The 72,089-nt window shown below is 45.3% G+C and overlaps 2 long non-coding RNA genes across 2 annotated transcripts; both read right to left on the reverse strand.

Annotated features, from left to right (window-relative positions):
* Window positions 1-16,534: 16,534 nt before the first annotated feature.
* LOC115554460 (uncharacterized) lies at window positions 16,535-17,835 on the reverse strand. The gene is made up of 3 exons (XR_003978598.1): window positions 17,656-17,835; window positions 17,493-17,571; window positions 16,535-16,880 (listed from the first exon to the last, which is right to left on the reverse strand). It is a non-coding gene; the product is annotated as an uncharacterized LOC115554460 (long non-coding RNA).
* Window positions 17,836-22,052: 4,217 nt separating this feature from the next.
* Window positions 22,053-48,503, reverse strand: LOC115554462 (uncharacterized). The gene is made up of 3 exons (XR_003978601.1): window positions 47,156-48,503; window positions 35,607-35,785; window positions 22,053-22,611 (listed from the first exon to the last, which is right to left on the reverse strand). It is a non-coding gene; the product is annotated as an uncharacterized LOC115554462 (long non-coding RNA).
* Between the last annotated feature and the right edge of the window lie 23,586 nt (window positions 48,504-72,089).

Consider the following 72,089-nt stretch of genomic DNA (forward strand, 5'->3'; position numbering starts at 1 on the left):
TGGAGAAACAAGGCCGATACCAAAGTAAAACAGGTAACACACCAAAACAAGACAAGGAAACCGACAGACCATGACATGATCGCAAGCAGAGGACCGTGAGAGTTATTGAGCAGCAGCTGAACCAGTCTAAAAATCTGACACGTTAACGGAGCACTGAACTTGGCCCTCTCGGATGCCATTTGTTTCACTACGACTCCTTTCAGCTGCACACCCCTCTTCTCCAGCAAAAAATAATTAGAGGTAACGGCTAATAAAACGCTTGAGGTGGCGTTTTGAAAAGAAAAAACGTACATTTTTTTAGGACATGGCATGAAGGTAATTATGAGCCTTTGATTGATATCCAGACATTTTTTGCGGAGACGAATTCCTGTACCCCACTTGTATTGGAGTGAACGGAGATATCTACTTCTGGGTCCCATGATTTGAGGGACCCGTCCACAGCCAGCTTAAACAGCTGCAATACCAGGCTTGGCCGCTGAGCACTGGTGGATTGCGGAAGTATGCAGTGTTCCGGGGGGCTTGGGCTGGACTGGCCATCGGGCGTACCAGGCAATGCCCGGTGGGCTGGCAGGCCTTTTTGGGCCGACGAGGTTTACTTGAGGTTTACTTTATTTCTTTTTTTAATGGACCCGGCCCGGCCCAGCCATGTCACACAGCCGAGGGCCGAGGTCCGTTCCTTCCCTCTCGGTCGTGCGGGCTGTCAACTTAACCTGAAAGTTCAATAAAACTTTGGCCCAGGCCATAACTCATTATGATTGGTTCTGGGCTGGCCCTGGCCCTATCACACACACAGCAGAGGGCCGAGGTCCCGCCCCTTGGGCCTCGGCTGTCAATCAGTCACGTCACTAACTGACAGAAAAATGGAGAAGAAACGTAAGGGAGGCGCGGAGAATCTCTCTCTCTCTCTCTCTCTCTCTCTCTCTCTCTCTCTCTCTCTCTCTCTCTCTCTCTCTCTCTCTCTCTCTCTCTCTCTCTCTCTCTCTCTCTCATACTTTAGGGTGCCACTTTGACTTACTGTGTTATAATTTGTTGTGTTTTAGTTAGTGTAGGCCTTAATAAAATAATACATATATTTTGTATTCTTCCTGTTGTTCTGTGTTCTTGCATTTTTTTCTGATTGTGAGACGGTTCAAACAGTACATATTATAAGCATTAGTAATTTCAGAGGGGATTTGACCTAGCTGAAAAAGTCTCTGCAAGTATAGTGAAAGAGCGTATACATTTTTTAACATGGTTACTCTCTTCCATGTAGGCTACTGCGCTTTATTTTAATTGTTGAAACAGCACAATCTGCGGATATATCCTCTGGTATGTTGTGTGCCTCCGCATGTCGTGTAAATAATCATAGTGGGCTGCCATGGCCAAAAATGCCAGGGCCATTTTTTGGTCCCAGTCCAGCCCTGGTCCTGAATGTAGAGAAAGTTAGCTAGAGAGCTGCATATGGAGAAGTGTGGTTATCCGACCGTATGTTTAATGTGTTACAGGTGAGCCTAATATGACAATTTACTGTGTATTCTTCATCATTATTATTATCATTATTTTGCATGTGTCTTAGTGGTCCTGACTGTAGAGAAAGTTAGCTAGAGAGCTGCATATGGAGAAGTGTGGTTATCCGACCGTATGTTTAATGTGTTACAGGTGAGCCTAATATGACAATTTACTGTGTATTCTTCATCATTATTATTATCATTATTTTGCATGTGTCTTAGTGGTCCTGACTGTAGAGAAAGTTAGCTAGAGAGCTGCATATGGATGAGTGTGGTTATCCGACCTTATGTTTAATGTGTTACAGGCAGACGACAATAAATGCCACGAAAGATCATCCCCTGTCTGATTAATCCAACCATAAGTGTTCTACAAAATTGGGGTCTCGTCCGGGATGGATTTATGCCACTATTGAGCTCCTGCGTCACGTGACTTTTGGTTGTCGGACGCCATTTTGGCAGTAAACATGACGACCAGCGCCAGCAGCCTTCAAGAGTTCCTACCGAGCGAGTATACGTGCCATTTTAGTTTAGATGAAATTCGTTTTTATACTGGAAAATTACATAGATTAAATATAAGTGACCCATATAATGCTCCTGGGGTGCTTTTCAAGAGCATAACATCCAACGAAGATTATTTACCTGACTTGCGCTACGCTGACATCCACAGCTATCTGGTAAATTTCCCCCCAGTCTACACTGGGGACTCCCTCAGAGCTTACAAAGGCTTGGATGCTTATAAATGGTGTCAGTCCGGCTTTGTAACTCAACTTCGACTGTGGAGTCTTGCATCCAAAGACTTCGGTATCATCACTGCAAGGGTAAGTATTAAATTATCCCAGTTTGATAGACAGTGTCACGTTAGCATTGTTTGTTTATTAGCTTGACTAGGTACGGCAGTGTCACGTTAGCATGTTTGTTTATTATCTTGGGTAGCTACTGCAGTGCATCTGTAACTTGCTAGTTTGTGTTTTTGAATGTACCCAACCTAAGTGGCTGTCATTTTCAACCTTAATTTATATTTTTTGAATTTCATACATAGGTTAATCACTCCCAACGGCTGAATGACAGTCAACTGAAGCCATGGGTGGTGGTGAGGGGCGACGGTGTAGTGATGGGCGCCCACTGTAACTGCACAGCAGGACTTGGGGAGAGTTGTTCTCATGTGTCAGCTGTGCTCTTCAGACTGTGGGAAAAAAACAATGCAAGGCATGAGGAGATCAGCTGCACGTCCAAAAAATGCAAGTGGACCTCTCCCAGTAAGGATGCTGGGAAGAATGTGGAGTACCAACAGGGAAAGGACATCATATTCAACAGTAGTCAACAAAATAAAAAGGGGAATTCCACCAAGGGTACATCTGCGCCCCCATCTTTCCCACCCCTGACTGCTGCTGAGCAAGCGCAGTTCTACCAAAACCTCTCTCAGTGTCGGACTCAAGATGGGAAGTCCTGCAGACCTGCTGTTCTGTCAGTTGTTCCCGGGTATGCCACAACCTATGTACCAAAGGCTGTCAAGCTTGATTTACCTGAACCCCTTACCAGTTTGTACGACAAGAAGGCAAGAGACCTGAGCCTGGCTGAATTACAAGAGCGTGCAGAAGGAATATTTGATGACTTGACTGTCACTGAACAACAGGTAGAGAACATATTCTTTTTACTATTGACTGAAATCTAAGATCTACCATGTTAGGTGCACATGTGCTGTGTGTGCTGCTAATTTGCAATGTAAATGAGTAACTGAGTAACTGGATTGGCATGTTTTCTTCAGAGTGATATTGTAGAGGAGGAGACGCAAGCCCAGTCCAAGTCCAGAATTTGGTTTGATCAGAGGAGTGGTAGGGTGACAGGATCTACCTTCAGAGCAGCAACAAGAGCAGACCCCAGATAGCCAGCAGTGTCTCTCATAAGACAGATATGTGACCCAAAGTCCCATGTTTTCAGCAGTGAGGCTACCAGGTATTCATGAGCATAGAGAAGTTGTGAGGTGAATGAACAGAGAGGGTAAATGCAGTAAGTACTAGGCTATTCTTTAAAAAAAAAAGCAGAAGGGTAAACCAAGTACAGCAGTAAACATTTTGTTAAGGGCAGGGAAGTAGTAATGTGGGGGGCATTACTATTGTCCAAACCTAATATTTACATTCTTTCTTCAGTTGGGGATGCAAGAATGAAGAACTAGCCAGAAAATACTACGAAATGCAACATCGTCTATCACACAGAGATGTCCTGATTAGACCAGCCGGATTTAAAATATCAACCCTCCACCCATTTATTGGGGCCTCACCGGATGGGTATGTTTCCAGCAGCTGCTGTGGTACAGGGGTTATAGAAATTAAGTGTCCATTTTCAGCAAAGGACCTTTCTATCAGTGAAGCTGTACAGTCTGTTGGACACTTTTGCCTGGAACAAGATTCCCAAGGAAAAATTAAAGTTAAGCGAGACCATGCATACTTCCACCAAGTCCAGATGCAGCTATTTGTTACGAAATGTGATTACTGTGATTTTATTCTGTGGACGAAAAAAGATGATTCACTCTGTGTGGAACGCATTACATTCGACTCAGAATTCTTCCAAAAAGAACTTGAACTTGCTCGTACCTTCTTTATAAAATGTATAATCCCAGAGTTGTTAGGCAAATGGTTTTCTGCACCAAAACAAGCAACTGCAAACACCAATCCCCAGCAACAGTGGTGCTACTGCCGCGCACCTGCGGCAGGGAACATGCTTGTTTGTGCCTCAGTAACATAATTTTCTGTCTCTATATCTGTGAAAGTTAATGGCACAGTGTTTTGTAAGATAGTATATTTCTGACGAAGTACTCCTATGACTCTTTCAATGTGAATTCTTAAAGAGGCTAGAGATCTTGTATTCTCTATGTCAACAGGATCTAACTGTACTTTCCCACGAGTAAATGCTGGAATTTTTAATTCAGCCTGACACCTTTCAACAGACTCTTTCACCAGAAACCCCCTGTCTGCCTAAACAACATCTCCTGGGAGAATATTGGGTAAAAAATTACTGTGTTCTGTAATGAACTTATCACTGGTGTGACCTCCCCATCCAGTAGAAATGAAAGAAATTGTACCTTGAGGGCAAATGGCAATTAAATATTTCATGGTGTGATGTGATTTGTATTTTGAGTAACACTGTGCACTTGGTCGCAATCTACTTGGTTTCTCTAGAAATATTTCAAAACAATCTATGATACAAACAGTCTTCTCGTAGCCGCCATTTCTAAATACATATGGAAGAGATGTTCTTAGAGATTCTCTTTCAGGCCACACCACTAGAATTGGCACCAGTCTACAATAAATCAAATTAACACAGTGTTTGAAGTGTCTGGAGACAGTAGTTGGGTCAATGCCAAAATAAAAACCTAAAAAGTCAAATGTCAAGTTCATTCGCAGCTTCATCAAAGTCAACATGTATTGTTGAAAACATGTTATCGATGCCTTAAGTTTGAGAAATGGAGTCAAATATTGAAAGATGGTCATCAGACATGTATAGGTTGCTAACCCAGTGAGGACATTCACCTTTTTATCATCATTTTGCAAACTTATCTCTGTCAGGGTCTTCCTACTTATTTTGTCCCTTAACAACATATTTTCAGTTCTTAGAGCTTGGCATTCTAGCTCAAGAGACTCGATGCGCTTACTACAGGTTTCAGAGGTGCATGGTGGTGTTGCTGGATCAGTCTGGACAGGACCTTCATCACCTGAGTCTTCCAAAGGATCTGTGATGGGGGGCTCTATGACTTGGTCTTCTGTGATGGAGGGCTCTGTGGTTTGGTCTTCTGTTGCTGCATTGTTTTGGGGACAATCAGTTGATGCCCTGATGAAAACACAGAAGCAGCAAATGAAGTTATCATGCATACAATACTGATGACAATGACATGTTTACACGTTTACAGTTTGGGATGTTTCATGGAAATCACATGACATTATCCTTCATTAAATGACTGGTGTGATGTTTTTGTTTATAACCATATCATGGCAGTTACCTATTTGAACACCGATCACAAGTAGACCCAACATGAAAATAATCAATCAGACGGGGGCTTGATCTAACAACTAGTTTTACCCACCTTAGACGGGTGGCTTCTGCACATAGCTTTGCCTGCTCTATTTTCTGCAATTTCGCCTTCTGCCTCCTGTTGAACACCTCCAGTCTAGCTTTCCTTCTCCTCTTCTCTGGAGACGGAAGATAGCTAAAAAGCGATGGCACAAAGTCCGGACTTAAAGGGTTGTCACTCTTTCTCCCTACAAAATAAAAAGGAATGTCAACACGGGTTTGTTTACCACTAGCTTACTACAAGCTAATTTGCTAACTGGGTAGGCTGCGCCAGAACCATATCTTGAAAAAGGGACGTCACTATGTCCGCTAGTTATAATAACTGGATGGTATGATTCAAGTACTTAGGAAAAATTAAACTGACCAGAAACTTTTTGTAACATTGTACTGTATTCGTCACCCACCTGATATGAAGTGTTCGCTGCACAACCGAAATCCAACGGCCGGCGGGTCCCACCTTTCACTGTTGTTCTGTTGGCTCCTGGCTCTTTTAATAGCACTTAACCACATTTCCCTCCTCGCTGCATCTTTTGGGATGCGATAAAATGAACATCCCTTCTTCTTCCCTCGTCTGTTTCGGCAACCTGGTGCACAACAGTTGTCAACCATCCTGTCAAGTGTCACTGTGTCACCGTGACAGCCAGTCAGTGCCTGCCAGATAACTGTCGCGATATGAGGACAGGCACAGGAACTCAATTTGGAGATTATATCGTCGGAGGAAGAAGTTTTGATTGACGTCGGGGCCGCGCATTCACGAAGGGCGCGCGGCACACGCACCGAGGAAAATGGAGGAGTTGGCAGAGCGAGTGGCGCAGCAGCTGTGGGACCTGCAACTCGACAAACTCAAAGAGGTGTGTGTGCGTGCAAAAATACCAGGTGAAATGGCCGCGACCAGGCGAGCAGTAATAAAAAATAATTATGAATTCTATTGATGAAGCAATGGAACGTGAAGTAGAGGGAGTGGCTGTGCAATACTTGAACACACTATTAAAGTATGCAAAACAGTCAAGAGAAACGGCTATAAATACGGAGGAAGAGGGAAACCTGCAACAGCAATAATCAGAGCTCAAACTAAACAACCAAACACTTCAGGATGAAATGAGGAGGTTAAGTGACAGGGTAAGCAACCCCCCCTCTTTTAATCTATCCGCTCCAATATGTGCCCCTAGCTTACCTGTAAATAGGCTACAAGAAGTGACAATGAGGAGAGAGTTTAAAATCAGCGGCCAGATTGGAGAAAAAGGGCAAAAAGATAAGCTCTCCTACACAAACCTGATGCATCAGATGGAAAGGGGGTTACATAAGGGGCACAGTGAGGATGAAATAGTGGACGCTGTGATTAAAGCGGTCAGCCCAGGTTTGACACTAAGGGATATGCTTGAAGTGAAGAGTGATCTAAATTTAGCCCGGCTGAAGACTATATTAAAGGGCCATTTCAAGGAAGATAGCTCAATCGATGTGTTTAACAAGCTAGTGAATATCACACAAGACAGCCGTGAATCCCCCCAAAACTTCCTATTTAGGGCCATGGAACTAAAAGAAAGGCTCATAAATAACACAAGGGAAGGAGGATCAGAGGATAAGTACAGTCCTGATCTTATTCAGAAAAAGTTCTTGAGGTCCATCAATACCGGGCTCATCAGCGATCACATCAAGTTCCAGCTAAAGCCGTACTTAGATGACGTAGCAGTGGCAGATGAAACCCTTATAGACCAGATTAATGAGGCAGCCAGTGTAGAGACAGAGCGCCTGTCAAAGCTTCGCAAAAGTGCAGCTAGCAAGGTTGCAAAGATCCATGAGCTGCAGGCAGAGGCACAGCATCTGAGATGATGGTGGCCTCACAAGAGACTCTACCTGAAGGCGCTTAAGTCAAGAATCGCAAAGCACAAGCACCTTATAGTCCAAAAGACACTGAACTATATGAGACTGTGCAACTACTCAGAGTAGAGATGGCTGAACTCAAGAAAAGTTTAAACGCCCGGCAACCATTCCCCCCCCCGTCAAAGACGCTTTGCAAGGAGAGGCTGTACAGTGTGTCAGAATAGTGGACTGGGTGATCAATGTGAACATTGCTTTAAGTGTGGGCTGTCAGGACATTTGTCACGGGGATGCAGGGGGTCAAGAAAGCCACCTAACACACATGACCTAGTAAATGTTAACGCCCACCAGGTTGTGTCACCACCCTCACAGCTGCCAAATCCTGACCAGACAAACTGTAAAGTACAAGAGCTCCTCTGAGAAAGAATCAGGCAGCTCTTTTAGGAAAAAAATGTCTTGTCGACTGCTGCTTTGAGGGAGTAGCCACAAAAGCATTATGGGACACGGGTTCACAGGTAACTCTCATCAATGAAAATTGGAGGAACAGCTACTTGCCGCACACTTTACGAAGCCTGGATGAACTCTTGGATGAAGGCGAGGCCCTGGTGGGAAAGGCGGTCAACCAAACAATCATCCCTTTTGCTGGGTGGGTAGAGTTAAAATTCAAGCTAAATGCTTCAATCCGAGTCTCCCAAGCAGAGCTGTTGGTCCCTGTGCTCGTCTCAATGAGCCTTGTGTTGCAGAGCCACCAATAATTGGCTACAACGTCATTTTACAGTTAGTAAAGAATGGAATGGAGCAGCAACCAGATGTCACCTCAGCAGCCGTAGAACAGGCTTTTTCCCTGGACTGTAAGAAAACCGACGTGTTCATCCAGCTAGTTAGAAGTAGCGAACAGGACGTGAGAGAGGGAGTACTGAGAACCTGGCACCAAAAAGTTGTTATCCCACCGGGCCACACCCAGATATTGAGGTGTAATGCACGGACATATCCCCTCACTGCCAGACAGGAAGTTTTCTTTGAACCTATAGACAGCTCCAGGTGGCCAGAAGGTCTAAGTTTATCAGAGACAGTGGTATCCCTGCAGAGAGGAGGTTGGTCCAGAGTCGAGGTCCCTGTCTCTAATGAAAGCCGCCAGGAAATCACTCTCACTCCACGTATAGTATTGGGTCAGTTACAGCAGGTTAAGGCTAGCTATCCGGTAGATGCAAGGCCACTTAAGACTGAACCAACAAAGATTGAACACATGAGTGAAGATTCAGACAAAAAGAAACTGCAGAAAGAGAGTGTGATAAAAGAACCTGAAATAGACACAGAAAAAGAAAGACAGAACACAGAGGAGGAACTATGGGACCCCCCAGTGTCCGTTGAGCATTTAGCACCAGAGCAGCAGGTACAGGTGCGGGAGGTGCTGAGGGCTGAGTGCAATGCATTCACTAGAGGGGACTACGACGTAGGCTGCATTCCCTCACTGAGACTCCAAATCAGGCTCAAAGACCCTACCCCTGTGACACGCACATACACCTCAGTCCCCAAGCCACTCCACAAGGAGGTGAAGGAATATCTGGAGGACCTCTTAAATAGAGGCTGGATTCAAAAATCTCGTTCCCCTTACTCCTCGCCCCTTGTATGTGTCCGTAAAAAGGACGGGACTCTTCTTCTTTCGTGTAACATCAGAGGTCCAACTCAGCGTCTTGTAGCCATGCCCTTGTCTCTGGTCCCACGTCAAAGAGGCCGGCTTCCGAGGGTGGTCTGTGTAGGGGGCAGGTGGTCATAATATGCTGGACAGTCTGTTCAGGGGCACCACACTCGCATGCAGCGCTGTCTGCCAGGCCCCACTTCTTCATTGATGATTTGAACCGACCGACCCCAGTACGTAGACGGTTCAGCAGAGTCCATTGCCGTGGAAGATCGTCTCCTGTGGCTCCATCTCCTGGATCCAAGATGTAGTGGTGGATTTGGGTTGGCCCAGCCCTCTCCCACTCCTGTTTCCAAGCTGCTGCCAGCCATCCATCTTTGGACAGGTCCTCAGTGGTGGAACGGAGCAACTCTTGTGCCGCCTTGTTGTAAGGGTGGCGGGACTTGAGTCTGCTCAGAGGAGCTGCTGTCTCTGTGGTGTTATGGAGGATGTGCCAATCATGCTTCCGTGCTTTCCTTGCCAGGGCGAGAGTGGCAGCCTCTCGTCGTAGGCCAGCCGGTGCGATTCCTGCAAGGACTGGCAGCAGGACGATTGGGGTAGGCTTCAGGCATCCAGTGATGATCCGGAGGGCGTTGTTGATAGCCACATCCACCTTTTTTGTGTGTGGACTTCTGCTCCATACTGGGGCACAGTACTCCGCTGCTGAAAAGACCAGGGCTTGGGTGGATACCCAAGGACGGGACGATGCGTCTGTGTGGATTATCGCGGGCTAAACCAAAAGTCAATACCAGACAGACATCCCATACCTCGCGTGCAGGATCTTCTCAACAGTTTAAGTGGCAGTGCATGGTTCTCTGTACTAGACCAGGGAAAGGCCTACCATCAGGGGTTCCTCGAAGAGACCACCAGACCACTTACCGCCTTTATTACACCATGGGGTCTCTATGAGTGGGTTAGGATCCCCTTTGGTCTGTCTTCAGCTCCTGCAGAGTTCCAACGCAGTATGAGGAATGCCTGTCAGGTTTGAGAGATGAGACACGTCAGCCATACCTAGATGACAATTTGGTTCATAGTAAAACGTTCGAGAACCACCTGCATGCCCTGACAGAAGTTTTACGCCGCTACCAAAAACACGGTGTAAAACTAACACCAAAGAAATGTGAGGTGTTCCGCAGTCAAGTAAAATTATTGGGGGAAATTGTGAATGAGGACGGATACACAATGGATTCTGCAAAGTTAGCACCAGTACAAGCCCTGAAGGAACGCAGACCTGTAAATGTGGGGGAATTAAGAAAACTATTTGGGTTCATCTCTTATTACCGCCCTTACATCCCAAATTTCTCACGAATAGCCAAGCTCTATATAGTCTGCTGTCAGCTGAAAATGCACAAAAAGTCAGTAACGAAATGAAGAGAAAATGCAGAAAACAACCAAATAAGACCAATCAGCCTCCATCAGGCCATGCCATTATATGGAGTGAACATCATCAGGGCGTAGTATGCCAGCTCATTGACCATTTACTGCACCCACCAATACTTGGCTACCCTGACTTTGAGAAGTAATTTGTGCTTCATTGCGACGCTTCACAGGAGGGACTTGGTGCAGTGTTGTACCAGAGACAACACAGCAAGGTTGTGGTTATAGGCTATGGCTCCCGAACATTAACCCCTGCAGAAAAGAACTATCATCTGCACTCTGGCAAGTTGGAGTTTTTAGCTATGAAGTGGGCAATTTGTGAACGGTTTAGGGAATATCTTTATTATGCTCCATCCTTTGGCGTTTATACTGACAATAATCCCGTAACCTATGTTTTGTCTTCAGCTAAGCTCAACGCCACAATGCACAGGTGGGTGGCAGAGCTCGCAGATTTTGAGTTTGCCATAAAATACCGGCCGGGGAGGGCGAATGGAGACGCAGGCGGGTTGTCACGAATGCCACTTGAAATGGAACAGTTTATGCAGGCCTGCTCAAAAGAAGTGGAGCCAGACGTCCTAGCCACTTTAACCCAAGCCATACACTCTGAGTTTCAGAAACGCGAGCCCTGGATGTGTCCCCTCACTATTGCCACCGCCTGCGCAGAAGCGGAGAGTGAACAGGAAACTTCAGCAATAGCCACCATACCAGAGCATGACCCGAGGAGAGCACAGGAGGAGGATCCAGTCCTCGGGAAGGTGATTGAGTTTATCATCACAAAGCGATGGCCCCGGACTAAAAGTAGAGACCGTCGTGATGATTTCACCGTGCTTCTGAAGGAAAGAAAACGTGTGGACAACAGCGGGATAATGCACCGAAAGACAGCAACCGGAGCTCAGTTGTTGCTGCCCAAGAAATTCCAGACACTCGTCTTTAAGAAACTACATGAGGAAATGGGACACCTGGGAGTGGAGCGGACGCTCACTCTGATCCGTGAGAGGTTTTACTGGCCTCATACGCAAAGGGATGTCGACCACTATGTGACACAGGTGTGTAGTTGCTTAAAACGCAAACGCCTAAATCGGCCCACAAGATCACCCCTCGTCAACATAGTAACAACACATCCATTTGAAATGGTGTCCATAAACTTCTTACATCTTGAAAGTTGCAAGGGGGGCTACGAGTATATACTAGTAGAAATGGAACACTTCACCAGATTCGCTCAGGCGTACGCATGCACCAACAAATCTGCCAAGACTGCAGCTGAAAAAGTGTTTGGAGATTTTGTGCTGAAATTTGGCTTTCCCGCCAAGCTCCTTCACGATCAAGGCAGAGAATTTGAGAACAAGCTTTTCTACAAACTCAAAGAATATTGCGGCATTCAAGGCTCACACACAACACCATATCACCCAGCTGGAAATGGTCAGGTGGAGAGATTTAACCGAACCCTTATTTCCATGTTGAGATCTCTGCCAGAACAAGGTAAGAGTGACTGGAAGAGTTCTTTGAACAAAGTGGTGCATCCGTACAATTGTACTCGGTATGAATTAACCGGCTTCTCCCCCTATTACCTTCTCTTTGGTAGGAGTCCACAGCTTCCGGTAGACATTATGTTTGGCCTGAAGCCTAATGAGGAGGAGAGTCGTTCTCACAGCGAGTATGCGGAAAGATGGAGGAAGCGCATGGCTGAGGCATACCAACTAGCCTCAAAGGAGGACCAGAAAGGACAGTCCAGAGCAAAAAATGTTATGACAAAAAGACGTACGGAGGTGAGCTACAACAGGGCTGCAGGGTGTTGGTTCGCAACTTGTCAGAGAGAGGAGGCCCTGGTAAACTCTGGTCGTACTGGGAAGAAAAAGTGCATGTAGTCATTGCCAAGAAACAAGACAGTCCAGTGTATGCGATATGGCCTGAGAGAGGCCCAGGGAAGACTCGAGTCCTCCACAGAAACTTACTATTGCCTTGTGACTTTTTGCCGGTGGAGGAGGAAGTCACATCAAGAGATACAATGCCCCAAAAGGAAAATAAAAGAAACAAACAGACAAATCAGAGGGAGAGGGGCAGAAGAGTTTTATCTATAACCAGCCCCTAGACACCAAGAGCACTGAGACACGGAAGAGCATCCTGGACAGGATGATGATTTACCAGAGTAAGAGCAGGAGGCAGATGGCAGCTCTTCTGCAGATAGAGATCTTCTCTTGCGAACTCTCCAGGTGGCGGTTAAATGATAGACGATTTCATTGTCAGAATCAGGCATGCAAACTGGCTCGGGGTGAAAAAGGTGAGAATGATGCGTGAGCTGAGAAAAACACAGACCCACTATAGGGTTCCAGGTTTATACTCCGGGAAGTTTTCTTTTACATTTTTTAATGTGTTAGGGTTAGTCACAAGCTAAAAAATTACAGGACTGCGCACAATTACGAACAAAGCATTAATTTATTATGTGCAAGGGCAGCCCCAATAGGTACATAATTTATCACAAAATTAAGAAAGAATATTGAGAAGAATAAAAAGAGGTGGGAGGACAGGGCAATAGGAGTATGCCATTATTTATTTTTCTTCTTGGCCTGGACCAGTGTCTCAAGGGCCCGCTTTCGAGCGACTTCTCTCGGCTATATCGACTAGTATGTATCAACACAACTGGTGACCCGCTGAAAAATTGTCTTTTGGCGCGTTTCCACCGGAGGGTGCGTTCGGTTCGGTTCGCAAAGTTGCGGCACGCTTCGCGTTTCCACCGCCAAAAGTGGGCGTGACATGGGGATAAAAACAAACCGCGAGGTATTATTCTGGACAATGGACGTGTCGCGTAAAACGTTAGCTTGGGCGAACAAGGAGGTGGAGCATGGACCTATTAAAGAAGACAATACTTTATTAAAGCATGCAATTGTGATGTAGAACAAAATAAAAAGAAAACCAAGGTGCTTGCATGATATTGAAGCCTACAGCGGGGGAGACGAAGCTCTGTTCGTTTGTATATTTTATTTACGTGAACATATTTTTGTTATGTTTGTTTTGGGAATCAGTTCTCGTCGTTCACCTTCGGGATGTTTACGTGGCTGCCGCGGCGATCGACATCCGGCCTACCATGAGGGTACTGTCGGCGGTGGAAACGCTCGGTGGAAACGAGGCATTTAAAGGCTCCGCTGGGCTCACGCTTGGCCGTTTCAGATGGTAGGCGACTTTCCGCTCGCGCTGTCGGATGTCCGCGCGGCTTCACGAGCGAGCGCATGCGTTCGACGAGCACGGAAGCGACAGTTCCACGGGAGTGCGCCCACTTGTCGTGCCGCCTGACAGAATGCTGCGCCTTCTCTCTGTCCGCTCGCTATTAGCAGGCGCTACAAGGACTCCATGGCTGGCCATCAGACCCCCCCCCCCCCCAAAAATGTTTTCTCAACGGATCTCCACGAATCACACAAGTGGTCAATTTTGTCTTCAAAACGGCGAATTTCGCCGAAAGGTGACTAGTTTGCATGCCTGCAGAATATGATTTGGCGTCAAAGGTTCTGGTCCTGATGGATCATTGAGATGCTCTGTGGTCAACGGTCGACTATTCACTATAGGCATTACTTCATATAGGATGGTTCTCAGTGAAGAACTTTCTTTTTGCAGACTGGTATAGGATGGATGTAAGGACACTTCGGATCATTCGTATCTGCCTCTCCCAGACACCACCCATGTGACAGGAAGCAGGTGGGTTCATGACAAAGCTACATCCCAGGGGTCTCATTTATAACCGTTGCGTACGCACAAAACGGGGCTGAAATTGGCGTACGTGACTTTTCACGCCAAGGTTGTGATCTATAAAAAACCAACTTGACGGGAAAATGTGCGCAGCCCTAAGCAAACTCTGACCCATGCGTACGCATGGTTTGGAGGAAAAGGAGAATTGGCGACACAGACGGTGTGGTGGTGAACTGAAGTCAGACCGAAGAATTGCAGAGTGAGAAGAACGATTATGTTTTATCATCGCCCTTCATCAATTTAATTTCAACCCGTATCATGCGTTAAATCCTAATCAGAATAATTTAAGTCCACTGCGTTATTTCTCAGTTATAACTCCAGAAATATCTCCTTAGAATAGAAATAAAAAGAAATTCTCTATATTTAATCCCGTCACTCCATACTGTCCACTGACGGCGCGACTGCATGGAATAAAGCATCTGTCCAACATGTGTCAATAACATAATATTTTTATGTGACACTGTAAACACATGATCGAATGTCAATTAAATCCCAAGTGTGAAAAACCAAGCCACACTCATCACAATCGTTGTCCGTTACTCTTGATGCTTTTCATGACAAATCAGGCATTAAAAAGGGGTTATGTTCAAGAACATTTTACGTGGGTAATTACAAACTGATTAACCAAGGCGTTCTCGTCAGTCTTATTACCGTAACCCTATAAATACAGAGGTGAGCGCCGTGGTAATGCTGCACCATATGGCACTTCTGGCGGACCATGCAAATGGCAGGATTCGGAGGGAGAGGGTATTTAGGGAACATAACGATTTATTGGTAGGCTAGATAAAAATATGTAACTATGTCAGACCACTTCTTTTTTTAATTCTTGGACAGTGCGCTCCGTGCTACTGACAGAGTTCACTGCTGCAGCAACATGTTGCCACTCACTCTGCTTTTTGTTGTTGGCGATCCCAATCCCGTGACCGCCGAACAAAACTACCTTTCGGGCCTCCATTTCACCCACAAGTGTCTCCACTTCAACCTCCGTGAAATTTCGCTTTTTTGATTTTCTCAGTACTTCTGCCATTGTTTCCAACAAGACATAATACCGGCATCTGAGTCTGTTTTATATGCAGATCGCATTCATGAGGTCATTTGCATTGACCATTTATGGTTAAAAAGGGGCGTGTAGAGGGCGGAACGTGAAGCTGATTCAGCTGCGCACAATTGTAGTCAGTATGTGATTTATAAAGCAAAGATTGCGTACAGGTGTGCGTACGCAGTGTTTTATAAATCTGAATATTTTTTGGCGCACGCAAAACTTGGCTTCTAGGCGTACGCACATTTTTAGTAACGATCCTACGCACAGTTTTATAAATGAGACCCCAGTTCTGTCACACGTTCTTGCTCGATTTCTTTCATAAGTTCCTTGAATTCATTCCGTGCACCCACGAAATTCGTGCCTTGATCACTTTGAATCTGACTAACATTGCCTCTAAAAGCAATAAAGGAACGCAGCGTGATGAGGAAGGCATCAGAGGTAAGGTCATCCAACATCTCGATGTGGATAGTTCTTGAGCACATGCAGGTAAATAGAAGCCCATATCTCTTGAGCTCTTTCCTTCCATCTTTCACATAAAATGGTCAGAAACAGCCCATACCACTGTATGTAAATTGAGGGGTGGCTTCTATCTTCCCTAATGGTAGGTCGGCCATTTTTTGTTCTTGAGTACCGAAAAGGAAAAGAAAAAAAACAAACAGACAAATCAGAGGGACGATGTGACAAACAGCAGTTCAGAGGATGAAGGCGAATGGAGAGCCATCGTCAGAGCATCACCAGCACGCCCCGCCTCAGCCAGGAGCCGGCTGAGTGCGGGTGCAGAAGAGTTTTATCTACAACCAGCCCCTAGACACCAAGAGCACCGAGACACGGAAGAGCATCCTGGACAGGTTGATGATTTACAAGAGGAAGAGCAGGAGGCAGATGGCAGCGGAATGGTGGACGAGACGGGAGCAGCTGCAGTATCATCGGATGAAGCAGACGACCACACGCCAGCATCTAATGGGTAGGTCAGCGCAATGATGGTGGCCGATGAAGCAGATGACGGCGCCATGGCAGCAGCGACGGCGGTCGTTCATCCAGCAGCATCATCTGATGATGCAGGTGGAGATGAGGAGTCGCAGCTCTCCAGAAAATATCCTTTCAGATGCAGAAAGCCATCTAAACTGTTAACTTACACCACCTTAGGCCAGCCTTCCATTAGACATAGAAAAAAAATAACAATGCAGTTGTAACCAATTTTAGGAGTGTAAAAGTGAATTACAGTATAATATAAGTTGGACTAACAATAAGACCAGGACCAGAATCAGAAGAGACCAAATTCGAGAGGAGCCACTGTACTGAGCAACAACAATGAGGCAGACACAAGAGTAACAATTGAGTAGCCACTCTTATATTTTACAGTGAACAAAGTAATTTGTCTGGTTCGTACAAAATGCAAAATATTATACCAAACAGTAAGAAAAATAAAAAAAAGTAGTGTGCACACTTAAAACAAAAATGTCTGTTGGGGCCCTTAAAATAAAAGGAGTTGTTGAAAGTTCACCTGATTCCAAGGTTCCTTGTAGTGTAATGTGAGTGTATTATTTGCGTGAATGAGTGTATACGTGAATATCTCCTCGGTGCTAATCTTCAATCAGGGTAGTTGGCTCGCCATCTTTCACAGCAGGAAGTTGTCCTGAACCTCAGACTCTCAGTCCTCTAAAAAAAACCTGACCTGTAGACAGGGTCACACAATACATTCAACACTATCCATTCTCAGATGCATCATTAGGGATATCAGATGTCAAAAGATGCACACAATTACATCTTATTCTGACAAATCTTCCTCTCTATTCAATTCTCAAATCTCTATCTTTGTTGTACAACGTTCAATCTTTAGTGTATCATTCATGAGAACTAAATATTAAAGTGCTCACACATTTACCTGTTCATGTGAACAGTTTAAATGATACTTATGGCAAGTAACCATTAACATACAAAACCATTAATTATAAACATCTGAACCATGTGCAAATAACATAACAGTACACATTTTGAGGTAGACTCAGAGGTATTAAAGAATTGTGCTTAGTTCACTCTTACACTATAGGCCTATTCATGTCCGAGATCTGCACCAAAAACTACCCTCTAATTGCTTTAAACTCAGTTGGAATAACATAAATGTCTTCAATAAATTGCACAATACAAAATAAACTATTGTTTTATATTCATCACATTCACAACATATCAAATTACTTTTTTTCCCAAATATCACCACTGCTTTCTTTCAGCACACGGAAAACAACAGGAAAATAGCACCAGAGCAGCTAAAGAGCAAATTTCTCACCGTTGCTCTGTGTATCAAGATGGAGCATGCCGATGCCGAACCTCGTAGCAGCTCTCCGGCGGACAGGCAAGCAGTTAGCCTGCTAAGCACAGAGCTAGCATTAGCATGGACACCGACGGTAAGCGTCAAGCTATCTTTTCATCGGATAATTAACACGTCTTACCGACGTAACTCTCCTTCGTTCAGCCACTTGGCTCCGGACCTCTACTGGGTAAGTGCTCCGACTCTTTTTCCTTTTTCACAGGTTTTACTCTGGGTTCTTTCTCTAGTTTTCCTCTTCTCCTTAACACACAGCTGCCCTCGCTTCCCGGGCCGATATCCGAAAAGACCGGAAGAGCAACGCGACTGCACTTCCTCTCCGAGCCGACAGGCTGAGCGTGGCCTGCGTAGCTTCTGATTGGCTGCTGAGAACTAGGCACCCCCACGTGGGACCATGCGAGTTGAGCGGTGCATTCAAAACAAATAAGATAATCAAAGCAAACAGTCTCTCTTCTTTTACGGTACTAAATTAACAGTGTTTCTTACACCTGGTTACACCGTGCGTTGTTAAAGAGGGATACATGTTACTTTAGTTCAAAGGTGAAAAGGTCAAACTGTTTTACACACACAAATAGAAGCGGCTGCTAGTATTTTTTATTCATATTTTTTATTTATTTTGCAAACAGTACCAGATTCCAGACTGCTAACACATATTATGGTATTACTATGGGTATGTGAGGCATACAATATAACCACATGTGAGTCTGTTGGGTGGGTTATGGGATAGGAACAAGATCATCATCTTTCAGTAAAGGTACCAATCCTGCAAAGCAGAGTTATACCTCAGAGATCACTTGGCCAGTGATGTCTACCTGTATGACGTGGCAAGAAAACGGGAGATACCGGCCATGTTAAAGACTGTTCATGGACAGCAAGTACCTTTGAATTGTGACTCCCGTTCCTGTTTCCATGGCTCCTGAGTTGAAGACCAATTTTCGGGGACTGTGTAATGTCGAGTCATTTATTTTGTAGGGGAGTGTTGGACCCTGGTTAAGTGGGAACCCTTCCTTTTACAGTCCCCTAATTACTAGGTATTTACCCGGTACATACATGGTAAATCATAGTGTATTACTGGGTAATTACCACTGGTAATAAGAAGGTAAATACAGAGGTAGTTACCCAGTAAATACATGGTAAATCATAGTGTATTACTGGGTAATTACCACTGGTAATAGGAAGGTAAATACAGAGGAATTATTCGGTAAATTATAGTGTATTACTGTGTAATTACGACTGGTAATAAGAAGGTAAATACAGAGGAATTATAGCTGATGTACTAAGTAAAACCTCCACTATTACCCATCAACTCAACTAAGTACCGTGTAGTTGTAACTGTTTTAGGTTGGTAATAAATCTGATATTGTGTACTTCCTAGGAAATTAGGCAACCAATTCTTAGAAACACCTTTTAATTCAAGTTACAATTGTAGTTATCAAAGGTTTATGTTGGCAACAGCCCAAGGTTAATGATGTACTATCTAGAAATTAGCATAGTACTTTCCAATAAATTACTTTTTCTTAGTTATTTTCATAGCTACACCCATTTAGAAAGGGTTTATTCGATTTACCACTATGGAATTACTTACCTTGTAACAACCTCCGCAGGAACAGTTTTCCTCTAGTGTCATGGTACATCCTCTTAAATACTTGGTACGAAGCCGTTTGTTTCCATGGTATTACCAGGTTCTTACCCTATAATTTATAATAGATACATTCCATTGTCCATGCCGTCAACACAAACTTGTACCATGTACGTTCTGTGACGTTACCAAGTAAAACACGACAATTTACCCAGTAATTAAGCTGAAACTGTACTGTAAAAGGAAGCCTCGTTTGTTTCCATGGTATTGACAGGTTCTTACCTTATAATATGCAATACATTATTCCCTTTTCCATGCAGTCAACACAAACTTGTACCATGTACGTTCTGCGACGTTACCAAGTAAAACACGACAATTTACCCAGTAAGTAAGCTGAAACTGTACTGTAAAAGGAAACCTTGTTTGTTTCCATGGTATAACCAGGTTCTTACCACATAATTTGTAATACATTATTCCCTTTTCCATGCAGTCAACACAAACTTGTACCATGTACGTTCTGCGACGTTACCAAGTAAAACACAACCAATTTACCCAGTAAGTAAGCTGAAACTGAACTGTAAAAGGAAGTCTTGTTTGTGTCCATGGTATTACCAGGTTCTTACCATATAATTTGTAATACATTATTCCCTTTTCCATGCAGTCAACACAAACTTGTACCATGTACGTTCTGCGACGTTACCAAGTAAAACAAGACAATTTACCCACTAAGTAAGCTGAAACTGTAGTGTAAAAGGAAGCCTTGTATGTTTCCATGGTATTACCAGGTTCCTACCATATAATTTGTAATACATTATTTCCTTTTCCATGCAGTCAACACAAACTTGTACCATGTACGTTCTGCGACGTTACTAAGTAACGGAGCCTTTGCTTTCAAGGAAGCCAGGAGATGTCCACCGACACTGACGAGTCCACCTCCTCATCTTTGATCTTGACGAGATCACCAACATCCAGTTCCAGCTCCCAAGAGTTTGAACAGTTGCATTGTAAGTACACAAATTTAAACAGTGGATTGTGTTTCAGTATTAATGCCACTTCTAATAATGTATTTAACAAGGGACAATTCCATATTTTTAGGAATATTCTACAATGTCATCATGCTGTTTTGAACCCTTTTTGTTCTGGATTACTCATATGTTATTGTCCTATTTTAATCACTATGGGTGTTTGTTTGTTAATACCCCATTTAAACTGTAATGTCTAGAAATGGTAATAGTGGTCTACATTTAAATGTTAATTGGTGAGGTTTATGTTTTCTAGCATCAGAAATTACTGAGAGCCTACAGAACCAGGCAAGACATTATAAAAGTTTACAGGCGATGTACAAAACCAAGGCCAGACCCAACAAGAAGGTTGTTTCTCAGCTCCTGGGGCCGTATTCACAAAGGATTTTAGGGCTAAAAGTAGGTCCTAACTGGCGAATTTAGGAGTAACTCCTAAAAATAATGGGCGTGTCACTCTTAAATTTAGGACTCCTAACTTTTTTCACTAAGAGCAATTCACAAAGTATTTTAGGCCTAAAAGTAGCACCTAAGTCTAGGAGAGCTTAAAAGTCCTCAAGAGGACTCCTAACTCAGTAAGACCTATTCACAAAGAATCGTAAATGCCTGCGAGACGAAATGTTAGGGTATTAAACTTGTTGTGGAGTTAATTGCGATGCAATAACATCCCCGACTAACAGGAATAATCCGATTAGTCCCGAAATAAAATGTTTGGCCACACTACGTTATAAAAAATAATTGCGCCATCAAAAGACGAGGACATGTTCTTCAATAGGAAGAAAGTGCATTCCATCAACACGCAGGTTGTTTTTGATGCAAATTTTAACATAGCCTACTGGATGTTGTTGCAAAGTGGCCTGGATCTTCAGCTACCCATGATTCGCGCATTTTAATGGGGAGCGGTCTGAGGCAGCTTTTTGAGATGTACCAGTTGGGTGTCACTTGCTGGGAGACAGTAACTATCCATGCAAGACGTGGCTCTAGCCTACCTCAATCCACAACCGGGAGCACAGTTAAAGTATAACATGTAAGTGATTACGCAGATTACGCTTAGTCTATGCGTAAAACACATCGTATTGGCTCTTTGACGCCTTTTATTTGTTGAATCCATATTATTGTTTACTGATTTCTTCCATATATGCTAGAGCACACAAACATACACGAAATGTTGTGGAGAGAGGAATTGGGCAGATGAAACGTCGGTTCATGTCCTCCACGGCGAAATACGCCTCACCCCAGAGAGGGCAAGCACAGTATGTGCCATTCTACACAACCTCTGCAAGCGGAGGAACATTCCACAGCCAGACGATGATGATGATGATGATGATGATGATGATGATGGCGATCAACATGACAATGAATTTGGCCGTGTGGAACCGAGTGGACTGTCATTTAGGGATCACTTTGAAAACACATTTTAGGTAAACACCTTGGCACAAATCAGTCATCACTTGTGTAGTTCATAACATTTATTTTCTTTTAAATTTTACGTATTTTTATTGTTTGCTTTCTGATGAAGAGAAAGTTCTCTCACGGACACGTCGGACAGCGAAATATTTGATTTAATCTTAAGGCATGATCATGGGAAAAGTACTGGCAGCAAAGTTTACCGAGAACACATTCGACGAGACAATAGATTCACAAGATTCTTATAGGAAACATTTTCATTGTGGGAAGGGAGTGGGAGTGACCTTAGGCCAAGTAAATTTGTAATACAATGGGTGGGTATTGGACATGTCTGCAGGTTTGGCTCTAAACGAGTTTACACAACAAAGAAGTCAGTCGATTGGCCTGGTCACAAAACCAGACTTACTGGCTCAAGTGGGAACTTGAATACAAATTAACTTAACCTCTCTCAGTTTAAGAGAGGAAGGGATTTGTTTTAAGTTACAGGGAGAATGTATACAGTTCCTTCTAATGTAATAATTATATAAACAGGTTAATATAATTTGTATGTGATTGTATATTTATAGTTATGATTGATATTTCCACGACAGTTCCTCCCTTTTTGATCATAAGATCAACACTTATTACAGGTGATATATTATGTCACAGGATTACAAATGAGGGTAAAACAAGTTAAAACACAGAATAATAGGAATAAAATTCAAAGAAATTCGTAAAAATCAATCATTAATAAAGTAATCAATATGTACATTAGTAAAATTGCAAATTCAAAGAAATTAGTAAAAGTAAAAGTAAATGATCAATATGTACATTAGTAAAATTTATGCCTAGCATGTTAGGTCACTCATTTTCCATTTGGTAACTCTTCATTGGACTAAGGGGCCCATTCTTGGTGGTGTTGAAGTGGGTTTGAGCTGCAGCAAGTAGGCTTGCAAACTGGTTGTGTGATGATGTGGTTAGCTGGGAATCCGCTATGGTTGGGAGTCGGTCGTTGTTGCTGGTGGTTGCGTTGCATTGGTCTGCTGGGCTCATCAGGAGTATTATGCAGATTGCGGTAGAGGTGGTCCATTCGAGGCTGTTGGAAAAAATAACCGGCTGAGTACATCACATGTACATTACAAATATAGCTAACTCCTACCCTAGCCTGATGAGCACATCACAGGGCAGACACATTACAATATAGTCAACTCTTGCTCTAACTCAACGAACACAAACATGATAATATATAGTCAGGTCAAGGCCGGAGCCGAAGGCCCCATTTCCCAGGCTGGCAGATGGTGGACACTCAGACAATGCACCAGTCATCCTCAAGAACGGGAGAGCCACATTAATTTATCACACAGGAGACACTTTGAAGCTCTCCCCCGTTACCTGCCCACACCAGGGCCTGAGAAGCCACATTTCGGGGGGGCACTCCCCTGTTTAATTTATCACACAGAAGACATTTTGAGAGCTCTTCCTCGTTAGGAGGAACCAAGAGATACCCCTGCCCACACCAGGGCCTGAGAAGCCACATTTCGGGGGGGGCACTCCCCGGTTTAATTTATCACACAGGAGACATTTCGAAGCTCTCCCCCGTTAGGAAAAACACAAGGGATGCACACCAGGGCCTGGGAGCAAAGGCCAAGCAAAAACACACAGAACCACACACACCTCAAACGCACACACCTCATCGAGAGGAGGATACAGCATAAAACTGTGTCACACAGGGACTCTTCATCTTCTTCTGAAGCAGACCTTCCACGGAGGTGAAGCTCTGGACGAACCATCAGCGCTGATTAGGGACTTAGACATATTCGATTTCTCACGCTTTATGACTCTGTATAACCGTTGCCACTTTACTTAATAAATCCAAGGTCCTCGTGCCGACAGACTTTATTACCTCTCCGTCTCATTTTATCTGGTCCAGTAACTAGACAGACCGTTTTTCCCCTCAATTTGGTGACCCCGACGTGATTTTTTCTGAATTGAACCGCAACTGGGAAACGAGAGACGGAGAGCGGCACAACCTCGGGACCCCGGAGCACCGGACCGATTCCTGCAGTCTCACCTCGGGCCCAACAAAAGGTAGGCAGAACCTGTTGATAAAATCCAAACTCTGCATAGTTATATAGGAACCACATTAGGAGGTGAGACTGTGAGAACGGTTCGCTACGGGATATCTCGTGGGGACGAATAGGACTGCACCCCAGCATTTCCCCATAAAACCCGATTGACCCTGAACGCGTGACACATCGAATATCGGCTCGTTGCATGGTGAAAGAATACCCTCGAGACCATAGGGCCTATAAGAATCGGTCATAGTGATACAAGACTACCGATGGCCAAAGTAATAGATGCCTGGGCCATAGAGTGGAACCCAGAGGGATACCTGGGCCGTGAACGGAACCCAGAGGGAAAAGAGGGCCTATAAGAATCGGTCATAGTGATACAAGACTACCGATGGCCAAAGTAATAAATGCCTGGGCCATAGAGTGGAACCCAGAGGGATGCCTGGGCCGTGAACGGAACCCAGAGGGAAAGAGGGCCTATAAGAATCGGTCATAGTGATACAAGACTACCGATGGCCAAAGTAATAAATGCCTGGGCCATAGAGTGGAACCCAGAGGGATGCCTGGCCCGTGAACGGAACCCAGAGGGAAAGAGAGAAAAAAAAAAAAAAAAAACTAGGCTCGTTGCATGGTGGAAAAATACCCTCGAGACCCTAGGGCCTATAAGAATCGGTCATAGTGATACAAGACTACCGATGGCCGAGTATTGAATGTGTATTAAATAATTCTATGTGGTAAGAAGGTTAGAGTCCTTTATCAGGGTTAAAGTCCCTTTGCAGAGGAAACAGTATGCCTGGGGCATGAGTGACACACAGAGAGACAGTGTGTGTATGCGCGAGTGACAGAGAGAGACAGAGTGACTGGGTGTGTGTGTAAGAGGCCCAGAGAGAGAGAAAGGCTGCGAGCGATTCTGTGTGTGTACGTCAGTGTGTACGTGCGTGTCAGCGAGTATGCGTCAACGTGCGTTTGGGTGTGTACGTTTGCGTGAGAGAAAGCTTGATAGAGGGAAAGAGAGAATCTGTGAGTGTGTATGCGTGGTCCGCTCTATCTTTGCCCGTTAAAACGGGTAAAGGAAAGAATAGATAGATTGATAATAATGAATAATGTCTCTCTGACGCATTGCTTCGGTCTATGGCTTAACCTGCGGAAATAGATAAATTGACAATGATAAATAAACCTTTTTACTGTGTTGCTTCAATTTACTGTTTGACCCGTTAAAACTAGACCTAGATAAATTGACAATGATAAATAACCTTTTTTACTGTGTTGCTTCAATTTACTGTTTGAACCGTTAAAACTAGACCTAGATAAGTTGACAAGGATAAATGATATCTCTTTTACTGTGTTTCTTTGAATTACTGCTGGACCTGTCGCATAGATAAACTACGATACTAAACAACATCTCTTTGCCGCGTTGGTTGACGGTTTAGTCTGTTGAAGCAGATTAATCAATAAGGATAGATAACGATTATTGGCTATGAGGAATATCTGGATGTATTGAATAACGTCTCTAGGCCCTGTTGTTGTTTTTTGCTTTCCCCTCCTTTTTTCTCGTTCTCCTCCTCCTAGAGTGACAAGAGTTACCCCCTAGTCTCTCATCCTCTCTCGTGTGTTAGACAGGCCACACAGAGTTATAGCATCACGGCCGCCATTTTTTGAGTTCTCTCACTCATTCCCAAGCCACACCTCCCCCTCCGCCAAATTTGGGCCACTCCAACCCTACCCTTCCCCAACTACAGCGCCCCCTACTGGTCCACTCCAACTCTACCCTTCCCCAACTACACCGCCCCCTGCTGGACAACTCCAACCTTACCCTTCCCCAACTACAGCGCCCCCTACTGGACAACTCCAACCTTACCCTTCCCCAACTACAGCGCCCCCTACTGGACAACTCCAACTCTACCCTTCCCCAACTACACCGCCCCCTGCTGGACAACTCCAACCTTACCCTTCCCCAACTAGACTGCCCCCGGCTGGACAACTCCAACCCTGCCCTTCCCCAACTACACTGCCCCCTGCTGGGCAACTTCAACCCTGCCCTTCCCCAACTACACCGCCCCCTGCTGGACAACTTCAACCCTGCCCTTCCCCAACTACACCGCCCCCTGCTGGACAACTCCAACCTTACCCTTCCCCAACTACAGCGCCCCCTACTGGACAACTCCAACCCTGCCCTTCCCCAACTACACTGCCCCCTGCTGGACCACTCCAACCCTGCCCTTCCCCAACTACACCGCCCCCTGCTGGACCACTCCAACCCTGCCCTTCCCCAACTACACCGCCCCCTGCTGGACCACTCCAACCCTGCCCTTCCCCAACTACACCGCCCTCTACTGGACCACTCCAACCCTGCCCTTCCCCAACTATACCGCCCCCTGCTGGACAACAACAACCCTGCCCTTCCCCAACTACACCGCCCCCTACTGGACAGCATCAATACCAATCCAACCCCGACTCTCGATCACCCCCTGCTAGAAGAATTATGCCAGTTACTAATAAAGATAAAAAGACAAACCTCCCCGCACCCTGCCTTCAGTGCAAGGGCGTCCACAACCCCGACCACCCCCATACCAGGCTGCTGTAAGAAGAAGCGGCGAACACGCCCACCATGTCGGACGAGCAACGAACCAGAGCGCTGGGCTGGCTGTGCCTCAACGCTGAACCGGGGAAAATATTGAAAGGCCAAGACCGGAAGAAATGGGAGGACCGATGTGATGTCTACATTAAAACCTGGCAGAAAGAGGGCGTGATCCGAATGGGACCCCTCGACCAGACCGGCCGGGCCGCCATACACGCGCACATTGGCAGCCAGTATGAGCAGGCAAAGGTCCGCCGCGACAACGCTGGAACCAAGGCGGGACGAACGGATGCACTCGAAGCCCAAGACCGGATAAAACAAAAGAGAATCTTAGTATTAAATGCATTGGCCTCTTGCCTCCCGCTCCAAACCCTAAAACCAGCCCCCTCCGCCAGGAATCCCTTCCTAGCGGACCTTGTAACCCCTGCCTGACCGAACCTGATAGCCCCAGTCTATCCAACCCCTGCCCAACCGAGCCTGACAGCTCCGCCCTATCCCTCCCTACTGAGGGCCGATGTACAGGCCCGCCCACCTCCGTACAACCACTCCCTCCCCTATGCCCCGACCGACTTCCCGCCCCTGCCCACCCAGGTACCCGCAGATGGAGTAAGTGGCACCGAGATGGGTCCTCCCCAGGTCCCTGCGCCCCCCCATCTCATGTACCCAGTTATCGAAATAACCCACGCCACACCTCAGTCCCCAGTCACGGTGACCTGGCAAAACCCCCCCCCCCCGGAACCGGAACGAGCCAAAGAAGGGGTCCACTTCACAAAGAGAAACCATCCACAAAGCGAGAAAAGCCTGAAGCCGACGACAGCTTCCTCCCCATGCCCGATGATACCAGGAAGAGCCGGGCCATTGGGGCAAGAACCACCCAGCGCCGAGAACTGGACACCCCCCTCCTCAAGCTACAGCCAAGCCCAGGCCCCCGAAACCAGGCTACCACCACCAGAGCGAGCCCAGCCGACAGCAGAAAGGATACGGACGCGGATCGGCGCCCCTGGCGCCAGCGCATTGGACCTGGCCTCCTTCCTGATCAACCTATCGTCTAAAGAAGAAGAAGAAGCAGAAGTGGCAGGAGCAACAGAAGAAATGAGAAGACACTCCGGAATTCCCCAAGGGAGACACGCAAGACACGAGGAAACAGATGATGATGACGTAGACACCTTGGAATGGGACCCACCGGGAATAAAATGGAAACAAGAAGCGATGGAAAGAATGACCCACAGCATCGACACAGAAGTCCAGCTCCTGTCTCGACGGCTGCGGGAAAGGGACGAAGGCAGAGACCAGAGGTGGGGAAGAGGCGCAATCCGCGGGACAATTGGCCCGGGCAGATCACAAGCCCGAAGTACCGAAACCCTGATCACGACCACGGCCACCACCAGCACTCCACAAGAGTCCGGGTCCCAAAGGAGCCAAGCCCCCAGACACCGGATGAACCGCGACCAGAATGAAGGCCCAGAATCAATGTACCCACTAATGGACACCCCTGCAGGACGACCAATGTACGTTCCCTGGACCCACCGCGACCTCAAGGGACTACTGGAAGACCTTCCCTCGATCAAACAGGGGGCGGGCAAGTGGATCAGAAACCTCGAGCGACTGACCACAGCTGACCGGCCCACCATGGGGGACATCCGAGCGGTCCTCATGAGAGGAGAAGGACCCCGAGCAGTCAACGACGTGGAAAACGTGGCCAGAACCACCAGAGAGCCGGACAACGCCCCCTTCGACCCCTACCGCCCCATATGGTGAGAGGCCCTGAGGGGCCTCTACCCCCCCCAGAACTCAGCAGCATGCATGACCGGCCTGAAAAGAAAACCCAGTGAATCAGCGGGCGAATACCTTACAAGAGCCACTGAACGATGGAAAGACGGATTCGGAACCCTTCCAGGAGCCTCCGACGCCACCGAAGCCATGTTCCGGATCGCGGTTGAGACGGGTCTCTGCACCAAGATCCGCGAAGGCCTCAAGACGGTGATTGGACTCGGAAGAATGAACGCCATGGACTGGGAGGAGGCCATTACACACCACGTGAACCTGGAGCAAGACCGGGAAGACGAAGACGTCAAAGAAGAACGCGACCTGAAGAAACGACTCTTGCGCATGGACGTGAAAAAAGCAACCCAGGAACACAACCGGGACAAGAAGGAGCTCAACAAAGACCACGCCTCCGAGATCATGCCCCTCGAAGTGGCCCCGCCCCCGGCCCCGCCACCTACCCCCAACCCCTTGGTCCAGCCAAGCGGACCTCCTCCGACCCAGGTGCAAGCCCCTCCCGCTCAAGCGGGGGGGCCCCAACCTCCGCCGTACCCGAACCCATATCCGTACCCATACCCACCCTCGTACCCAGCAACACAGATGGGGCCCGGGATGTACCAGAACCAGCAGTTCCGACAAAGAGGCGGATCCAGATGGAGAGGAAGGGGCCGGACCCCAAACACCAACCCTACCCGGTCCTACCCCTGCTTCATTTGTGGGCTCATAGGACACTGGGCGAAGGACTGCCCCCAGCCGACACCGCCGGGGATGCAACACGACCAACATGATCATCAACCGCAACCCAGTCCGCCCTACGGTAACCCTGGAAATGGATCGACGCATGCCTCAAACCCCGGAACCCCGATGTACCCTCTCTGGAGGGACCCGGGATACGACAGCCAATACTGACAGGACCCGAGAACCTCGAGAGGGACCCAGGTGGTGAACCTGGGAACGGGAGCCCCAATGGTGGACGGACTCGTAAACCAGACCCCGATTCGGTTCATGGTCGACACCGGAGCCACAGTATCCACCATCGGGGACCTGAACCATGAAATCCCACACCTCTCCACTCGAACCCTGACCACCATGGGGTTCTCGGGAATAGAAAAGACTAACCCCTTCACCACCCCCTTGCCGCTTACCATCCTGGGGCAAACCTTCTACCACTCCCTCCTATATGCCCCCAAGTGCCCAACCAACCTCATGGGTAGAGATATCCTGAGCAAGATCAACTGCCACATCAGCTGTTCCCCCGAAGGAACTTCAATGACGACAGAAGCCGACCAACCCCTCCAGATGATGCTGGTGCATGAACCCCCGCCCCTGAGCCCCCCGTCAGACGTATATTGGATTCGGAACATGACTACCACGGACGGACTCAAGCCCCTAGAAGAAACGTATCGAGAGTGGGCCCCCTGGATCCAGCAACAGGGGGACTTCTACCCACCGCACGACCCCCTCCACACGACCCTCAATGTCCTTCGAGACCCAGACGAAAGCTACGACGAACAATGGAGCCGCATCATGGAGGGAACCGGCCAGAAGTGCCTCTATGAAGCAATGTACATCGGACCTGAGGGGGTGGCGGCCCCCACCCCTCTCACCCCGGATCAACAATACTGGTACCGTCTCAAACCCGAGTCCCGACCACACGTGACCCTGGCAGTAGCCAAGCACCACACGGCCATGAAGCTGGGGCCCATGGTCTGCCGAGCGACTCAAGTACGAGAGTGGGCCCCCACCGACAACCCACACATACACCTAGCCCCTGACAAAGGCTTGATCCGAGTCTCCTTCCCCCAGACAGCCTCCTGGGGGGTGGCAGAACGAGTGGAGCGCGACCGACCGCTCGCCCCCGAGGATGTCGACACCCCCAGCCCCCTGGAAGCCGAAGACCCCGACGTAAAGATCATGCTAGACGACCTCCCTCAGAATCTCTGGGCCACCGGAGCCTACGACATGGGGTTTACCCCCCAGCACAACATCCAAATACCTCTCAAACCCGATCAAACCCCGATCCACCAGCCCCAGTACAAGGTCAGACCCGAGGCAGAAGCAGGGATCACAGCCACCATACAGGGACTCAAAGAGGCAGGAGTGCTCCGACCCTCTCAGTCCCTTTGGAACACCCCGATTCTCCCAGTAAAGAAGGCGGACGGACTCACGTGGAGGATGGCCCATGATCTCCGCCTAGTAAACGACGCCACGGAAGGACCCCCCGAGAGGGTGCCAAAACCGCAGGTGGCGCTCCACGTGGTTAACCCCGACCACCTCTGGTTCTCTGCAATAGACCTGGCCAACGCCTTCTTCTGCATCCCCCTGAACAAAGACTCACAAGACATCTTCTCTTTTACCTGGAGGGGAGAAAAACTCACCTACACCCGAATGCCGCAGGGGTACCGATCGACCTCCACCATATTCAACGACTGTGTGCGGAAGGACCTTAAGGACACTGTACTTCCCGACAGAGTGGTTATGGTCCAATATGTAGACGACATCCTGCTCGCTGCGCCTACCAGACAAGCCTGTGTGGACGCTACCAAGACCCTGCTCGAGACCCTAGGGAAAGCAGGGTACAAGGTCAAGCGGCCCAAACTACAGGCTGTCCGGCCCAGGGTGAAATTCCTGGGGAGGTTGATCAGAGGGGATACCAGAGACATGACCCAGGACACCCGAGAAACCATCCTGAATTACCCAAAACCCGCCACGGTTCAGCAAATGTTGGCCTTCCTGGGCCTGTGCAATTACAGCCGCCAGTACCTCCCGGAATTCACAGAGCGAACGTCCGAACTCCGCCAGATGGTCACCACAGCCGGGGCCCGACACCTACGGGCTCCGCTGGAATGGGACCAAGGAAAAGACACCGCCTTCCGTCAGCTGAAGCAGGCCCTCCACTCAGCCGCCGCCCTCCAAGCCCCCGACTATACGACCCCCTTCCATCTGGACGTCACACAGAGGAACGGAAATGTAGCGGCCACCCTCTGGCAGGCAAAGGCCGGCACCCGAAGGATCCTCCTCTACCACAGCTCGGCCCTACCTACTCCGGGCCTAGGACTCCCTCACTGCGCCAGACATCTCATGGCCATCGCCATCGCCCTACGAAAGACACAGTTCCTCACCATGAACAACCCCACGGTGGTGCACACCACCCACGGAGTTAAGGCTGCGGTGGAGAGCTCACTCTTCACCCTGTCGGCCGCCATCACCCAGATCCGGTTGACCGAGGCCCTGACAGATCCCTCGGTGAGCTACTCGACGAAAGGAGTGAATATGACCGGAGAGTATCCCGCAGACACGGACGGCACCCCCCACAACTGCACGCCTCGCATCCTGTCGGAACTCCGAGCGCGACCAGACCTCCAAGGGTCACCCCTAGAAACACCCAAAACAGTGTGGTACACCGACGGCTGCTGCTACAAGGATGCCCTGGGGACCAACATCGCCTCTTGGGCGGTGGTGGAACAGGGGCCGACAGGGGTCTGCCACACCAGACACTCGGGGATACTCCCGGAGTATCCCTCGGCCCAAAGGGCTGAACTCACGGCCATGGTCGTAGCCCTCGAAGCCGCGAAGGGCCTACGCCTCGACCTTTACACCGACAGCAACTACGTGTACGAGCTCTGCCATCTGAACGCTACCCAAGCAGAAAGGCGGGGTATGCTGACCTCTACAGGGGCGCCCCTGAAGCACAGGGACCTCGTCGTCCGCCTACTCCTCGCCATCCAGCTACCAGAGTCTGTGGCCATCATGCAGCCCCCCTCATGCCCCTGCTGGATTTCCCGGACTAGTTTCCCCTGGACGACCAGATAGCGCCTGCAGATTTTGACTGTGAGTATGGCCTCCCTCGCCCTGCAACCTTTGACTTTGAGTACGAGCTCCCCTACACACTCCCAACCCCCGCCATCGACTGTGTTCCCGCCGAGCCGGGCATCTACCCGTGAGTGCTAGTGGCCTCTCCGGGTGCACGGCCCCGGCGTCCTGTTTCCACCACCGTATGCTGAAACCCCACCACGACACCCCCCTTCCCCCCCCCCCCCCCCCCTGTGACGTGCTAGTAACCTCTCCAGGTGGGCTGCCCCATTCCCGTCCCCGCCAACGGCACCACCCCCCTCCAACCTGATGCACCCACGTCGCCTGGACCAGGGATCTGCGTTCCGGTACCAGGGGCTGCGGCCCGTTCCCTTAAGGCTTGAGGGCGCCCCTGGCTGTATTCTCTTCTGTACGCTTCACTGTTTTTAGCCGCTCCCATATCTATGCCCGCGTCTACGCAACCGACGCCGGGAACGTAAATGTTGTTGTTTATATCGCTGTCCCACTAGATGGAGCTCGGGGATACACACGGGCGAGGTTCCAGGGGCCTTAAAATAATAATAATAATACATTTAATTTAGAGGCGCCTTTCAAGACACCCAAGGTCACCTTACAGAGCATATATTCATCATTCAAAACTATGTAAAACAGACTAGGAATAAAAGGAAAACAGAGGTTAAACATGAAGAATAATAATAATTAATAACACTCAAAGACGCCTAAAGTGAAGGGGGGACCTCACTAACCACCACCAATATGTAGCACCCACTTGGGTGATGCACAGCAGCCAATCGGTGCCAGAACGCTCACTACACACCAGCTTGAGGTGGAGAGTTAGGGATGAGGTGGAGAGTGAGGGAAAAGAACATTTAACACTATCGATCACATTTAAACAATATCGACCACATTTAAACTCTATCACCCACATTTAAACACTATGGACCACACGTAAACCCTATCAACCACATTTAAACACTATCGCCCACATTTAAACACTATGGACCACATTTAAACACTATGGACCACATTTAAACCCTATCGACCACATGTAAACCCTATCGACCATATATAAACACTATCGACCACATTTAAACATGTAAACCCTATCGACCACATTTAAACCCTATCGACCACATTTAAACACTATCGACCACAATTAAACACTATCGACCACATTTAAACATGTAAACCCTATCGACCACATTTAAACACTATCGACCACATTTAAACACCATCGACCACATTTAAACATGTAAACCCTATCAACCACATTTAAACATGTAAACCCCTCTCGACCATATTCAAACACTATCGACCACATTTAAACTAACGACCACATTTAAATTATCGACCATATTTAAACACTATCGACCACATTTAAACACTATCGACCATATTTAAACACTATCGACCACATTCAAACCCTATCGACCACATTTAAACCCTATCGACCACATTTAAACCCTATCAACCATATTTAAATACTATCGACCACATTCAAACACTATGGACCACATTTAAACACTATCGCCCACAATTAAACACTATAGACCATATTTAAACACTATCAACCATATTTAAACACTATCCACCACATTTAAACACTATCGACCACATTCAAACACTATCGACCATATTTAAACACTATCAACCATATTTACACGCTATCGACCAGATTCAAATACTATCGACCACATTTAAACCCTATCGCCCACATTTAAACACCATCGCCCACATTTAAACACTATCGCCCACATTTAAACCCTATCGCCCACATTTAAACACTATCGACCACATTTAAACACTATCGACCATATTTAAACACTATCGACCACATGTAAACACTAGCGACCATATTTAAACACTCACACAATTTGATATATATCACTATATATATATATATAGATATAGATTTGTGCTGATTATATTATTACGATCTATCCTTGTATTTAAATTGCGGATCCCCATAAAGGGTATAAATTGCCATCCCCGTATTGGGTTCCAATAGGTTGACTGACTCTCCGTCCATCCTTCGTATGATCTGCTGTTCCAGCGCCAGACAAACGGCGGTGATACTACCGACGGAAAAAAAACGTTACGTCCCATTGTTTGGAGTGAAAGCAGTTTCTCCCTATCCATATAATATATATATATATAGATCTACACATATAAATAGTTTATAAAATAATTAAAAGTTTACAAAAACACACTTAAATTACTTAAATTACTAAAAACAACGCAACACGCACGGAGCTACTGGATAAGCGTCCTACTCGCGTCGGCGCCATGGCAACCTAGATTGCCCGTTTATCAGATGAGGTCCTGAGCGCAGTTGAATAAAAGGGTCTAATGCTCAGGTGGCGCCTTGCGACCACCTGCCCGTGATGACGCTCAGGACTATTCCATGGTTTTAGTTGTTCCCGTGCCCCGGGCCTACCCTGGATACCCCATGCGTGTGATTGCTTATTGTTACACGACCAGTTAACTCCTCCTCACATCCTTAGTGTGTGGTCATCTAGGGATGGGTTGAGGGGGATTGCCATTCGTTGTGTACCTCATGTCTTTCTGATATTATTATTATTATTTAGGGACACGTTTCATGGTTACATTTTTTTCCATGTGATTGTTATTGTGTAGTGTTTGTGTGATTGTTGCATTTTGTTTATATCGTTATTGTTTACGTTTGGTTTTGTTGTTGCATTTTGTTGTTGTTGTTATGGTTTGGTGTTGGTTTTGTTGTGTATCATCTGCTGCCAGTATTGTTGCTATTGTCTGCTCGCGATGTAAGGCCGGGGTGGATGCCACCCCCTAGGTGGGGTGTGTATGGCATGCCCATGTCTGAAGCATGGGTGGCGTTTCTCCCACGTGGTTCCCCATACACCCGGTCCAGCGAGTTTTTTTTTTTTTTAGTCCCATGTTCATGGTTGTTTGTTTTTATGATCATTTTGCCTTCTTTCTGTTATTTCTAATGGTGTTATGATGGTAGTCCCGCGCTGGAGTCCTATCCCTCGTACCCCTAATGAGTAAAAGTCGTCTTGCGACGACTTGAGGGGGATATGTTGGAAAAAATAACCTGCTGAGTACATCACATGTACATTACAAATATAGCTAACTCCTACCCTAGCCTGATGAGCACATCACAGGGCAGACACATTACAATATAGTCAACTCTTGCTCTAACTCAACGAACACAAACATGATAATATATAGTCAGGTCAAGGCCGGAGCCGAAGGCCCCATTTCCCAGGCTGGCAGATGGTGGACACTCAGACAATGCACCAGTCATCCTCAAGAACGGGAGAGCCACATTAATTTATCACACAGGAGACACTTTGAAGCTCTCCCCCGTTACCTGCCCACACCAGGGCCTGAGAAGCCACATTTCGGGGGGGCACTCCCCGGTTTAATTTATCACACAGAAGACATTTTGAGAGCTCTTCCTCGTTAGGAGGAACCAAGAGATACCCCTGCCCACACCAGGGCCTGAGAAGCCACATTTCGGGGGGGGGCACTCCCCGGTTTAATTTATCACACAGGAGACATTTCGAAGCTCTCCCCCGTTAGGAAAAACACAAGGGATGCACACCAGGGCCTGGGAGCAAAGGCAAAGCAAAAACACACAGAACCACACACACCTGAAACGCACACACCTCATCGAGAGGAGGATACAGCATAAAACTGTGTCACACAGGGACTCTTCATCTTCTTCTGAAGCAGACCTTCCACGGAGGTGAAGCTCTGGACGAACCATCAGCGCTGATTAGGGACTTAGACATATTCGATTTCTCACGCTTTATGACTCTGTATAACCGTTGCCACTTTACTTAATAAATCCAAGGTCCTCGTGCCGACAGACTTTATTACCTCTCCGTCTCATTTTATCTGGTCCAGTAACTAGACAGACCGTTTTTCCCCTCAAGGCGTTGGTGCTTTCCTCTTCTGGAGGTGCTGGGCGGCATCGGCTTGCATGGATCCATTCTGGTTTTCCTTGGAGTATGACTGCAGCCCTCGTGGTCAGTTACACCTGGATTGGTCCTTGCCATCTGGGGAGGAGAACATTTGGGTTAAGTGACTTTAACATGATCATATCACTAGGATAAAAACCATGGGTAGGGCTGTCAGATGGTATTGGAATGGAGAAAAACGCTTAGCACAGATCAATTACTGTGTAATGTGTGGAATCTGAAGGGATTGATGACAGTATTGTATGTGTGTCTGGTACTATGGGTGTGATAGGAACAACGCAATTGTGGACTGCTCTCAAATCTTGTACAAATCTCTATTCATCTGGAGCCGGTTGCACCAACTGGGCGTAAGCCTGGTCGTAACAACGCCTGGTCGTAACTTGGCGTTCTAAGTCCAACCTAACCGTTACGCCGGTTGCACCAACTGGGCTTAGCGTTCTTTTCACTAAGACCAGGCGTAAATCCTACGCCTGGTCAGGGGCAGGCATAGAGTTGAAATTCCAGGCTGTTTCTATAGCAATTACATCCAATCCAATGCAGCTTTACCACCATCCTTGCAACGCTTCGCTAAACTGCATTTCAAAGCACAGCCGCCGATATGATCAGTGTTCACAGATCGACTGCCTGTCGGGAAGATATCGCTGGTCGATTAGTCCTTTCTCAATTTATAATCAGTTGTGAATGTTGTTTTAACTATGTTTATATGTTTTATATAGGCCGACACATTAAACAAATCTCTCCTACAGAACCATTCCCGTCTAAATGCCTGCTCGTCGTAAACCAGACATTACAAATACATATTTTAATTATATTCGTTTGCAGTGTTTTATTGTTAGGCATTAACACAATTGATGAATGACAATGAGTGAACGAATGAATTATTAATTTCGGGGTCCAACAGCATGTCAAGAAAAATAGTAAACAGCTTTTGTCACGAGGTATCCTAGAGACGCGGTGATATGCGCATACCATGGAACATTCACATGGCCGCGCATGGCTAAGACCGGGCGTAGTTAAGACCAGGCGTAAGTCCCGTTGGTGCAACCGGCGTTAGTTCCATTCTAACGCCAGGTCGTAACTAACCCTGCGTTCACACCAAAAGATGCATTTGCTGCCCGAACGCGTTGACGCCTGAGTTTTGCGGCGCGTCAAATCAAGTTTTGCGGCGCGTCAAAGTTTTGCGGCGCGTCAAAAGTTGAAATATTTCAACTCGAGCAGCATTTGACGCGCCGCAAAATACGTGAACGCGCCCTTCGCCCGTGCCCTGCAGCGGGCACGGGCATGCCGCTATGGCAAGCCGAGTGTACCACAATTCGACTTCAATTAAACGCGTTCTGAAACGCCAGCACGCGTGCCCAGAACGCGTTTTGGTTTTCCAGAACGCGTTCCGGCGTTTCAGCGCGCGCGCCCAGAACGCGTTCCGGCGTTTCAGCGCGCGCGCCCAGCGTTTCAGCGCGCGCGCCCAGAACGCGTTCTGGCATTTCAGCGCGCGCGCCAAGAACGCGTTCCGGCATTTCTGCGCGCGCGCTCAGAACGCATATTAGCATATTAACAGCACGCGTGCTGTTAATATGCTAATGCGCTCCTCCCCTCAATTTTCTCAGCCAATAGATTTGAGCCGTTTTCACCTAATCATATGCTAGGGCAAACACACAGACAACATCAGTCGAGACCAGAGCTCTTCTTTCGCGAATCTTTTCTGTTGTGTCGTTCTTAAAGTCGAAAGATGTTAAGATGTTTCAAATTAGGTGGTTAATGTGGAGGTGGTGAACACTACAAGTACATACACTTTGACTATACACTATCTAAGCTACTTGACCGAACATTGTGTATGGTAAGTGCCGTGGCAACTATGATAACATAATTAAAAAATACTTTTATTTATAGCGTATTGCTTATTACATTTATTTATTACAGCATTACATGAGTCAGCTTATTCGTCTTCTGAGTACAATAAAAACAATAAAAGAGTTCAGAAGTTAGAGTTAAAATTCCATTAGAAGTAAATAAGTCCGTCTGAAGTATTAACATGCAGTTGCAGGTTTTAGCCTGTACGTGGTAGTAGCCTATAAGACGAGGTATAATTCACTTCATCAGTTGGAATGAGACAGATAGAAAAAACTATATATATATATATATATATATATATATATATATATATATATGTATCAGTGGCGGCTGGTGATTTTTAAAGTGAGGGAGGAAGGACTGCGCGCTTGGTTGCCATTGGCCTGCTTGCACTGTTGGTGTATGGTGGCATAAGAATGTGAGACTCAAGTTGTTTCAGGGTGTTTTGGTGAACTACAAAATAGCAGGGAGGGAGTTATGTGAACAAAATGTCTACAAAGCCACCAGTGGCATCACTGTAATTTGAGAAGGAAAGGATGCAAAGCATATTAGTCTAATCAGGCCTACTGTTGATTTGTAAAAGTAAATAAAAAAATCTGGGCCTATTATTGGGCCTATTTTTGCCCTCACTGACTGAAGTTATTTAGCTATGTTTATTTTCAGTTACAATTGCTTGTAATGCTACCAGTAAGTCATGCGTACCTAGCAAACCATGTAGCACTCACAACACTGACGTTGCCATTACTTCTGATGACCTTGATTTTGGGAAGTGGTCTACCTCTTTCTGAATGAATGGAATGGTTTTTGTAATAAGACGTTAACAATGTCCTCCGTTTCCAATGTTTCCATTGTGCATTTAGGATCTCGCTATCGCAGATTTCAATTGCTCTGCGTCTCTCAGACTGAGCATCGCGGCAATGCAGAACGGGTTTGTTATCGACAGCGTTGCCAGATTGGGCAGATTTCCCGCCCAATGATAATCTTTCCAGCCTAACATGGTTAAAAGTAGCCCAATTGGGTGGGAAATCGGACCAATCCGGCAACACTGCTCACCATCCAGGGATCCTGCTTATTGGTTCATAGCGCAGACGGATAGATTTTTGCGCGAATCAGACCACTTAAGGTCCCACCCACTCAGAGGAGGATTTTCCTCCTCTCTCCCATTGAAACCCATGTTATCCACCGGCCGCCAGTACTTTCGGGAAAATGAATGGGAGTTAACGGCGGCGGAGGGAGGACGTTCCTCCCTGAAGTAATTGTCAATAGGCGATAGGGGGTGCTAATGTCCCTTTACCCAGGGAAACGAACATTATATATTCAAAGGCAATAAAGTAGTCATATTTCAGGGCATTAATTCATTACAATAGTCGGGGCAATCTACATTTTTTATTCTCAACAATGTTAGGGAGGATCTTCCTCCCTCTCCTCAATGGAGAAGCCTCCACTGATATGTATATATAATATAGGGAGGTGAGGAGATAGATACTACTACAACTGATACTATTGGTAACCAACTGGTAGGTATTGGTACCCAACAGACCAAGCCCTTTAGGAAGACTTCCATCCTGCTCCTGTCACATTACATAAATAGTTGGTGTATAGCCTATATAAATGCAGAAAATATTGCAGCCAAAATTGCCCCCAAAATATTCACAACATTTACCATTTAACCATCCCTTTTCACATTAAACTGGCCTCTACTCTTGATACATTTGTAACTCACCTACAAACTCACTCATAGCCTTTAATTTAGTGAAACGTTTTGGTCCCCTTTTTCCTATTTCTTTTTCACAGTGTCTACACGTCAGGTCATGGTGAGGAATATATTAATCATATATTTATATTAGTTAGTTAGTATGTTATTACTATATTGTTATTAAGTGAACATCAGTCCATGTGTTACAAACAAACAGCAGAAATCAAATGCCGGGAGGAGGGAGAAGCCTGTCTGGGCAGGCTCTATACACTGCGGTCCCGGTCCAACCAGCACCTGCCGAAAATCTCCTGATTAGGAGTGAGAGAAACTGATTCGCGAAAGAAGAGCTCTGGGCCCCGTTTCCCGATAACGATGGATCTTCGCTCGTACGATCATTCTCCCGATGGATCTTGCGATCCATCGATAATTTCTTTGGAGCGTTTCCCGAAACTCCTCTTAACGTGAACGCGCATTCGCTGCACTCACGACGTCGTAGGATTGTAACTGTCTACTGACACGGTGCTTAAATGGGCTCTGTAGGAGGGGGAGACGCAGGAATGTCGCAGGAAAATTGTGTTAAAAAGGGTTAAAATATATCCCCATCAAGGACAACAGCAGAGTAGCCTACGAAAAAAATAGACTGCAATTATATGAATGCTAAAGACATTAAAACACAATTGATTAGGCTTAAACCGACATATATCAGTCCTAATCCTGAATGCACTGTGCGTTTCACGGCATTTTCCCCCCTGAAATAATTCCATATGACAAAAAATTAAAAATAGCTTGTGTGACAACTACATTTATCTTAATGGGCTGATTTCTGAAACATGCTTTGCGCAGCAAAGAGAGCCGACTTAATCTGATTCCGCATAAGGGTTTCCTTGATTGATAATTTGATTGGCTATAAAAGCCCCTCCGGAAATAGGGTAAGGTATGTATTGATGAGGAATACAACGAAGCCCACCGTCTGGCCCGGTGCATCGTTGAGCGCACGATCGGGAGGTGGAAGTTGCGCTTTAGATGCCTTCACAAGTCAGGCGGAGGGCTCCAGTTTTCGCCGGCCAAGTCATGCGCCGTGATATGTCTGACGGCTATGTTGCACAACATTGCAGCTAAGGCTGGGGTGGCATTGCTTGAACCGGAGGACGCTGAGGACGATGACGACGAGGAAGATCGGTGTGAGGACGGCCTCCCTCATAACTACGCGGCTGGTTTTCATGCGCGTCGAAGAGTGATTGAGACTTTTTTTTAACCCCCTCCACTAGGGTTGCCAACCGTCCCGTAAAATACGGAATCGTCCCTTATTTGGCAATTAAATGTTGCGTCCCGTATTGAACCAATACGGGACGCAATTTGTTCCGTATTTCCATAAATGTCCAATACACATGTCTGTCACACACACAAATACTAAATCTAACAATAATGATCAAAACAAAACACAGGGAATACTAGGGTCAGCAAAATTGTCGCGGCGGGATCTACGCAAGACCCGCTCCGGTCATCTGTGTGTCTGCGCATGCGTGTGGTGGTCACGGTTGCCTAGCGACAGACACCACACACCGGCGCTGCTCACAAAACCCGCGCCTTTTAAAAATGTCTACTTCACCCGATACTCCACCACGTCCTCAAAAGCGTAAACGCTTGCAGAAGTACGGACGTGAGTGGGAAGACGCACGTCCTTGACTGGACAGCGTCAGTGGAGATGTTTACAAGGCAAGTTGTCAAATATGTCGGCGAGTGTTTTCAGTGGCGCACGGTGGGCTGTCTGACATCAGACAGCATGCAACAGGAGAGCAACACTGCAGACACGAAAGATCACAGAAGACCCAAGCGTCAGTGTCACAGTTCTTCATACCCCAATCATCTCCTGAGGTTGATACGGTATGGGACATTATGTTGTGATTGATTTCCTATCTGGTTGTGCTTTTGCCAGAACATCGCAGTGCATGGGCAGAGCCTATTTTAGTAAACTGTTGTGGTTTGATTGATTGTTTAGGATGTTGAGTTTTAAAAGTCGAATGAACGACCATTTATTTAATATACAGAAGTATATAAATATTATATATGGCCATTTAAAGAACAAATCATACTAATGGATTATCAGTTAATAAATAAATAAATACATTTGTTAAAAGAAAACCTTTATTCTTTAATATACATACATTTCCTAGATTAAAAATGTTTGTAGAGCTTTCTGTGTATTCTGTGTCACAATTTTTATATTTTTGAGGAATGCAGTTTTCAGTGATCATTACATCAATTATATTATTAGTGTGGATTAACTGTTTGGATGACCTGACTTCTTTTCGAGTGACAAGACAGGCAGCAGACAAATGTTCAATTTGATCAACAATATGTCATCCCACTCCTCCTCTCTATATTACCGCAGCTGAGGTGACACAGGTGTACCACAAAGACACAACCTCAGCTACAACAGTGTTGACTGTGCACATAAACTGAATCAAAAGATTCTCCTGGATTCAAAAATTTAAAAAAAAAAATGTATAGGGACAACAATGGCAGAGTCAGTGGTTAAAGATGTCCTTGCTCCAAAGGTAGTGGCTGATGTTTTCAAGGCCCTAACATCAGATAAACCCCTCCCATTTTCCATTCAGACAGATGCATCAAATAAAGGAAACAGGAAGATGTTCCCCCTTGCTGTTCAATACTTCAGTCCAGAATGCGGGGTCACCAACAAAATGCTGGATTTCATTGAAAATGCAGATGAGTCCGCTGCTGGGATTGTAGCTCTCACAGAGCAGTCGCTTGACAAATTTGGCTTATCGTTGGATCATGTGACAGCATTTAGTGCACTGCAGACAACACAAATGTGAATCATGGAATTCACAACTCTGTCTTCACCAACTTGAAGAAGTAACAAAAAGATCTGCTGCAAGGAAACTGCCATGCCCATATTTTGCACAACACAGTGAAGCATGCTCTTGACCAGCTCACTGTAGATGTGGAAAATGTTGTGCTGAAGGTCTATGCCTTCTTTTCCACATCTGCCAAACGAAGAGAATCACTCAAAGAGTTTGGTAGGTTTTATGATGTTGAGTTCCAGGAAATTCTGCAACATGTCACAACCAGGTGGCTCTCCCTTAATCCAGCCATCACCCGGCTAATGCAAACCTGGACTGAAAATCGTACTTCATCAGCCTGGGGGGAGGAGTGTCCTAAACAACTTCGAGCATTGTTAAAGTTCAATGAGGACTCAACTGAGGAAGATGGAGACATTGTGGAGGTTTACCTTCTTTTCTGCAATAATATCCTCTCTCTCTTTGAGGAAGTTGTAAAGAAGCTGGAGAGTGATGAAACCACCTGTGTTGAGTTATATTCCATCATGGAAAACTTCAAGCAAAAGCTCACACAGAGACAAGATTAACAGTTCTATGGCTACTTAACTAAATTGAAGCTGCAGCGTCTCCGTCCACTTGATGCTGACATGGCAAGGGCAGATTTTAGTGCATTCCTCAACACAGCACTCTCATATGTTGAGAAATGGTTCAACTTTTCGGAACACTACTGGTTGTTCTCACTGCAACCTCTCTCTCTGCACCATGGCACCATGACCTTTACTGACATTGAGAGGGTGACCACCAAGCTCAACCTCATCCATAAAGTCAACATGGATGAACTTTATGATGAATGCTCCACATTAAAACCCATTCTGAAGAGGCTCAAAGAAGATGCTGAAGATGAATGGAAGTCCAAAGGTGTGGCTGCCAGGTGGGTGGCTCTCTTTCGAGTAGCTGACCTGCCAAACATGTTGTCTATCACCAGACACATCCTGAGCATCCCAGCATCCACTGGATGTGTGGAAAGGATCTTCTCCAGAATGGCCAACAAATGGAGTGACTGCAGGAACAGGTGCTCCACAGAGCTCATGAGAAATGAGCTCCTGATCACTCTCAACTTTGAGCAGTCCTGTTCAGAGTTTTACAACAGCGCTTTAAAAGAAAAAGAGTTACTCAGTGCTGCAAGGAGTAACAAGAAGTACACCTGGAAAAAGAAGTAACAGTTTTGAGGGGTGGAGTAATGTTGAGGGAAGGAGTAATGTTTTGCACTCTCTTTTCTTACATAAGTTTATAAGTGTTTTTGTTGTTTATTTGTACTGTTTTTTTTTGTAAAAATGTTCAAAGAGAGTCCCTATAGTTATGCACTTAAAAAGTAACATGAAGTTCTCAGTTTATTTAGTTTATATTTTAAAAGTTCATTGCTGCACACGCCACACAAAGAGATTTCATTCAAGATTTAATTGACTGCACTTTATAAAAGAATGGTATGTGGTAATAAAGCATTTCAAGCTTTAAGTATGACTAATTCCTTTCTTGATCAACCCTTTACTAAAAACACCAGCACAAAATAAAACATACCACTGCTGCGGGCGCCCCGCCCCACAGGAGTCGGGCCCGTGGTGGCCGTCCCTTATTTTAATTTCTGAAAGTTGGCAACCCTACCCTCCACCCTCCCACATGTCACTAAACATTCCCGTCAACGTGACCAATCCCCACCATATCCCAGCCTTTTGCCTGCTCCTTTGCTTGTTTTTTATAATTTATTTTATTTCTTTATTTTTAATTTTTTTAATTTTATTTTATTTTGTACATTATTTTATGCTACGTTTTATGAGTAGCCTATGTCAGTCTGCACAAATCCCCCCACTTTCTCTCACACATTTTGAGTGCCCTGCCTGCGCAAACATTTTCTGGACTGTCCCGTTTTATTTTGGCCATTTTAACATCTTTATTAATAAATTAATTAATGATCTTTATTAATTACCAAACTAAGAACATAAAGGCGCAATGCGTTTTAATAAAACGCATCCAATAGACGGAATGTCCGATGGTGTCGCCACTGAGGCTATAGCTGACGATTCTCTTAGAGTCCTACGAGTACCTACGAGCACCCCTGGAGTACTCGTTAGCTACGAGCGTTTTAAAGACGTTCGTTCCCCACGATGCTTTCGGGAAACGCGGTGAAAACTCTACGATGCCCTTTCGACGCACTTCACGATCCACTTAGGCTAACGACGCTTTCGGGAAACGGGGCCCTGGTCTCGACTGATGTTGTCTGTGTGTTTGCCCTAGCATATGATTGGGTGAAAACGGCTCAAATCTATTGGCTGAGAAAATTGAGGGGAGGAGCGCATTAGCATATTAACAGCACGCGTGCTGTTAATATGCTAATATGCGTTCTGAGCGCGCGCGCAGAAATGCCGGAACGCGTTCTTGGCGCGCGCGCTGAAATGCCAGAACGCGTTCTGGGCGCGCGCGCTGAAACGCTGGGCGCGCGCGCTGAAACGCCGGAACGCGTTCTGGGCGCGCGCGCTGAAACGCCGGAACGCGTTCTGGAAAACCAAAACGCGTTCTGGCCACGCGTGCTGGCGTTTCAGAACGCGTTTAATTGAAGTCGAATTGTGGCACACTCGGCTTGCCATAGAACGCGTTCTGGGCACGCGTGCTGGCGTTTCAGAACGTGTTTAATTGAAGTCGAATTGTGGCACACTCGGCTTGCCATATGCCGCGCCGCAAATCAGATTTTGACGCGCCGCAAATCAAGTTTTGCTGCCCGTTTTCTCGGCAGCAAATGCTGCGGCAGCAAAGCAGCAACGCGTCTCTACATTCACTTTGAATGGGATCACGACGCGCGTCAACTTTTTGCATCTTTTGGTGTGAACGCAGGGTAAGACCTACTTAGCAGTTCCGACCAGGCTTAGTTACGCCCAGTTGGTGCAACCGGCCCCTGGTCTCCCTGGCTTCGGGAGGGGCAATATGGGTGTGTTACAAGGACTAGTAGTTGTTTCCTTTAGAATATCTTGAGATAAAAGAGAAGTTATTAGAAGTTATGGGGGGCAGAGCCTTCAGTCGCTCTGCTCCCCAGCTCTGGAACTCTCTACCACCCGACCTCCGAAACTGTGACTCTCTCCCCATTTTCAAAGCACAACTAAAAACCCACCTGTTTCGGACTGCCTACTCTCTCTAACCTCCATGCTTCCTGCCATTCTGCCCTATGTATTTTAACTTATTATGTTGTCCATTCTATGTCTATTTTAGCACGTTTTTTGTATATTTCATTGTGTGTTTTATTGTGTGTGATGTACAGTGTCCTTGAGTGACCTGAAAGGCGCTTTTATAAATAAAATGCATTATTATTATTATTATTATTATTATTACCGGCTGAATTCTATCTAATGCTTCGGGGGACAAACGATATTGTCGAGTACAAGTCAAAGTAGCATCTGACTTTAATGTAACTTTAAGAGATGGTGAAGAGGTTACAAATCCTGCATGATTTTTATGCATGGCCCATAGTTTAGATGGTACCTGGGATAAACTCTGGGGTGAACTGTAACTGTACGTCCACACCAGGAGCTTTGGTCGCTCACAAAGTTTCGCTGCGAATTTTTCTGTTCGCTTTCGTCGCTCAAGTCGCTCATGACGTACAATTCAATTATGCAGACGCATTTAAAGGAGCCGTATGCGTTTAGTAGGCCCTACAGACAGCCATATCAAATAGTGAACTCTCCCATACACCTTGGCCATATTGCCGAGACGGTTTTGCTTGTTCGATAAAGTGCTTCGACAACAAGTAGGACAGTGATTCCCCCCAATATAAAAAAAATCCTAAAATGTAGGCTAATTACAACCGAGAACAAAAAACCCTGCGTACTGTAGTAGTTGAAATATGTTTCACTGACCTGGATCTGCAAATCATGATCTGCACTCATTCGTCGCATTCAAAACAAATAGACATTGGCGCACATGGCTAATTTGCATACGTGCACAGGACTGGTTGGCTCCGCAAGGCAAATAATGGAACATATCTATCTATCTATCTATCTATCTATCTATCAACGCGTGTCTAGTTTTAATGTGATGTATTGTGTGTATGTCCAGTCAGACTTGTTCTGTGTGGTCTTGTAGGCTACTGTCCTGTGTGGGATGAACCACCTAAATGGATTCCCGACGATTTGTGTCGTTTGGTATTAATAAAGACTTGACTATCTATCTATCTAGACTATTTAATTAAAAATTATTCACCTCAGGCTCCGTGAATAGTCGGGAATAGAGGGATAAAAGACAAGAGATATATCCCTTGTCATTTATCCCTCGTCTTGTCGATTAGTTTGTTTATGTGACGATTTCAACAACTTTTTTGGTTTTGTTTAAAGCATGCTACACGCGATTGGTTGGTTAGATTGGTGGCATGTAGAGCAAATTTGATTCCCGCTTAAATACGAATGTTCTAGATGTAGCCTATAAATACTCCCGCTTATCATCACTTGATATCCAAACCACTATGGCGTTTCGATCTCTGAACTGAAAAAGGGTGGGTTCGTACAACACCGGGTGCCCAGTTACAGCCGCGATTAATACTTCAGCCGACATTTTGTTCAGTGAGTGAATAAAGGTAGGTAGGAACCAAAGTGCCTGCCGATGTTCCCTGGGATCCACGCAAGCGAAGAGCGTCTACATTCCGATTGGCTGTCAGTGTTTGGTCGCTGAAGCGAATAATAGTCATTTGCATAAAGTTAAAAAGTTTTCAACTTCTTTTTGACGCTCTGGTCGCTCAACTTTGGCCGCTGGTAGCGTTGGTCGCTTTGGTCGCTTTGGTCGCTCTTGCCCATAGAAAGTGAATGACTTCCGGCGATTTGGTCGCTCAATTCGCTTCTGGTGTGGACGGACAGTAACAGGAGAGGTGGGAGAGATTAAAAACTTCAGTTCCAATGGGACATGTGATACAATAGTGGGAACCGGCTTTGATATTGTTTCACTCGCAATGCCAGCAATACCAACCGTTTTCAATGTTTGGTTACTTTCTTGTAAAATACCAGTTTTGTTAATAGCTGATACTGTAGCACCAGAATCGACAAGAAATTCAAAATGGTTTTGTCCTACCTGCACGGAGCATTTTGGATTTTCGGTGGGGGTGGAAGACAGTTGAAGAAGCGTTGCCTGGATCCTTGTTTCCTTTTCCAAGGGGTCCTAGTAATGATTATACTCACCTGGGCGTTGGAGCGTGTTCTTCATGGTGTGGGGGCCGTTGACTGGTTCCATGGGCGGGGCTGACGGTTTGGCCTTGTCTCTGTGTTTCTTTCTGCAATATCTCTCCTGATGACCAATCTTTTCGCAGTAATAGCATCTGGGGGGTTCTTTAACGAGTTGACGTTGGCTCCATGCACAAAGTGTAGCGAGGGCGGTTTTGTCTTTTATGTTGTTTTGGGCTGTTTTAATAGCGTCTACTTCTGCGGCTGTTAACTCTATTTCAGTCATTAATTGATCAACATGTTCTGCATTACTAGTTGCTGTTATGTTCAACAGAGCTGTTCTATACACTTCTGTCCAATCTGGGTTGATTTGCATAGTTGTTTTTTTTGAAAATGTTAGACGCGATTTCTGGAGTTACTTCTTGTTTAACTGGTTTCGGTATTGGGTGTCGTTTTTCCGTGCGAATCCATGCATCTAAACAATTCTGTGTGTAATTAAAATCCCAATTCGGATCTGGTCCAGACGTTATTGTTTCTTTTAATTCTTGTAGTTTGCAAGAATCAAAAGAACTACCTATTGGCCAACAGCCATCTGTCCATTCGTACACATCATAAGTAAATGGAAAGACCGAGTATATGCCTTCTTCTCTCAAGACTATATCTGCGGGGGATCTTGGTGGCACTATAGGATCGTTGTTTTTTTTTTTTTACCATAGCGGGTTCTTACCAGGTCCGCACTTTTTTTAATTTGCTTAGATATCGTTATTGTCACCTTAGCGTCCCGTTTTGATGAATGGGCGTCCATTTTACTCTTCCTTATGATTGAGTCAGACGTTCTTTTGAAAAGAAGACACAAACAAATTAATACAAATAAATGAATACACACACAGCTGATACAACAGATAGGGATATACGAAACAAAATACAATCACTTTTGTTATAGTTTTACGTCATGAATTCTTTAATGCTAAAAGTAGGCTATGTTAATGTTATTTAATACTTTTAAAACTTGTGGAACTCAACGCAAATGGAGACCACAGATCTGTTTGATAAAGAAACAAAGAAATGTTACCTAACTGAATGATATTAATATATTTTGTACAAAATTGTAAATCAGAGTAAAGTCAATGTCTCAAAGGAGCCCGATTTATTTATTTCTATGTTAGTTTCAGGGTACTCACTCGTGGTTTGTCAATCAAACCTGTTTGAAGAATAAACTTTTGTGGAGTTGAATTGCCCTCTGGTTCTGGATCAGTGTCCTGAACTGCTACGATTTTCGGGCATTCATTCCTTGGACATTGCTATTTATCTGAAAAAAATCGATACGATCTCTCAGATCATATTAATACAACTCAGCAGCATATCTATTACAATCGCATTCAAATACATTTAGAATTTCGGGACGGCGTAAAACTGCTTCTCCAGCGCTGTGGAGAGAAGAAGGGTCTACAAGAGGTTGTAGACAACATGAAAGCAAAGCATGGAAAGAAAGGATAGAAATACGGCGCGAAAAATACATAACATAACAATTGGGATGAGACACTACGATATTCTTTATATATTTTTCTTTTCACAAACGAGGGGGGCCTATTCCCTCAGTTGTTTCAGTGCCATACTTACCTGCTGGCACTGTTTGCGTCCGTAAAGGCCGGACGTTATTTTTCTATTATATTTAGTTTTACCACTCGTCCACTTTTCTGAAAAAAGATAAGTTTAGTAACATGACAAGAAAAGTTGAACAGTGGTTAAATCAAATTTTCCGCCGTCGTTGGTGTCTTTAGGTTGGGAGGGTCCTCTATTTTATGTACATTTCATTCAGGTTCGAACAACATGAGGCCACTCAATTCATCCTACTTGGTTTTCCCGTGGGTGCAATCATCAGCCCTATGTGAAATAGATCTCTGTCCATTCATCATACCTTTGAACCGTTTCTGTCAGTGCAGAAACGGTGCAAAGGTCCGGGTCAAAATTAAATAACTTCTTCCCGTGGGTGTAATTATCAGCCCTATTTGAAATAGATCTCTATCTATTCATCATACCAGTGAAAGGTCTGTCAGTACAGAAACGTTCAAAGGTCCTGGGTCAGAATTGGATAACTTCCGAGGGACGTACATTACCCATTCATCTGAGGTCCAAGCAAATACATTCACTGGTTGGCCGTATGTGGGGTCCCAAACTGTTTTATTACTGGGCTACTTACTGAATGGGTTCTACTTGGGATACACAGTTCATTAACACACCAACGTAACTCTTGTAATGTACGTAGTTCTTTGAAGGGTTGTTACTCTTACTGAGAGTAATCAAAACGTCCTCCGCCAACATTCCTGCATTCGTCACATAACAAGAGTTAATCTGCAGAGCGAAATCTTGCTAATGATTCGCACGGCACAAGCTTTTCATTCGTAGTAACAAACAGTCTACTACTGGCCAATCATTGATGCCTACGTAGTACGGATTATCAATTCGTAGGGATTCCTAATTCTTGGATATTTTAGCAAAAAATATCAGACAGAGCCTCCGCCTAAATAAGAATTTAAATGAAATCTCATGCTTTTAGATCGATCTTCCCGAGGGCGTTATCTTAACCCTTATATAAAATAAACCACTAGTTTACATTCATCATACCAAAGGCAGGCAACTATGTCCACTTATCCCCTCTTTAGCTCAATAGTTGTTTTAGTGCTAATCGCCTCCAAAGGTCCGGGTCAGATCCTAATCACATGTGTTTATCTATTTTCCAAATTCCGGATCCCGTCAGAGGGTCAGAATGGCAAGATAGTCATTTAAAAATAAACATAACTTACCAGTCTGATGATCTCATATTGGGATCCTGCCGACAACGCCATTTGATGAAGAGAAAGTTCTCTCACGGACACGTCGGACAGCGAAATATTTGATTTAATCTTAAGGCATGATCATGGGAAAAGTACTGGCAGCAAAGTTTACCGAGAACACATTCGACGAGACAATAGACTCACAAGATTCTTATAGGGAACATTTTCATTGTGGGAAGGGAGTGGGAGTGACCTTAGGCCAAGTAAATTTGTAATACAATGGGTGGGTATTGGACATGTCTGCAGGTTTGGCTCTAAACGAGTTTACACAACAAAGAAGTCAGTCGATTGGCCTGGTCACAAAACCAGACTTACTGGCTCCAGTGGGAACTTGAATACGAATTAACTTAACCTCTCTCAGTTTAAGAGAGGAAGGGATTTGTTTTAAGTTACAGGGAGAATGTATACAGTTCCTTCTAATGTAATAATTATATAAACAAGGTTAATATAATTTGTATGTGATTGTATATTTATAGTTATGATTGATATTTCCACGACACTTTCTCTCTCTCTTGAACATGCAGGCCACAACGTCATTATCGTGGTCTGCACAAAATTGTCATCAAGCGTGTATTCTGCTAACTGCACTATAACTACTTAATAGGAATTCATTTCTAGCCTAGGCTATTTCCTTGATTTTCGTTGATTCAGTGGGCTCGTCTGAACAACCAATCACCGAACTGACTGCTTCTAAACTCGTGCACGAGAATTGACGTAATCCATAGGAACGGCGCGTCACTCTTAGTTCACTCTTTGTGATTTATCCTTAATAAGAGAAGGTCTCAGCGGCTTTGTGAATAACTTTTAAGAAAAAACTCCTACGTAAAATGTTTTAGCGCGAGTTAGGAGCACTCCTAGCGGTAAGATAAAATGCTTTGTGAATACGGCCCCTGGACCTTGAATTCCAAGCAAGACGGGCCTTCATTGACTCTGATGTCTCTAAGGAGCAGGACAGGCCTACCAAGATCCTTCAAGCTTATCCCTGCTTCAGAGAACTGGATCATGTAAGCAAATCTATTGAATGTATAAAGCCCTATATTCTTCTTAAGCCTGGTTAACACTAGACCAAATCGCAAATAGTGTGACAATATGGAATCAGATAAAAAAATTTGCCTAGATTTACATATGTATATTATGATTTATGAGCATAGTCTCTGCTTTGAAGCCAGATCTGTCAATGACAGTCCTTGGTACATGCTTTTTTTATATCGGGGTTCAGCTAAGCGGTTTGATGTTTTGGTTCCTTCAGGTTGTTCTTACAGAACTGAGTCTGGAAAGATTCTATAATGGTTTTTTACCTATTTGTCAATTACATTTTTTAGTTTTGGTCCCCATATTTTCACTGTCATAGAAAGTTTTATAGACAGATTTTTATTATAATTTGTAATATTTCTTTATCTTATGTCTGTCTGTGTGTTAGCTAATGGATGAACTCCAGCGGATCCTCAATCGAGGGAACTCCCACTTCATAACTGAAATGAAGACCCGGTGGGGGGACTTTTATGCAAAGGCTCAGTTTTATGGAGTGTTCAAAAAAGTCATGAGGCCTCCACTGCTGGACAAAGGTGAATGACTCTACATCATTGCAAATGAGGGTCACCTCTCATTTGATCTCTCTCTGAGTGTAAATAAAGGTTAAATTAATACCGACTGATAATGGATAATGCCATAAAAGTATTAATGTTTGTTTAATAACTGGCTGCAGGAAAACAAGGAGACTATTTTGGTTTTTAACAGCAAAGCAGTCACTCACCATGCTGAAGGCTTTGCCAGACATGTTCTCATCACCTGTGGTTCCACCCAAGAGGTTAGGACATGCTAGTGAGGCTATGCTTCACGTCCTTGAGGTAAGAAAATTGTGCATCTATATAAGAATTTTAAAATTATTTTACCGTACGATACAAAGAGTAAAATGGTGAGCATATTTCCTCTTTGTGTGTTTGTCAGTCTACAGAAGACCCCAACACCTTTCTTCAGACCAGACCGCTCTCCTTTTTTTTGAAGGAACACAAAACACAGCTGAAAAAGTGATAATGTGACACATTTCTGTGTATCCCTTTAAGATAAGTTGTAACATATAATAAATTAGTAATTCGTAAGGTTTCAAGTTTGCAAGGATGTTATTTTCACATACAGTAGCCTGCCCTTATTCATCTGAATCTATTAAAGGGTAATTCCGGTGTAAAATGGATTTGGGATATGTTTTGTATGAAAGAAAGAGAGGTCGAGTTGAAACGTTCGATTTGGAGCACAAAAAACGCTTTCTTCAGTTGGCTGATTTTAGCCGATTCTATCAAAACGCTATAAACTTGGAACGAAGGGTGCAGTGGTTATGGTAAAAACTAAATCGCTATTTTAAACCACTTAAAAGGCTAGAAGTAGCCCGACACTTCTTTGGTAGTAAAATAATTGTCTGACAATTTATACACACGATACCATCAGTAGATTGTGACATCCGTCAGCAACACGCAAGCTCTGTGTTCGCCAATCTACTTATCGAGTCTTAAAAACAATGGTGTCGACGGGTGATCTACTGATGGTATTGTGTGTATAAAATGTCCTTTTTAATAAACAATCTGTACACATACAAAATCCTCAATGCCTCGTTTTATATGTTAAGACCCTTATTATACTACCAAAGAAGTGTCGGGCTACTTCTAGCCTTTTAAGTGGTTTAAAATAGCGATTTAGTTTTTACCATAACCACTGCCCCCTTCGTTCCAAGTTTATAGCGTTTTGATTGAATCGGCTAAAAACAGCCAACTGAAGAAAGCATCTACATGCGGTTATTGTGCTCCAAAATGAACGTTTCGACTCACTATCATACAAAACATATCCCAAATCCATTTTACACCGGAATTACCCTTTAAGGCCTGATGCAACATATGCGTGTTTCTACGAGAAGTTCGAGTTTCTGATGAGAGTGTTTCTACTTTTGTGAGGGGTTTGTCTTACAAATATTTCAAAATATTTAAGTACACGTTGACAATCTGTGCAGTTTAAAAAAAAATATATATATATCTTTAGGAAGTTGTTTTGACACAATGCTCTGGTTTTAGAGTTTTTTTTTCGCCTAAGGTGTTCTTAGGCATTAATGGGGTAAACAATAATGGCCCTCATTTTCTGGTTCTTCCAATATGCAGATTGAATACCAATAAAGAAGTGAAAAGAAATTGATTCAGATTCATATCATATTGCAATAGCATTGGATGATGATGATAAATTTAAGTATATTTTTCTACATATTAAGAAAATAATTCTTAAATATATTCTTTGTATCCGGACAAAGGTACTGGTTTTAAGTGTAGCTGTACTGATTGTAAGATATGTTGCCTAATATATAACCTTATTTAAAGATTATGGCACTAGTATATTCTGAATTTAAGCACATTTTCCTAAATATTGAGAGAATAATCCTTAAATATTGTCTTTTTATCTAGACAAATGTACTTGTTTTAAGTAAGAACACACTTGTATTAAGATATGTATGGGGTTTTCGAGGCTAGATATATAAACTTATTTTGAGAGGTCTTGGCAAGTCCAATTTTCCTGTTCTGTTGGCAGATAATTTTGCTTATTTCTAGTAATTAATCACTCATTTTATAACTTTTCTTTCTTGTTTTTTTAGGCTGAGTTTTTGCAGTTTTATTGCTGAAAAAAATGTGACTGGGTTGCATGCAATTTGAGCCTCAAGGTTGAGAAACTGCATGAAGCAACTGAAATCAGGGAACAGTTTGTGTTCATCTTGGTACATAGTGACTTTTCTGTTCCAAAGTTTTCCACACAAGTCATTAAGAGCTTGTAAACCTTGAACATAAGGCATGGCTGATTCAACACTGCTTAGAAAATCCACGAACTCACGAAGATCTTCGCTGTCCTTTTTATGCCATGCATGTATCTTGTCACGGTATGCCTTACCAATAACAAACGGATTGCCGTATCTGTCCTCAAGTTGGTCCCAGGCGGCTTTGTAAGCCGTTTCTGTTGCTAGTAGGAAATGTCCTTCAATATCTCTTTTGGCTGGGCCATCAACATACCTATGCAAAAAGAAGAGTTTTTCTTGAGTTGGCAGGTTCTTACAATCAATCAGAGTACAGAATGAAAGCTTCCAATCATTATACTTTAGAGGATCTCCTACAAAGACAGCCGGTTCTGGGATTGGGATACGATTGGCTGTAATCGCATCGAGTGTTCTCACAAGATCATTGGAGGCTTCATGAGAGGTGGTTAATGTGGGTGATTGAGTAGTGGGAACCTTGGTAAATGGGACTTGTTGCATGGTAAGAGGTTTATTGGGGATGGCTTGCTGAACCATTGAAGATTGAAGGAAACTGGCTGGTTGAGGTGTGTTATTGGATGCGAACATTGAGGAATGTGGGGGAGAGGTCTTAGTGACGGCAGCTAGGTGTGGATGATAACCTGGATCAGGCATGGTTTGCTGAGCAGGGCTAGCTTGGGGAGGCCGTGCTTGTTGAGCAGGATAGAAGGGGTTGCTTACAGGGTTGAGTGTGGATGGTTGGTAAACTGGAACCTTTAGTGAGGATGGATAGATGTCTTGACCCTGTTCAGTCAAAATGGCTGACTGGTGCTCTACCTCGTTATAATGATCTTCTGAGAAAATATTCAGCCTGGCTTGTGCTGCACCGGCTTTTTTATTTCCTTCAACCGTTCCACTTCTCACTTTTTCTTTTTCAGCTCAGTTCTTCTAGCAGCCCTTTCTGAAATAAACTGAGTTTGTTTTCTAGTATTCTCTGCTTCAATTTCCTTTTCTTCAGCTTCTCTTTGAGCTGTTAGCATTTGTTCCTCCACCTCAAGTTTCCGAATCACTTCTTCTCGCTGATGTTGTTCTTTCATTATTTTGAGAACTTCTTGCCTAGCTGCAACTTCAGCCGCTGCTTGTTTTTTGTACCGTGACAGACTGGAACAGGTGGTTGACTTACAGCTGAGTTTAAGCAAGCTTGCACTGGATATTGTGTTGTTGTCATGGTCTGTCTGTTTCCTTGTCTTGTTTTGGTGTGTTTTTCCGGTTTACTTTGGTATCTCTGTCTTGTTTCTCCCCATGTCCTGTCAAGTTTCCCTCCTGTGTGATTACTGCTCCCTCCCCCAATGTGTTTCAGCTGTCCCTCGTTGCGTGCCCTGTGTTTTGTATTTAAGCCCTTGTCTTTCCTTTGTTCCCCGTTGGATCCTGTGTGTTACCTGTATTCCCGGTGTTCCCTGTGTTACCCGTGTTACCTGCGTCACCTGTGTTCTCGGTGTTCCTTGCCTTTTTGCGTTAATAAATTACCCTTTACCTGAACTGTCTGCTATTGAGTCCTGCCTGCCTGCCACCCGCTAATCGTGACAGAATGATCCGAAGCTGTCGCTTCAAGGCCCAGGTTGGAGGGTGCCTTACCCGAGTGGGCAGTCGAGCTTCTCAACCCCACAGTATTTTTTGCCTGAGAGCTATATGCCACTGCCACCGGACTTTGGCGATCGTCTTAAGCCTCCACGCTCCTGCTTCCAGCCGCAGCCCCTGGTCTCCTGCTTCCAGCCTCTGCCCCCGGGCCCCAGCTACCAGCCTCCTCCTGCCTTACGGACTCTGAGAGTGGGGATGGTGAGTCTGGAGTGCCATCCGGTTCCACATTTCTCTCCAGCCCCTGAGCTGTCCTGTCTTTGACATCCCCCGTTATATGGAACCTGGCCTTCAATTTGGAGAGGGTGCTAGAGCTCACTCCAAATAATGCCGCAACTTGGTTTTGCGGAACACCAGCTTGAAGTTGCACAATCAGTTGCCAATATGTCTTGTTTCTTCAAACTTCAATCATCTAATCCACCAAACACCAAACGAGTCAATGGCAGAATAAGCTTCTTTGGCAGCGATGTAAAAAACTTTTATGCTGGAAAATATCAAAAGGATAATAAATAATTTAAATCAATTAAAAAAAAAGGCTTTGATAGTATATTTAAACTAAACTCGTTTTCAGTATGAATATATCTTTATTTACACCCTTGTGCTCATCTTTCCCTGTGTTCTTATGTTGCAGGCAGGATAAATTGAAGAGAAGGTTGACCCTGGACTTTCCCCAGCTGTTGTTTCACTGCCCCAGCAAGCGCAGCATCTGTGAACTGGTTTTTGTTGAGACATTGTCTGCAGATAAGCTGATAGACAGGATACCTCATCCATCAGGTACAGGCACAACAGAGTCAACTGAAGTAAGCCAAACGGAAATTGACACTGAACACATGGCAAGAACAACAGCTGGTCCACAAACTACTGAGGACACAAGGACACTTTATAGTGCAGTGCTGATATTGAAGGGGCTACTATGGGACTCTCCCGGTTGACCTGCCCCTGGCCACCCAAATCAGATGATTTAAATGTGTCCGAAGCAAAAACTGTTGTGCCACTTGAACTGTACAATGTAATTGCTTGGATTGAAGGTGCAACAGAGGAACCAACATTAGCCTGTTATGTTGATATTCCAGAAGATTTGAACCTAAAAGTGATATCTGTTTGTCAAGACATTATGTATCTTGCATCTAAAGGTCGGAGACAGACACCGAAATAATTATGTCTTGGTCTAAGCATTCACCATGTAACAGGTTCCTCACAAGTTGTGTCACTGCTGAGGGGACTAGGACATTGTGCTTCATGGGACACAGTTGTCAGTCTAGACACTAGCCTTCATCATCGCCTACTACCCCTTCTGGGGCTTAGGCCGCAAACAAGAGTTCTCCATGCATCCCGGTCCTGGGCCAACATCTCAAGCTGTCCCCAAGTGTAGCCCATTTTCTTGGCGTCTGCCTCCAAGTCTCTACGCCAGGTATTTCGCGGCCGACATCTCTTTCTTTTCCCTTGGGGATTCCACTTGAGGGACTGTCTTGTGGTGTTTGTGGCTGGTTTACGGAGAGTATGGCCTATCCATCTCCAAAGTCGTTGGAGGATCTCTTCGTCCGCTGGCTTTTGGCTGGTACGTTCCCACAGTTCTTTGTTGCTGATGGTGTCAGGCCAGTGGATCTGGAGGATTCGTCGCAGGCAGGTATTGATGAATGACTGGATTTTGTTTGTTGTATTCACCGTAGTCCTCCATGTCTCAGCACCGTAGAGTAGGACTGACTTCACATTGCTGTTAAAGATCTTGATCTTTGTTGTGATGGCCAGGTCTTTTGCGCTCCAGATGTTTTTTAGTTGGAGGTACGCAACTCTGGCCTTGCCAATCCTGACTCTCACATCTGTTCCACCCTGCTTGTTGACAATGCTGCCAAGGTAGGTGAACTCCTCAATCTCCTCCAGAGCTTCGCCTTCCAGCATGATGGGTGCAGTGTTGGCAGAGTTGACTCTCATGACTTTGCTCTTCCCTCTGTGGATGTTGAGACCGAGGCGAGCAGAGTTGGTTGTGATGGTGCTGGTCTTTTCCTGCATCTGCTGCTGGGTATGAGAGAGAAGGGCCAAGTCATCTGCAAAGTCCAGGTCTTCGAGCTGCGCCCACATTGTCCACTGTATGCCGTTTTTCCTTCCTGCTGTGGATTGCTTCATTACCCAATCCATTGCCAGCAGGAACAAGAATGGCGATAGTAGGCACCCCTGTCTCACTCCAGTTTGTACACTGAAAGCACCGGTAGGTTGTCCCTCGTGGATCACTCTGCAGGTCATTCCCTCATAGGTGTTTCTGATGATGTTAGTTAATTTCTCTGGCACTCCGTAGTGCCTGAGAAGCTTCCAGAGGGTCTCCCTGTCCACACTATCGAAGGCCTTCTCGTAGTCGATGAAGTTGATGAATAGCGGTGAATTCCACTCGAGTGACTGTTCCAGGATGATGCGCAGTGTAGCAATCTGGTCTGTACACGATCTGTCTTTGCGGAAGCCAGCCTGCTGGTCTCTAAGCTGGGGGTCAATCACATCTTTCATCCTGTCCAGTAAGATCCTGTAGAAGACCTTTCCTGGGATGGAGAGTAGCATGATCCCCCTATAATTTCCACAGTTGCTCAGGTCCCCTTTCTTTGGCATCTTCACAAGATAGCCCTCCTTCCATTCGCATGGGATGTTTTCCTCTTCCCACATCTTCTTAAAGAGAGGGTGGAGCATCTCTCCCATGGTCTCTGCGTCCGTCTTCTGTGCCTCGGCCGGGATGCTATCTGGTCCTGCAGCCTTGCCGCTTCTAAGTTTTTTAATGGCTTTCCTGATCTCCTCCCTTCTTGGTACACTGAGGTCTATTGGCAGATCCCTGTCTGCTTGTTGGATGTGTGGTGGGTCTTGGGGGGCTGGTCTGTTGAGAAGTTCCTCAAAATGTTCCAACCATCTTTTCTTCTGTCCTTCCTCCCCCATTATTGGCTTTCCCTCTTTGTCCTGGCAGGAAAGACCAGGGAACTGGTCTTTCCTGCCAGCTTTTTGGTGGTGTCATACAGGTCCTTCAGATTCCCATGTCTAGCTGCTTCTTCTGCTTCTAAGGCAAGGGCCTCTATGTAGTTCCTCTTGTCGGTCTTCAAGCTTTTTTTCACGTTCTTATTTGCTTCCCTGTACTCTATTTGTGCCTTTACTTTCTCTGCTCTTGTACGACTGCTGTTAAGAGCTGCCTTCTTTTCTTTCCTCTCCTTCACCTTCTTTATAAGGTATATATCTTGGTTTACTCTTGTTTGCGTTTCTGTAACAGGTATTGTTTTATGGGGTGGTGTTGTTAGCCCCACGCCTAACCCCCAACCTGGAGGACCAGGTGTTGCCTTTAGTCGGACCTCTACCCTAAAACCTGCCCGGCTTGGTAAGACCTGCCAGGGGTTATACCCCCGCCGGTATAGCCTCCAGGGTCACGGAAGTACACAAGCCTCCCCACCACGGCAAGGTAACAACACAGAGGGGAGGAGACACTAGCCTTGCTGAACTACAACGACAAAATTCCGGTTGGATTCTTGAAGAAGACTCCTACAATACTGGTGTTGGACATTATCGACTTTGGGGAGGAGACATTGTCAGGTCGTGGAACCACTCCCCATACAAATGGCATAATGCTGCAAAGTTCTGTCACTGAACCTGCGTCAAGAACAAACAGACAACCAGTACAGAAGGGAGTGTCCTCATTCTAAGCACCCCCTAGCACTCCTGTACAACACTACCAACAGTCTAAAAGACAAGGGCCACAGGACTTGTTTCATCATCATAGTATTCCACTTCAGCTAAAAACATACAGATTGAACACTGTCTGCAGCCCAAACTGAACTGGCATATGTTTTTGTAAAATACATAGATGCTGAAAGATGCACAGTCCCAAGCTGAATAGGCTTCCATACATTGCTTCAAGGTGATGCTACTCTGCAAAAGTCAGCACTGCATTAACTTGCAGTCATTGAGGCTTCACCGACAGAGATGTCAACACACACAATTCTGAAGTGAAGTGTCCAAATTGCTGATCGGCTTGAACTGGAGCATGTCATGTTCGTTTTTGACCAAGCCAAGCCGTTGGAAAGACGAAGACTTGACAAAGCGTCTAGTGACAAGACTAGGCGAGTTTCACACATGCATGCCCTACCTCTGTATTCTAGGAAAAAGGTTTGGTGATGCAGGACTGCAAGACATACTCATAGAGTCTGAAATGGTTGCCCCAGGATCCATCAATGGTGAGATCAGCGGTCATCACTACAACCGCAGCATAAGGGCACACAAACTTATGTATGAGAATCTGCGAAGCACCAGAGTTAGCATCTTCTTCGACTCTTGCCACCAGTGGAGAGAGATGAATGTTTGGATGTCATTAATGAGATCCAAAGTGCATTCCCAGAGAGAACAATGGATGTTTTGGATGAAAACGAGAAATTTGACAAAATGTGTTCAAACTAGGCTGACTTTTTGGAAAGGAGAAGTGCAGAAAACCCAACGTTTGCCTTCTGGAGTTCATACATCGAAATGGTGCAAATACTCCTTCTGTTTGTGAGAGCAACGCGAGAATCAGACCGGCAACTTCCCCTGTCAACAGTGCGCTAGATGATGGCATGGTTTTTTGCTTACGATCGTGTGAATTATGCTAGGTATCTACCTTCATACTGACTGGAAATGGTCAATTTGCCTGTAACACATCCTTCTTGCCACAACAACCTCAGCGTTAAAGGCCAGTGGACTGTCCAATGCAAAAGTGTCCATGGATTTGCTTCGATTGCCTGTGACCAGGCTATTGAGCAAACATGCAACCGAGATTCCAAGACAAAAGGTGGTTGAGCAGGGATAACTCAGAATCAAGCTGCAGTTTATCGCTGGATATTATCCCAACATGAAAGGGCTGCTATAATAAGACAATGCGAGTCAATGGCAGGTAAATCTCCTGAAAAACGGAAACGAAAAGACCTTGACAGCACACGGATTCATGCTGATGAAAAGGCTGTGACTAGAATAAGTTCCACCCTAGATTCCATGCTGAACCCTTTTGACACACACCACGATGGTATTGTGTGTCTTAGCTCTGGGGCAGTAGCAGTTGAAGAAATCAAGAAGGATTTGCTCGCAGCTCCAGACAAGGGGGAAAAGCTGTCAAAGAGTTTATGGACCAGCGACTTTTGTCAAGATCTGTCGACGTATTCGCTCCCATCAAGGCACTAAAACTGAAAACCTTTAGTGACCAGGCAAAGACGAAGAAAAAATCTGCAGCGGGCCAGGATGTGATTTTACTGACTGACAAGAAGCTGTTCCCCAGACTGCTCAAAAAAATTAAAATTAAAAAAATTAAAATTATCCTACTCCCAGGGAACGGTTTCCTATCCTCTAGCCAGTACGGATGGTTCACTTGCCAAAACAAACAAATCAGCTCTCAAGAATTTATTAGAGGCTAAAGGTGGGGACTGCCTAGTTGATAAAATCCCGGCAAATGGAGCTATTCTGTACGATGGCATGGCGGTCATACAAGCCCTTCAGTCCAGACCATCCACCTTTGGAGAGCTCGCTGAGACCATACTACAGGACTTAGTAAATCTTGCTCTGCAGTACAAGTGTGAAAGGGTAGACTTTGTGATGGACCAGTATCCTGAAATGAGCATTAAAAATTTGAATGGTCACGTAGAGCTGTTGGTGGAACACAACAGGTGCAAATGTATGGAAGGGACCAGAAGACACCAACTCAATGGAAAAAGTTTATATCTGATGGAACAAACAAAGCGGCACTGGCTGAATTCCTCTTCGATGTGTGGAAAGCTGCTGATCTAACTGTTGTGGGCAAGGACTTGACTGTGTACATAGCACATGGAGAACTGTGTCACTGCTTGAAGGTAACAGATGGTTCACAAAATGTAAGTGCTGGTAAGAATCTTGAATTTGATCATGAGGAATGCAACACAAGGGTGTTCTTACATGAACATCATGCTGCACAGGAACATGAAACAGTCATCATTAAGAGCCCTGATACAGATGTGGCAGTTATTGCTTTAGGTCTGCAGAGAGATTTTCCATGTAGCTTGTATTTCATTCCTGCCCTCGGGGTCCGACCGGGCCAAGTTTCGGTGCGGAGGTCCCAGTTAGGCCCTAGAATAAGGTATTAAAATTTCAGGGCGGTAGGACCTTCCTATCCCAAAAACAGTTTTTCCACCACATTCTGAACCATTAGGTCTTGCAGGCTACACTTCTGAGGGGCTTTGTCCAAATGACACTCCATTTGGGTAAACTTTTTTTCTCTAAGGGCTAGAACTCCAAATCTCGGATATGTCGTTCACGGGGCCCCGGGAAATGTGTGTAAACATTTTAGCATCCCTAGCTATCTCGAAAAGGTCGGCAAAGGGGCGTGACCTCCAACAGTACAGTAAATGTACATAAGACAGAGGTTAGTTTCTAGTCCCCATTTTTTGTAGGATGGAGGTGTACATTTGTGGCTAAAAGTGTGTAGACACAGCTGGCCTGTGGCCACGTTTTTGAAGTCGGGGGTCAAAAGGTCAAAAGGAACTGGCACCACGCCGCTTATGAGATAACAAAAAGTCAATGTGTGTTTCTCTCATAACTTTTTGTCATTATTAAAGAGAGGCCTGATTCTCAGATATGCATGTTGGATGGCTAGGGTGTAGGTCTGGGAAGAACTTCAGGCCAAAATCTTGCAAGCGAGCCGCTGGGTGAGTTGCAACGAGATGGAGCACTTGCTGAGTCATTTCCTGTAGTGCTGGAGCCACAGGTTGAAGCGTATGCGTCCTTTGAGACCCCCTTTGATATATAAGAGACCCTATACAGCTTACTTAAATGTTGTCGACTCAGTCACCTATTGCATCACTTCCTTTAGGGCTTCGGCCTCCTAATTGATCATTGTAGTAGGCTATAATTGAATGCCCTCTTTCATATATATATGATACCTCCACCACTGGGACGTGGCAACAATTCTCCAAATCCATATGGGGAGGGGGGGGATGCTTGTGGACAGTAGGGGTTTACCCTAGACATAAATAGGAAGTAAAATCAGGAGAAGGAATGACCTCTCACAAATATTTATTCAATAAATTGTTTCAAATAACCCTCCCTCGTTAAATCAATGAGCTTGGTGTTTTGCTTTCAAAAATTAGTTATAGAAGAAGTCCCCCACCCTCGTGTTCTTCCAAGGCCCTCCCCCAGCTGACCTAATGATTCGCCCCCACACTGATTGACAAGAAGAACATTACAATACATGCACACAGAACAACTAGCATAACGGACAACGAAATACAATGCAACACATAACACACAAACTATTTAACTGTCCCAGGGTCGCTACAATATCGGAAATACGAATTCGTTCTCAGCCTATTTTTGCCATTTATTTACTGTGTTACTATGGCAGAATAAAGAATAAATTCATGCATTATCATTCAACTTGAACATGTGTTTTTACAGTATAGAGTGGTGGAGAGGGATGACGTATGTTGGCAAACCCGGCAGTGAGCGTCGCCCTCGGTTCCCTTGACAAAAAGCCAACGGGTTTTCCATTGGATTTTGGATTATTGCAGAAAAATCCTCAACTCCTCAAAAACGGAAAATAAATAAATAAATAAAAATAACCGTGCTCCAAAGAACGAAGTGTAAACCAATGCATTCTGAATGGGAGTGTTTCTCCTAAACTGCAGAAAATAAACACATCCAAGCTGCCTTTTAAGGATACCTTGGAATATCTGTCTATTTTTAAACCATCGAACCCTAGTTTACGACAAAAACAACCCAATTGACGGCAGCTCCTTTGGCGCGTGGTTTTTAGAGCCACGAGTATTAGAGGGGGCGGTCGATAGCAACCACCATAGCAACCATGACGGTCAAGTGACTGGATTCAGCCCCGTTGAAAAGAATAGAATACCTCCCTACACACTCAGTAGTAGATTAATGATATTTAAATTATTATGACCATGAAGTCTTTATTTGCATGGGTTTACATTTCGTTGTGTAGCATGGAAAAATCGTAGAAACACTCCCATTGGCTCTATTGTAATGTTCTTCTTGTCAATCAGTGTGGGGGCGAATCATTAGGTCAGCTGGGGGAGGGCCTTGGAAGAACACGAGGGTGTGGGCCTGCACGTGAGTGAGGCCGTGTTGGGGGTTGCCGGGGTAACCGGGGTTTGTTTTGGGTGGGATTTCTGCCGTTGGTTACGGGTTTCAGTGGTTTTGGTTCATTAAAAGTTCCTTCAATTACTAATGACTCGACATCGTTATGTCACCGGCGAGGTCATTACAATATGTTCAATAAAACGTAATCACGGACAAAATACGTTTTTTAGACAAACGTAATTGAGAATGCCGAATAGTTCTCTGGGAACGTAATTTTGATGAGAAAGGGTTGCTCTGTCAGTTGTCAAAAAAAGCGCACGGACGTGGCCTCTATAGCAACGACCTCAGCTACACAACACTGATCAAAAAAACGATTGTTTCTCTCAATCAAAACACAAAACAGGACAACTGATGCCCATAAACTTAACCCATACATGTTTTGTAATTAACAAGGACACGTTGGTGTAGTTGTGTTGAAGAATGTCACAGATTTCACTGTAACTTCGCCGTTAATGTGCAGCCACCGGGTCTTCCGTTTGCCAATGGGATGAATGTTCATAGCTTCATATATTGCCGTGGAGGGATTACATTGCAATGAGTGGAAAACCCCCTGCGTCGAAAAAAGAAGCACATGGTCCTCCGTTAGCCAATGGGATGAATGCTCATAGCGTCTCTATGTGCAGCCATCAGCTCTTCCGTTAGCCAATGGGATGAATGCTCATAGCTTCATATATTGCCATGGAGGGATTACATTGCAATGAGTGGAAAACCCCCTGCGTCGAAAAAAGAAGCGCAAGGTCCACCGTTAGCCAATGGGATGAATGCTCATAGCGTCTCTATGTGCAGCCATCAGCTCTTCCGTTAGCCAATGGGATGAATGCTCATAGCTTCATATATTGCCGTGGAGGGATTAAATTGCAATGAGTGGAAAACCCCCTGCGTCGAAAAAAGAAGCGCAAGGTCCACCGTTAGCCAATGGGATGAATGCTCATAGCGTCTCTATGCGCAGCCGTCGGGTCCCCCGTGAAGGGGTTACATTGTAACGAGTTGAAAACCCCATGTGTCGAAAAAAGAAGCACAAGGGTACCCTTTTGCGTCAGAAACTGAAGCCAAAGTCACTGACCGTTCGTCAAAAATCGACGCGTTCGGAGTGAGAATGTGTTTAAGTGATTAGTTCAGACCAGCACGGATTTTGAGTCAAGCCCCCGCGGTGGTGAACTTTGGCACACACACAGATTGAAACGGGAATCTGTGTGTGTGTGCCACGGAATATCAGTGTCATTTACTTGCATTGGAGCAACTTCCGTGGACACATCACGGAAATCGGCGTGTTTCCGTGATGTGGCCACGGATTTCGAGTTAAGCGTCCGTAGTCATTACACAGATTCCTGTGAGACCAGGTTGGTCCATATGTAGCGGGAGACGCGTGTGAAACAGTTATGGCCGAGCCGATAGGCTCCGGCGCTAACTGGGGTGTGTGGAGGAAACAGACGTCTTTAATAAAGTGGTGGGTGGCTCTTAAAAGAGCCGTTGTTTCCTCGCCATCACACGCTTCTCCCTCGCCCCATCACGGCCTTCGCCGGCGCTTGTGGGGCGGGGCATTGCCCCATGAGCCCGTTGCTCGGGGCCCTTGCTGGCCGGGCGAGGCTGGTAAGCCGGGGGGCCAGAAGGAGGAGCTGCCGGCGGCGCGGTGACCGTGGCTGACGGCCTATGGCGGCGACGGGAACCCGGGGCGGAGCGCTACTGCCGGGGCGGAGGGCGGGAGACGTGTCTCCGGAACTTCTCCGCCTCCTCGGACGCAGCCTGCATCTCGTCCACCATGGACGACAGGCGGGGCCCGAACAGCCCGTCCGGGCTGATGGGACACTCCAACAGCTGCCGCCTCATTGGCTCAGGGATGCCTGGGGTCTGCTGTAACCACAGGTTCCTCTGGATGAAGTGCTGCCACGCCGCCGTCCGGGCCGCTGTCACCGCACCGGTGGAGCAGAGGCAGAGAATGACGCCGGCAGCTGAAGTATGGGCTGATTGCGGGAAACATCGGCCAGATCGGGTCGAGACGGGCGGGGCGTGTCGCGGCCTCGAGCCCCCAGATACCATGCAGCTGGTCCGGGCGGTGGGGGGCCTGAGGCAAGGGCACCGCAAGGCCAAGGTTTGCGGCTGCCCTGGCGATAATACCCGGAAGCTCTGCCACCAAAGCCCCAACCACTGGAAGGGAGGTGGCGGCAGAGACGGGCAATGATGCTACCCCGGGCTCCGACCCCTCCATCCGGAGAGGGGAAGAGGGGGGAGACGCCCCCTCCTCGCCGCGGGCGGAGTCGTCCGACTCCGAGCCCACGAGGACGGAGAGGGCATCATCGAGCCGGACGATGAAGTCGTCGGCACCCTCAATGATGGCGGCGGCAGTGTCGGCCCTGCGCTGTCGGCATTCCACCGACAGTGCCTTACAATGCTGATACAGGCAGAGCGGCGAGAGCGCCAAGAGGGCATGTTCATGCCCCAGGCAGCCCTCGCACACTTCATGGCCGTCATGAGGCAAGATGAAACCCGTGTTACATTGCTTGCAGACGGTGAACGTCCTGGAGTCCATGTTCGTATCTTTCAGTATGCTAGGAACGCTGAAGAAAACGGGAGCAGAACGTCCGCCGGCGCCCGCTTATATCTACGGACTGCGGACGTCGTTGAGGCCCACGCTGTAATCCCCGCTGTGTGGGCGGGGATTACAAATTTTTCCTCCGCTGCATGTCAGGGCCGGAAAACGGCCCTTAACAGTGGTATAATGAGCACATACCACAGCCTGGCGTGATCTATTGCTTAAATGTATATTATCAAATGATCAGATTGGACGCTGCAGATGATCAACAAAGCCAAAGAGTAACTTATATTAATGTTGCATGTGGACAGACCTGCGAAAGATGGTGTCTTTCTCTTGCAGTCAGCACAATAGCAGTAGCTTGTCTGGTCAGAATGTCCTGGCAGGGGTCATCCTTTAAAAAAAAAAAAAAAAAAACAGTCATCAGATGTGTGCATTTTTTTGTCATTTAATTTTTCTTGAAGAAACAGCATCCGCATACAATGACTTACACTTTATGCTGCAGATAGATCTTGTAGCTTTAATGATTGGCATGACAAGTAGTATTTGCATGGAAGCCCAACAGGATAAGACTCACTGCTCCTTCTATTTTTATGAATTGTCAGTGTTCTGCTTCATCTTCAGAGTGACCAAGCCGCATACATAACAACATATCTTACATACATGTTTGCGGTAACCTTTGAGTGCAGCAGGTAATGTGTTTGAAGAAATTAACCTGCTCTAATCGCAGTATTGGCTGATAGTGGGGTAGCAGGGGGCTGCTAGTGCCAACCACGGTAGTTAGATAGATAAAATATCAACTACTGACCATGAACAACACACATAACAGTACAATCTAATGACAAGAAGATACATGGAGCATTATAAAAGATTGTTATTGTGTGCTCAGAAAACTATTCATACCTCAGATTGGTGTGAAGCAGAGGGGCCATCTGCAGGCTCACTTGGAAAATCTGGTGTATTCAAAATTGTTTGTATGGTACAGTCACAAGTCTGGGACATAGTAGGGTGCCGTGGAGAGGTGAGGGTGCTGTTGTCAAATCCAGAGTACAATGACACTGAATTGTCGAAAGCACCAAAATGCTCTGGGATGACAAAATCAGGATAGGGTCGCTCTCTGTTCTCCGCCGTTGCATCCTCCGTTAGTCGCTCTAAATTTTCCACCATTGCATCTTCCGTTGGTTGCTCTACGTTCTCCACCGCATCCTCTGTTGGACTCTCTCTGTTCTCCACCATTGCATTAGTTGGCCTGTATTCAAGGACATGAAAATATTAGAAGAGCAGGGGCCAAAACTCATAAAAGGCAGTCTTTGTGCATCAAAATATGTTTGCTACACTGGAATAATAAAAGGTAACTATTTAAAACAAACCAATAACTGGGGTTGGATCCAATACTACAACAACTCACATCATATTGGCCCAATAGCCTACTACGACTTTGACATCATGCATTTAAGTCACAATTTGAAAAAGACACACATTGGCAAAACATTAGTTCTAAAAATTCTCTCTCTCTCTCTCTCTCTCTCTCTCTCTCTCTCTCTCTCTCTCTCTCTCTCTCGCACTTTCATCCACCAGTAAAGGCTACTTAAGGTGGATTAATAAATCAGCTGCAAATAGCTGAAATAGTAAAGCCACACTTCATAGATCTGTTGTGAGTTGGACCTCAGGCTAACCTAACAGTTTATTTTTGCACACATTGAAACGCACAGTTGTAGTGAAAGCTCTGATGGTGATGCTGGCATTTAATATTCAGTGATTCTACTATGTCTCGTTCATTATATGCCATACGCAGTAGAACAAATAACCATCACAAATAAAATAAAACTACATTCTCAGAGACTGGCAGGCTTGTTTTTCATGCATTCCCCGTATACTTAGGCTATATTTCCCAGCTGCGCTGGCGCTGCGCTTCCCTTTGGGGACCTTTTGGCACTCCCAATGGATGCGCAACGCGCGCCTGCCCAATTGAAAACCGCTGACTTAAGTAACGCAGGTGCTTTACCTATATGCCCACATGTTGTTAGTGTTTCGATCCATCGCTGATGTGAGGTCCAGTCTTGAGGTTGCTGTCCTTCCTTCTCTCCTTCTGTTGTTGCTGCCACTGTCAAAGTGTTCAGAATGGGTTCTTCGAATATGATACGAAAGTGAGTTGTAGACACGATATTCTTTGGTACAACCATCGATTCCACAAATAACACGGAAATCTGCACTACGACTATGAGCCAAATTTATATGACTCAATAAAGATTTGAGGGTTAGACCTACAAAAACAAAGCAGATTACACAGCGCCAAATCATGATTTTTGTAGTCTAGCTAGCTAAACTAACTGGCTTGTTGACACGACACTTCACTTCTTAGACCACCAGTGCTTGAGAATGGGATGACTGGGGCGACCTGGTTGGTTTATCACATTAGGTCATCAAGGGGAAGTGACCATAACTCTGGGTCTCATAAGAGTAGCAACCAGTCATTAATTAATTATATTATACGCAGGCTTAAAGGGGTAGTTCGGAATTTTGGACATAGGGCCTGATTCACAAGTGAGCTTTGGTATTCTTTATCACTGGAGACAGTTTTCAACACATTTCATTCAGTCCTTCTAGTTGCAGAGTTCGCTCGTGCTAGGCTAACGCACGGCAACGGGCAATGCTAGCCTGCTATTAAAAACAGTCTTACCCACTCCACAGTACACCCGAGGTAAGTCAATTATAAAGCCAGACTATAGATTTAAATGTCTGTGTTGATAGAATAATGTTAGAAATAAAACTAACCTTGCATCGCATGAATCATCGAGGGACTACTTTCTCAGCAGAAGCGGAATTTTACTATGCGCCGGTTAGTTTTGTAACCGAATCACGACACAAGAACGTAAACAGAGAAGCGTGGGACAGAAGCGCAATTGAACGACTAGGCAACATGGTGGTTCAGTGTGCTTTTAGAAACTGTAGAAATATACGCTACAGATGGGCACCACAAAGTTTCCACCAATTTCCAGTGCAAGATCCAGAAAGGACTCAACTGTGGCTTGTTGCTGCTGGCTTGGACATCAAAACACCGGCTCGTACATGTACGGTTCGTTGGATACAACAAATTCCTCATAATCGTCTTCAAAAGCAGATGCATCGCTAAGTCCTCCAAACGTGGCCATATCTTGTTAATTGAATACGCAAATAGAATTCCTTCGTTCACTGTACTCTGCGTTTGTAGCAATGACAGCGGCAGGTAAACAAACTAGAGCCGGTAACCTAGGTATCAGTCCGCCGCTGCCGTAGCCTACTACCATGGAGCCTACTACCAGTAATATAACACTGCTGCTGTGACCCAGCAATTCCCTCAAAATGCAATGCAATGCAAGGTTGGTTTTATTTCTAACATTATTCTATAAACAGACATTTAAAATTATAGTCTGTCGTTATAATTGATTAACCTCGGGTGTACTGTGGAGTGTGTAACACTGTTTTTAATAGCAGGCTAGCATTGCCCGTTGACGTGCGCTCTCCTAGCACGAGCGAACTCTGCAACTAGAAGGACTGAATGAAATGTGTAGAAAACTGTCTCCAGTGATAAAGAATACCAAAGCTCACTTGGGAATCAGGCCCTATGTCCAAAATTCCGAACTACCCCTTTAATATGTATATGTTAATGAAATTATCGAAAGGAATTTCAATTCAATAAAAATTTCGAGGCAACACTTAGTTATTTTGGCCCGCCGCCCGCACCCCCGACCCTACCCTGAAAATGGTATATTCCAAATGTGTTCCCGCTATTTTCTGCAGAGAAGAGTGCGCGTTTAAGATCATCGTTGGGATTTCAAATGCAAGTAGTGCTGCATATTTTTGCAGGCAGAGTTTTTGGAATCGCGCCGCGGTAATGGATCAACTGGAGGAAGTTGCTATTGCTACACTACTCTTTCTACCTAGCCTAGGCCTACTTAGCCACATTGGCGGGTCGTTGTCACTGTAGCTGCATAGGTTCAATAAACGGCCACGCTTCATACTGATGTCTTTTTGTATATTTATTTTTCTTTTAAACTCTCTCTCTCTAAAACGGTAAACTTTAATAAACAAAAAAAACACTGTGACAACGTTAGCGCCATAAACCTAATACAGAGTCCATATTCTTCTGAAACCCATGAGTCCGTGAATGGTTTTATATCTCTGATGGCGCGCTTTCCCATAATTCCCTGGGATAGATATTTAAACAAACTCTTAACACAAAGCAATGACACAATATCTATTTTTAACAGTACAACTTAAATCATTTTTAACCAAAGAATAAAATCATGAATTCAACAAATAATAAATACATATTAAACAATTAATGTAAATACATATTTAAATCTCTGTAATGTCCAGACTGTCTCTGAGACAGTTACACATGGTAAAGCTCAAAATATCCTTATGCATCTATGCATCTAAGTGTATCTACAGTTAATATTTTGCATTTTATCATCAAATATTAAGTATTTGATACTATTTTTGCAAAAGTGCATGAAGTTTAACTAAGGAATTGAAGCTGTTAGCTAACTGAAACTTTAGTGCTAAGTTTTCAGGACAGTTGGACCTTAGCTAACTAGCAGGCTAGTACAACATGATGTTTTGTGTCTTTGCACAAACGTCATTTTGCAGTAATTGTGAACAATGCTGGTAACTTGAATTATGTTGGTACTACAAGCTGTGCTGACTATGACAAAAAATCCCATTCATAAAAAATCCTTCTGTCCATCCGGTGAAGTCATCCGCCTTGGCAAGTTGAAACATGCATAGCACTACTGTAGCCTACTTTGATTTTTCCACCAGGGGTCGCCGGTTCTACTCACTTAAGACATGTATATATATATCTATATATATATATATAGATATATATATATACATATATATATATACACATGTTGGGGAAATAACTACAAGTGACTACGACGGGGATTCAAGTGCTTCTACGGTCATTCTTGAGCAGTCCCCAGTCAGAGCCAGCACCCCAGTGCAACACCTGGATAGCAGTGATGAATGTATGTATCAAACTTAATACACTCTGTTTACATGAGTTTTTGTGGGAAGTAACAGCTAGTCTCAAGTTGTCGTGATGCATTTTTGATTACTGAGATGTGTGGAAGAGATTGCTATGCTCAATATACAAACAAAAGAAAACAGGCCATGGGTAAGTGGCCTGTTAGTATTCTAACAATGCAATACTGTAGAAAAAAAAATCCTCATAACCTCCTACTTCATTTGGAAACCTAATATTTCTTACACCTCTAACCCTTTTTTAAATTATTATTCCTTCAGGTGGTTTGGGTGACGTCTTGGACAGCCAGAAAAGCCAGGCAAGGCACTTCAAGACACTGCAAGAGATGTGCTGGTCCAAGAAGCCACGCAAAGCTTCAGTAACCCATTTGCTGAACTTGGAGTTTCAGGCGAGAAAACGCTTTATAACCTCTGACACTCTTAGAGAGCAAGACCGACCCAGCAAGATTCTGGAGACATATTCCTGTTTCAAAGACTTGGATCGTGTAAGCAAATCCTCTCTTAACCAGTCCCGACCTTTTTGTGGCTTTCAGTACACGATTTGGGGCCATTAGGGGCCTTTAACCATTAGGTCTTAATTGAACATTTGCATTTAGTCATTTAGCAGACGCTTTTATCCAAAGCGACTTACAAGGGAGAATTACATTCAAGCTACATTGCTTTACAATGACATACTTCACATTCACCCATTCATTCATTCAGTCAATCACTCACACACCGATGGCGGAGGCTACCATGCAAGGTGCCACATCGGGAGCAGTTTGGGGTTCAGTGTCTTGCTCAAGGACACGTCGGTGAGGTCAGAGAGAGCAGGGCTCGAACCACTAGACCAGGGGTTCTCAAAGTTTTGACAGCTGAGGGCCAATTTAGGAACCCAAATTTGACTGAGGGCCGCCAAAGAAAAAATAAAACAGAATTCAATTTGTAATAATTTTAATGACCAGGTTGC

Source organism: Gadus morhua, chromosome 11 (genome assembly GCF_902167405.1).
Source record: "Gadus morhua chromosome 11, gadMor3.0, whole genome shotgun sequence".
Classification (NCBI taxonomy): domain Eukaryota; kingdom Metazoa; phylum Chordata; class Actinopteri; order Gadiformes; family Gadidae; genus Gadus; species Gadus morhua.